This window comes from Ambystoma mexicanum, assembly GCF_040938575.1.
Source record: "Ambystoma mexicanum isolate Mex_15411 chromosome 12 unlocalized genomic scaffold, UKY_AmexF1_1 Mex_chr12_unloc.1, whole genome shotgun sequence".
Taxonomy (NCBI): Eukaryota; Metazoa; Chordata; class Amphibia; order Caudata; family Ambystomatidae; genus Ambystoma; species Ambystoma mexicanum.
Window position 1 is genome coordinate 4,462,120 of NW_027182322.1, and position 51,208 is coordinate 4,513,327.

The following is a 51,208-nucleotide window of genomic DNA, read 5'->3' on the forward strand; positions in this document are numbered from 1 at the left end:
ACCCCGGAGGGAGCCTCTGCACTTCTTATAGGGAGAAAACTCTGCAATGGAAGGGGACAGGGTCAATAACAGCTGTAAACTCTCACAAGACCATCACTGCTCTCACACTTTCCTGCTCTCAGGCTGGCGGGCCATTATCGGCCCTGGCTTTCGCACCATTGCCAGGTTTGTGTAACTATATTATTTGTAATTGGCTCCACTTTGATGACTTGCATTTGGATTCTGACTTGATTATTGAGATCTTAAATAAGTGACTGGGGATCAGGTGTCCACTTATTCTCATGGATAACATCACAACCAACCTTTAATTCAAACATGAGTCATGACATCACAGATGGAGTACAGCTTATGATAGAGGTGGAACGTCACATTGTAGCAGCCCAAGTAGCTCGCCGTGATCGTATAGTGGTTAGTACTCTGCGTTGTGGCCGCAGCAACCTCGGTTGGAATCCGAGTCACGGCATTGCGGTGAGGAAATGTCACGGCAGTTGGGCAGATATTTTAGAATTTCCATTAATACATTGGCAATCTCTGTGGAGGACTGAAACAATTCGATATGTCCTGTTACTGTTATGAACCTTTTGTTTCTTTAATGCTCTTTGCACACTTTTTCATCGGGTGACTGTAATGTATTTCAACCAAATCTAATTAAGAGCGCATTATGTGGTGACATTTGCAGTACATGAAACATTATAACACTGCCATTTACGTCAATAACCACTAGCTTGATTAAGACATATGTATTGCAGCGACAGTATTTCCCAGTTACAAATGGGAATAAAAACAACATCCACGAGGGATTGAACCAACGACATTTAACTGATGTTCCCAATGGAGCGCGTTACAGAGAGCGCGAGGTCCCGCCTTTACAGTCACACGCTGATGATAATACAGATGTTTAAATAAACAGGCATATCTGTGGACTTGTGGTCTTTCTACATTGGGACTCATAGTCTAGTCCTAGGCTAGTGTAGGCACTGGCGTATCTTTTAGTGGAATGAGAGGCATTCTGTAGTCGCGTGAAAGGACCTTTCAAGTCAATCTGATCTGTATTGTCCTATGAAAAAAAGCGTTCTTAGACACAGTGAGGAGTTTTTGGGGATAATGGGAAAATCATTTCCAACTAAATGACAGGAATTTCTTAGTCCAATCATGAGGTGTGCTAAGCTTTTTTATACTGTGGCGGAAAGAGAGAGAGTATAACAGTCATTATAAATAAAGGGCCAAGGAAGTGACAGTTTATGGAAGGAACAATTTGCACATAGTTTTAGAATGTGGTCAGGAGGAGGACAATGTGCTTACACATATGAAACATTAGAAGGTAGACATTATGGAAGCACATATATTTCTTTATTTTTATTGTATTTGGGGAGAGGGGGTTAATATAGCACGTCCAATGTGGAAAAGTGCTTTCCATAGCACCTTGCAGGTGGGCGACATCTAGAGCTGTGCAGTAGCCACCCATGCCCCAGACGTCAAAGAGAACAAGAAGTTACACATGTTGGAAGTGAGGGTGAGACATTGAGGAGATATGATCCCCGTATGAAGCCGAGAGAAGGAGGAGGCGTGAACGTGCATCCATGTATGCAGGCGAGAAGGGAAGGAGCATTGGTCATGCATCCCTGCATGAGGGTGAGACAGGGAGGAGATATGATCCCCGTATGAAGCCGAGAGAAGGAGGAGGCGTGAACGTGCATCCATGTATGCGGGCGAGACAGGAAGGAGCGTTGGTCATGCATCCCTGCATGAGGGTGAGACAGGGAGGAGATATGATCCCCTTTTGAAGCCGAGAGAAGGAGGAGGCGTGAACGTGCATCCATGTATGCAGGCGAGAAGGGAAGGAACATTGGTCATGCATCCCTGCATGAGGGTGAGACAGGGAGGAGATATGATCCCCGTATGAAGCCGAGAGAAGGAGGAGGCGTGAACGTGCATCCATGTATGCGGGCGAGACAGGAAGGAGCATTGGTCATGCATCCCTGCATGAGGGTGAGACAGAGAGGAGATATGATCCCCGTATGAAGCCGAGAGAAGGAGGAGGCGTGAACGTGCATCCATGTATGCGGGCGAGACGGGAAGGAGCATTGGTCATGCATCCCTTCCTGAGGGTGAGACAGGGAGGAGATAAAATCCCCGTATGAAGCAGAGAGAACGAGGAGACATGAAAGTGCATCCATGTATGCGGGCGGGAAGGGAAGGAGCATTGGTCATGCATCCCTGCATGAGGGTGAGACAGGGAGGAGATAAAATCCCTGTATGAAGCCAAGAGAACGAGGCGGCATGAACATGCATCCTTGTATGCAGGTGTGACATGGAGTCATCATGAACATGCATCCCTTTATAAGGACATAACATGGAGGACGCATGAACATGAATGCCTGAATTTTATGGTGGTGGCCTTCGGGTGATTTGGCACGTGCAATTGGTGAAGAGCACTTCTCCTGCGCAAAAAAATAAATTTACTATTAGCACCCCGGAGGGAGCCTCTGCACTTCTTATAGGGAGAAAACTCTGCAATGGAAGGGGACAGGGTCAATAACAGCTGTAAACTCTCACAAGACCATCACTGCTCTCACACTTTCCTGCTCTCAGGCTGGCGGGCCATTATCGGCCCTGGCTGCCGCACCATTGCCAGGTTTGTGTAACTATATTATTTCTAATTGGCTCCACTTTGATGACTTGCATTTGGATTCTGACTTGATTATTGAGATCTTAAATAAGTGACTGGGGATCAGGTGTCCACTTATTCTCATGGATAACATCACAACCAACCTTTAATTCAAACATGAGTCATGACATCACAGATGGAGTACAGCTTATGATAGAGGTGGAACGTCACATTGTAGCAGCCCAAGTAGCTCGCCGTGATTGTATAGTGGTTAGTACTCTGCGTTGTGGCCGCAGCAACCTCGGTTGGAATCCGAGTCACGGCATTGCGGTGAGGAAATGTCATGGCAGTTGGGCAGATATTTTAGAATTTCCATTAATACATTGGCAATCTCTGTGGAGGACTGAAACAATTCGATATGTCCTGTTACTGTTATGAACCTTTTGTTTCTTTAATGCTCTTTGCACACTTTTTCATCGGGTGACTGTAATGTATTTCAACCAAATCTAATTAAGAGCGCATTATGTGGTGACATTTGCAGTACATGAAACATTATAACACTGCCATTTACGTCAATAACCACTAGCTTGATTAAGACATATGTATTGCAGCGACAGTATTTCCCAGTTACAAATGGGAATAAAAACAACATCCACGAGGGATTGAACCAACGACATTTAACTGATGTTGCCAATGGAGCGCGTTACAGAGAGCGCGAGGTCCCGCCTTTACAGTCACACGCTGATGATAATACAGATGTTTAAATAAACAGGCATATCTGTGGACTTGTGGTCTTTCTACATTGGGACTCATAGTCTAGTCCTAGGCTATTGTAGGCACTGGCGTATCTTTTAGTGGAATGAGAGGCATTCTGTAGTCGCGTGAAAGGACCTTTCAAGTCAATCTGATCTGTATTGTCCTGTGAAAAAAAGCGTTCTTAGACACAGTGAGGAGTTTTTGGGGATAATGGGAAAATCATTTCCAACTAAATGACAGGAATTTCTTAGTCCAATCATGAGGTGTGCTAAGCTTTTTTATACTGTGGCGGAAAGAGAGAGAGTATAACAGTCATTATAAATAAAGGGCCAAGGAAGTGACAGTTTATGGAAGGAACAATTTGCACATAGTTTTAGAATGTGGTCAGGAGGAGGACAATGTGCTTACACATATGAAACATTAGAAGGTAGACATTATGGAAGCACATATATTTCTTTATTTTTATTGTATTTGGGGAGAGGGGGTTAATATAGCACGTCCAATGTGGAAAAGTGCTTTCCATAGCACCTTGCAGGTGGGCGACATCTAGAGCTGTGCAGTAGCCACCCATGCCCCAGACGTCAAAGAGAACAAGAAGTTACACATGTTGGAAGTGAGGGTGAGACATTGAGGAGATATGATCCCCGTATGAAGCCGAGAGAAGGAGGAGGCGTGAACGTGCATCCATGTATGCAGGCGAGAAGGGAAGGAGCATTGGTCATGCATCCCTGCATGAGGGTGAGACAGGGAGGAGATATGATCCCCGTATGAAGCCGAGAGAAGGAGGAGGCGTGAACGTGCATCCATGTATGCGGGCGAGACAGGAAGGAGCATTGGTCATGCATCCCTGCATGAGGGTGAGACAGGGAGGAGATATGATCCCCGTATGAAGCCGAGAGAAGGAGGAGGCGTGAACGTGCATCCATGTATGCAGGCGAGAAGGGAAGGAGCATTGGTCATGCATCCCTGCATGAGGGTGAGACAGGGAGGAGATATGATCCCTGTATGAAGCCGAGAGAAGGAGGAGGCGTGAACGTGCATCCATGTATGCGGGCGAGACAGGAAGGAGCATTGGTCATGCATCCCTGCATGAGGGTGAGACAGGGAGGAGATATGATCCCCGTATGAAGCCGAGAGAAGGAGGAGGCGTGAACGTGCATCCATGTATGCAGGCGAGACGGGAAGGAGCATTGGTCATGCATCCCTTCCTGAGGGTGAGACAGGGAGGAGATAAAATCCCCGTATGAAGCCGAGAGAACGAGGAGACATGAACGTGCATCCATGTATGCGGGCGAGAAGGGAAGGAGCATTGGTCATGCATCCCTGCATGAGGGTGAGACAGGGAGGAGATAAAATCCCTGTATGAAGCCAAGAGAACGAGGCGGCATGAACATGCATCCTTGTATGCAGGTGTGACATGGAGTCATCATGAACATGCATCCCTTTATAAGGACATAACATGGAGGACGCATGAACATGAATGCCTGAATTTTATGGTGGTGGCCTTCGGGTGATTTGGCACGTGCAATTGGTGAAGAGCACTTCTCCTGCGCAAAAAAATAAATGTACTATTAGCACCCCGGAGGGAGCCTCTGCACTTCTTATAGGGAGAAAACTCTGCAATGGAAGGGGACAGGGTCAATAACAGCTGTAAACTCTCACAAGACCATCACTGCTCTCACACTTTCCTGCTCTCAGGCTGGCGGGCCATTATCGGCCCTGGCTGCCGCACCATTGCCAGGTTTGTGTAACTGTATTATTTCTAATTGGCTCCACTTTGATGACTTTCATTTGGATTCTGACTTGATTATTGAGATCTTAAATAAGTGACTGGGGATCAGGTGTCCACTTATTCTCATGGATAACATCACAACCAACCTTTAATTCAAACATGTCATGACATCACAGATGGAGTACAGCTTATGATAGAGGTGGAACGTCACATTGTAGCAGCCCAAGTAGCTCGCCGTGATCGTATAGTGGTTAGTACTCTGCATTGTGGCCGCAGCAACCTCGGTTCGAATCCGAGTCACAGCATTGCGGTGAGGCAATGTCACGGCAGTTGGGCAGATATTTTAGAATTTCCATTAATACATTGGCAATCTCTGTGGAGGACTGAAACAATTCGATATGTCCTGTTACTGTTATGAACCTTTTGTTTCTTTAATGCTCTTTGCACACTTTTTCATCGGGTGACTGTAATGTATTTCAACCAAATCTAATTAAGAGCGCATTATGTGGTGACATTTGCAGTACATGAAACATTATAACACTGCCATTTACGTCAATAACCACTAGCTTGATTAAGACATATGTACTGCAGCGACAGTATTTCCCAGTTACAAATGGGAATAAAAACAACATCCGCGAGGGATTGAACCAACGACATTTAACTGATGTTGCCAATTGAGCGCGTTACAGAGAGCGCGAGGTCCCGCCTTTACAGTCACACGCTGATGATAATACAGATGTTTAAATAAACAGGCATATCTGTGGACTTGTGGTCTTTCTACATTGGGACTCATAGTCTAGTCCTAGGCTATTGTAGGCACTGGCGTATCTTTTAGTGGAATGAGAGGCATTCTGTAGTCGCGTGAAAGGACCTTTCAAGTCAATCTGATCTGTATTGTCCTGTGAAAAAAAGCGTTCTTAGACACAGTGAGGAGTTTTTGGGGATAATGGGAAAATCATTTCCAACTAAATGACAGGAATTTCTTAGTCCAATCATGAGGTGTGCTAGGCTTTTTTATACTGTGGCGGAAAGAGAGAGAGTATAACAGTCATTATAAATAAAGGGCCAAGGAAGTGACAGTTTATGGAAGGAACAATTTGCACATAGTTTTAGAATGTGGTCAGGAGGAGGACAATTGCTTACACATATGAAACATTAGAAGGTAGACATTATGGAAGCACATATATTTCTTTATTTTTATTGTATTTGGGGAGAGGGGGTTAATATAGCACGTCCAATGTGGAAAAGTGCTTTCCATAGCACCTTGCAGGTGGGCGACATCTAGAGCTGTGCAGTAGCCACCCATGCCCCAGACGTCAAAGAGAACAAGAAGTTACACATGTTGGAAGTGAGGGTGAGACATTGAAGAGATATGATCCCCGTATGAAGCCGAGAGAAGGAGGAGGCGTGAACGTGCATCCATGTATGCAGGCGAGAAGGGAAGGAGCATTGGTCATGCATCCCTGCATGAGGGTGAGACAGGGAGGAGATATGATCCCCGTATGAAGCCGAGAGAAGGAGGAGGCGTGAACGTGCATCCATGTATGCGGGCGAGACAGGAAGGAGCGTTGGTCATGCATCCCTGCATGAGGGTGAGACAGGGAGGAGATATGATCCCCTTTTGAAGCCGAGAGAAGGAGGAGGCGTGAACGTGCATCCATGTATGCAGGCGAGAAGGGAAGGAGCATTGGTCATGCATCCCTGCATGAGGGTGAGACAGGGAGGAGATATGATCCCCGTATGAAGCTGAGAGAAGGAGGAGGCGTGAACGTGCATCCATGTATGCGGGCGAGACAGGAAGGAGCATTGGTCATGCATCCCTGCATGAGGGTGAGACAGGGAGGAGATATGATCCCCGTATGAAGCCGAGAGAAGGAGGAGGCGTGAACGTGCATCCATGTATGCGGGCGAGACGGGAAGGAGCATTGGTCATGCATCCCTTCCTGAGGGTGAGACAGGGAGGAGATAAAATCCCCGTATGAAGCAGAGAGAACGAGGAGACATGAACGTGCATCCATGTATGCGGGCGAGAAGGGAAGGAGCATTGGTCATGCATCCCTGCATGAGGGTGAGACAGGGAGGAGATAAAATCCCTGTATGAATCCAAGAGAACGAGGCGGCATGAACATGCATCCTTGTATGCAGGTGTGACATGGAGTCATCATGAACATGCATCCCTTTATAAGGACATAACATGGAGGACGCATGAACATGAATGCCTGAATTTTATGGTGGTGGCCTTCGGGTGATTTGGCACGTGCAATTGGTGAAGAGCACTTCTCCTGCGCAAAAAAATAAATTTACTATTAGCACCCCGGAGGGAGCCTCTGCACTTCTTATAGGGAGAAAACTCTGCAATGGAAGGGGACAGGGTCAATAACAGCTGTAAACTCTCACAAGACCATCACTGCTCTCACGCTTTCCTGCTCTCAGGCTGGCGGGCCATTATCGGCCCTGGCTGCCGCACCATTGCCAGGTTTGTGTAACTATATTATTTCTAATTGGCTCCACTTTGATGACTTTCATTTGGATTCTGACTTGATTATTGAGATCTTTAATAAGTGACTGGGGATCAGGTGTCCACTTATTCTCATGGATAACATCACAACCAACCTTTAATTCAAACATGAGTCATGACATCACAGATGGAGTACAGCTTATGATAGAGGTGGAACGTCACATTGTAGCAGCCCAAGTAGCTCGCCGTGATCGTATAGTGGTTAGTACTCTGCGTTGTGGCCGCAGCAACCTCGGTTCGAATCCGAGTCACGGCATTGCGGTGAGGCAATGTCACGGCAGTTGGGCAGATATTTTAGAATTTCCATTAATACATTGGCAATCTCTGTGGAGGACTGAAACAATTCGATATGTCCTGTTACTGTTATGAACCTTTTGTTTCTTTAATGCTCTCTGCACACTTTTTCATCGGGTGACTGTAATGTATTTCAACCAAATCTAATTAAGAGCGCATTATGTGGTGACATTTGCAGTACATGAAACATTATAACACTGCCATTTACGTCAATAACCACTAGCTTGATTAAGACATATGTATTGCAGCGACAGTATTTCCCAGTTACAAATGGGAATAAAAACAACATCCGCGAGGGATTGAACCAACGACATTTAACTGATGTTGCCAATGGAGCGCGTTACAGAGAGCGCAAGGTCCCGCCTTTACAGTCACACGCTGATGATAATACAGATGTTTAAATAAACAGGCATATCTGTGGACTTGTGGTCTTTCTACATTGGGACTCATAGTCTAGTCCTAGGCTATTGTAGGCACTGGCGTATCTTTTAGTGGAATGAGAGGCATTCTGTAGTCGCGTGAAAGGACCTTTCAAGTCAATCTGATCTGTATTGTCCTGTGAAAAAAAGCGTTCTTAGACACAGTGAGGAGTTTTTGGGGATAATGGGAAAATCATTTCCAACTAAATGACAGGAATTTCTTAGTCCAATCATGAGGTGTGCTAGGCTTTTTTATACTGTGGCGGAAAGAGAGAGAGTATAACAGTCATTATAAATAAAGGGCCAAGGAAGTGACAGTTTATGGAAGGAACAATTTGCACATAGTTTTAGAATGTGGTCAGGAGGAGGACAATGTGCTTACACATATGAAACATTAGAAGGTAGACATTATGGAAGCACATATATTTCTTTATTTTTATTGTATTTGGGGAGAGGGGGTTAATATAGCACGTCCAATGTGGAAAAGTGCTTTCCATAGCACCTTGCAGGTGGGCGACATCTAGAGCTGTGCAGTAGCCACCCATGCCCCAGACGTCAAAGAGAACAAGAAGTTACACATGTTGGAAGTGAGGGTGAGACATTGAGGAGATATGATCCACGTATGAAGCCGAGAGAAGGAGGAGGCGTGAACGTGCATCCATGTATGCAGGCGAGAAGGGAAGGAGCATTGGTCATGCATCCCTGCATGAGGGTGAGACAGGGAGGAGATATGATCCCCGTATGAAGCCGAGAGAAGGAGGAGGCGTGAACGTGCATCCATGTATGCGGGCGAGACAGGAAGGAGCGTTGGTCATGCATCCCTGCATGAGGGTGAGACAGGGAGGAGATATGATCCCCGTATGAAGCCGAGAGTAGGAGGAGGCGTGAACGTGCATCCATGTATGCAGGCGAGAAGGGAAGGAGCATTGGTCATGCATCCCTGCATGAGGGTGAGACAGGGAGGAGATATGATCCCCGTATGAAGCCGAGAGAAGGAGGAGGCGTGAACGTGCATCCATGTATGCGGGCGAGACAGGAAGGACCATTGGTCATGCATCCCTGCATGAGGGTGAGACAGGGAGGAGATATGATCCCCGTATGAAGCCGAGAGAAGGAGGAGGCGTGAACGTGCATCCATGTATGCGGGCGAGACGTGAAGGAGCATTGGGCATGCATCCCTTCCTGAGGGTGAGACAGGGAGGAGATAAAATCCCCGTATGAAGCCGAGAGAACGAGAAGACATGAACGTGCATCCATGTATGCGGGCGAGAAGGGAAGGAGCATTGGTCATGCATCCCTGCATGAGGGTGAGACAGGGAGGAGATAAAATCCCTGTATGAAGCCAAGAGAACGAGGCGGCATGAACATGCATCCTTGTATGCAGGTGTGACATGGAGTCATCATGAACATGCATCCCTTTATAAGGACATAACATGGAGGACGCATGAACATGAATGCCTGAATTTTATGGTGGTGGCCTTCAGGTGATTTGGCACGTGCAATTGGTGAAGAGCACTTCTCCTGCGCAAAAAATAAATGTACTATTAGCACCCCGGAGGGAGCCTCTGCACTTCTTATAGGGAGAAAACTCTGCAATCAAAGGGGACAGGGTCAATAACAGCTGTAAACTCTCACAAGACCATCACTGCTCTCACACTTTCCTGCTCTCAGGCTGGCCGGCCATTATCGGCCCTGGCTGCCGCACCATTGCCAGGTTTGTGTAACTATATTATTTCTAATTGGCTCCACTTTGATGACTTTCATTTGGATTCTGACTTGATTATTGAGATCTTAAATAAGTGACTGGGGATCAGGTGTCCACTTATTCTCATGGATAACATCACAACCAACCTTTAATTCAAACATGAGTCATGACATCACAGATGGAGTACAGCTTATGATAGAGGTGGAACGTCACATTGTAGCAGCCCAAGTAGCTCACCGTGATCGTATAGTGGTTAGTACTCTGCGTTGTGGCCGCAGCAACCTCGGTTCGAATCCGAGTCACGGCATTGCGGTGAGGCAATGTCACGGCAGTTGGGCAGATATTTTAGAATTTCCATTAATACATTGGCAATCTCTGTGGAGGACTGAAACAATTCGATATGTCCTGTTACTGTTATGAACCTTTTGTTTCTTTAATGCTCTTTGCACACTTTTTCATCGGGTGACTGTAATGTATTTCAACCAAATCTAATTAAGAGCGCATTATTTGGTGACATTTGCAGTACATGAAACATTATAACACTGCCATTTACGTCAATAACCACTAGCTTGATTAAGACATATGTATTGCAGCGGCAGTATTTCCCAGTTACAAATGGGAATAAAAACAACATCCGAGAGGGATTGAACCAACGACATTTAACTGATGTTGCCAATGGAGCGCGTTACAGAGAGCGCGAGGTCCCGCCTTTACAGTCACACGCTGATGATAATACAGATGTTTAAATAAACAGGCATATCTGTGGACTTGTGGTCTTTCTACATTGGGACTCATAGTCTAGTCCTAGGCTATTGTAGGCACTGGCGTATCTTTTAGTGGAATGAGAGGCATTCTGTAGTCGCGTGAAAGGACCTTTCAAGTCAATCTGATCTGTATTGTCCTGTGAAAAAAAGCGTTCTTAGACACAGTGAGGAGTTTTTGGGGATAATGGGAAAATCATTTCCAACTAAATGACAGGAATTTCTTAGTCCAATCATGAGGTGTGCTAGGCTTTTTTATACTGTGGCGGAAAGAGAGAGAGTATAACAGTCATTATAAATAAAGGGCCAAGGAAGTGACAGTTTATGGAAGGAGCAATTTGCACATAGTTTTAGAATGTGGTCAGGAGGAGGACAATGTGCTTACACATATGAAACATTAGAAGGTAGACATTATGGAAGCACATATATTTCTTTATTTTTATTGTATTTGGGGAGAGGGGGTTAATATAGCACGTCCAATGTGGAAAAGTGCTTTCCATAGGACCTTGCAGGTGGGCGACATCTAGAGCTGTGCAGTAGCCACCCATGCCCCAGACGTCAAAGAGAACAAGAAGTTACACATGTTGGAAGTGAGGGTGAGACATTGAGGAGATATGATCCCCGTATGAAGCCGAGAGAAGGAGGAGGCGTGAACGTGCATCCATATATGCAGGCGAGAAGGGAAGGAGCATTGGTCATGCATCCCTGCATGAGGGTGAGACAGGGAGGAGATATGATCCCCGTATGAAGCCGAGAGAAGGAGGAGGCGTGAACATGCATCCATGTATGCGGGCGAGACAGGAAGGAGCATTGGTCATGCATCCCTGCATGAGGGTGAGACAAGGAGGAGATATGATCCCCGTATGAAGCCGAGAGAAGGAGGAGGCGTGAACGTGCATCCATGTATGCAGGCGAGAAGGGAAGGAGCATTGGTCATGCATCCCTGCATGAGGGTGAGACAGGGAGGAGATATGATCCCCGTATGAAGCCGAGAGAAGGAGGAGGCGTGAACGTGCATCCATGTATGCGGGCGAGACAGGAAGGAGCATTGGTCATGCATCCCTGCATGAGGGTGAGACAGGGAGGAGATATGATCCCCCTATGAAGCCGAGAGAAGGAGGAGGCGTGAACGTGCATCCATGTATGCGGGCGAGACGGGAAGGAGCATTGGTCATGCATCCCTTCCTGAGGGTGAGACAGGGAGGAGATAAAATCCCCGAATGAAGCCGAGAGAACGAGGAGACATGAACGTGCATCCATGTATGCGGGCGAGAAGGGAAGGAGCATTGATCATGCATCCCTGCATGAGGGTGAGACAGGGAGGAGATAAAATCCCTGTATGAAGCAAAGAGAACGAGGCGGCATGAACATGCATCCTTGTATGCAGGTGTGACATGGAGTCATCATGAACATGCATCCCTTTATAAGGACATAACATGGAGGACGCATGAACATGAATGCCTGAATTTTATGGTGGTGGCCTTCGGGTGATTTGGCACATGCAATTGGTGAAGAGCACTTCTCCTGCGCAAAAAAATAAATGTACTATTAGCACCCCGGAGGGAGCCTCTGCACTTCTTATAGGGAGAAAACTCTGCAATGGAAGGGGACAGGGTCAATAACAGCTGTAAACTCTCACAAGACCATCACTGCTCTCACACTTTCCTGCTCTCAGGCTGGCGGGCCATTATCGGCCCTGGCTGCCGCACCATTGCCAGGTTTGTGTAACTGTATTATTTCTAATTGGCTCCACTTTGATGACTTTCATTTGGATTCTGACTTGATTATTGAGATCTTAAATAAGTGACTGGGGATCAGGTGTCCACTTATTCTCATGGATAACATCACAACCAACCTTTAATTCAAACATGTCATGACATCACAGATGGAGTACAGCTTATGATAGAGGTGGAACGTCACATTGTAGCAGCCCAAGTAGCTCGCTGTGATCGTATAGTGGTTAGTACTCTGCGTTGTGGCCGCAGCAACTTCGGTTCGAATCCGAGTCACGGCATTGCGGTGAGGCAATGTCACGGCAGTTGGGCAGATATTTTAGAATTTCCATTTATACATTGGCAATCTCTGTGGAGGACTGAAACAATTCGATATGTCCTGTTACTGTTATGAACCTTTTGTTTCTTTAATGCTCTTTGCACACTTTTTCATCGGGTGACTGTAATGTATTTCAACCAAATCTAATTAAGAGCGCATTATGTGGTGACATTTGCAGTACATGAAACATTATAACACTGCCATTTACGTCAATAACCACTAGCTTGATTAAGACATATGTATTGCAGCGACAGTATTTCCCAGTTACAAATGGGAATAAAAACAACATCCGCGAGGGATTGAACCAACAACATTTAACTGATGTTGCCAATGGAGCGCGTTACAGAGAGCGCGATGTCCCGCCTTTACAGTCACACGCTGATGATAATACAGATGTTTAAATAAACAGGCATATCTGTGGACTTGTGGTCTTTCTACATTGGGACTCATAGTCTAGTCCTAGGCTAGTGTAGGCACTGGCGTATCTTTTAGTGGAATGAGAGGCATTCTGTAGTCGCGTGAAAGGACCTTTCAAGTCAATCTGATCTGTATTGTCCTGTGAAAAAAAGCGTTCTTAGACACAGTGAGGAGTTTTTGGGGATAATGGGAAAATCATTTCCAACTAAATGACAGGAATTTCTTAGTCCAATCATGAGGTGTGCTAGGCTTTTTTATACTGTGGCGGAAAGAGAGAGAGTATAACAGTCATTATAAATAAAGGGCCAAGGAAGTGACAGTTTATGGAAGGAACAATTTGCACATAGTTTTAGAATGTGGTCAGGAGGAGTACAATTGCTTACACATATGAAACATTAGAAGGTAGACATTATGGAAGCACATATATTTCTTTATTTTTATTGTATTTGGGGAGAGGGGGTTAATATAGCACGTCCAATGTGGAAAAGTGCTTTCCATAGCACCTTGCAGGTGGGCGACATCTAGAGCTGTGCAGTAGCCACCCATGCCCCAGACGTCAAAGAGAACAAGAAGTTACACATGTTGGAAGTGAGGGTGAGACATTGAGGAGATATGATCCCCGTATGAAGCAGAGAGAAGGAGGAGGCGTGAACGTGCATCCATGTATGCAGGCGAGAAGGGAAGGAGCATTGATCATGCATCCCTGCATGAGGGTGAGACAGGGAGGAGATATGATCCCCGTATGAAGCCGAGAGAAGGAGGAGGCGTGAACGTGCATCCATGTATGCGGGCGAGACAGGAAGGAGCGTTGGTCATGCATCCCTGCATGAGGGTGAGACAGGGAGGAGATATGATCCCCGTATGAAGCCGAGAGAAGGAGGAGGCGTGAACGTGCATCCATGTATGCAGGCGAGAAGGGAAGGAGCATTGGTCATGCATCCCTGCATGAGGGTGAGACAGGGAGGAGATATGATCCCCGTATGAAGCCGAGAGAAGGAGGAGGCGTGAACGTGCATCCATGTATGCGGGCGAGACAGGAAGGAGCATTGGTCATGCATCCCTGCATGAGGTTGAGACAGGGAGGAGATATGATCCCTGTATGAAGCCGAGAGAAGGAGGAGGCGTGAACGTACATCCATGTATGCGGGCGAGACGGGAAGGAGCATTGGTCATGCATCCCTTCCTGAGGGTGAGACAGGGAGGAGATAAAATCCCCGTATGAAGCAGAGAGAACGAGGAGACATGAACGTGCATCCATGTATGCGGGCGAGAAGGGAAGGAGCATTGGTCATGCATCCCTGCATGAGGGTGAGACAGGGAGGAGATAAAATCCCTGTATGAAGCCAAGAGAACGAGGCGGCATGAACATGCATCCTTGTATGCAGGTGTGACATGGAGTCATCATGAACATGCATCCCTTTATAAGGACATAACATGGAGGACGCATGAACATGAATGCCTGAATTTTATGGTGGTGGCCTTCGGGTGATTTGGCACGTGCAATTGGTGAAGAGCACTTCTCCTGCGCAAAAAAATAAATGTACTATTAGCACCCCGGAGGGAGCCTCTGCACTTCTTATAGGGAGAAAACTCTGCAATGGAAGGGGACAGGGTCAATAACAGCTGTAAACTCTCACAAGACCATCACTGCTCTCACACTTTCCTGCTCTCAGGCTGGCGGGCCATTATCGGCCCTGGCTGCCGCACCATTGCCAGGTTTGTGTAACTATATTATTTCTAATTGGCTCCACTTTGATGACTTTCATTTGGATTCTGACTTGATTATTGAGATCTTAAATAAGTGACTGGGGATCAGGTGTCCACTTATTCTCATGGATAACATCACAACCAACCTTTAATTCAAACATGAGTCATGACATCACAGATGGAGTACAGCTTATGATAGAGGTGGAACGTCACATGGTAGCAGCCCAAGTAGCTCGCTGTGATCGTATAGTGGTTAGTACTCTGTGTTGTGGCCGCAGCAACCTCGGTTCGAATCCGAGTCACGGCATTGCGGTGAGGCAATGTCACGGCAGTTGGGCAGATATTTTAGAATTTCCATTAATACATTGGCAATCTCTGTGGAGGACTGAAACAATTCGATATGTCCTGTTACTGTTATGAACCTTTTGTTTCTTTAATGCTCTCTGCACACTTTTTCATCAGGTGACTGTAATGTATTTCAACCAAATCTAATTAAGAGCGCATTATGTGGTGACATTTGCAGTACATGAAACATTATAACACTGCCATTTACGTCAATAACCACTAGCTTGATTAAGACATATGTATTGCAGCAACAGTATTTCCCAGTTACAAATGGGAATAAAAACAACATCCGCGAGGGATTGAACCAACGACATTTAACTGATGTTGCCAATGGAGCGCGTTACAGAGAGCGCGAGGTCCCGCCTTTACAGTCACACGCTGATGATAATACAGATGTTTAAATAAACAGGCATATCTGTGGACTTGTGGTCTTTCTACATTGGGACTCATAGTCTAGTCCTAGGCTATTGTAGGCACTGGCGTATCTTTTAGTGGAATGAGAGGCATTCTGTAGTCGCGTGAAAGGACCTTTCAAGTCAATCTGATCGGTATTGTCCTGTGAAAAAAAGCGTTCTTAGACACAGTGAGGAGTTTTTGGGGATAATGGGAAAATCATTTCCAACTAAATGACAGGAATTTCTTAGTCCAATCATGAGGTGTGCTAGGCTTTTTTATACTGTGGCGGAAAGAGAGAGAGTATAACAGTCATTATAAATAAAGGGCCAAGGAAGTGACAGTTTATGGAAGGAACAATTTGCACATAGTTTTAGAATGTGGTCAGGAGGAGGACAATGTGCTTACACATATGAAACATTAGAAGGTAGACATTATGGAAGCACATATATTTCTTTATTTTTATTGTATTTGGGGAGAGGGGGTTAATATAGCACGTCCAATGTGGAAAAGTGCTTTCCATAGCACCTTGCAGGTGGGCGACATCTAGAGCTGTGCAGTAGCCAACCATGCCCCAGACGTCAAAGAGAACAAGAAGTTACACATGTTGGAAGTGAGGGTGAGACATTGAGGAGATATGATCCCCGTATGAAGCCGAGAGAAGGAGGAGGCGTGAACATGCATCCATGTATGCAGGCGAGAAGGGAAGGAGCATTGGTCATGCATCCCTGCATGAGGGTGAGACAGGGAGGAGATATGATCCCCGTATGAAGCCGAGAGAAGGAGGAGGCGTGAACGTGCATCCATGTATGCGGGCGAGACAGGAAGGAGCGTTGGTCATGCATCCCTGCATGAGGGTGAGACAGGGAGGAGATATGATCCCCGTATGAAGCCGAGAGTAGGAGGAGGCGTGAACGTGCATCCATGTATGCAGGCGAGAAGGGAAGGAGCATTGGTCATGCATCCCTGCATGAGGGTGAGACAGGGAGGAGATATGATCCCCGTATGAAGCCGAGAGAAGGAGGAGGCGTGAACGTGCATCCATGTATGCGGGCGAGACAGGAAGGACCATTGGTCATGCATCCCTGCATGAGGGTGAGACAGGGAGGAGATATGATCCCCGTATGAAGCCGAGAGAAGGAGGAGGCGTGAACGTGCATCCATGTATGCGGGCGAGACAGGAAGGAGCATTGGTCATGCATCCCTGCATGAGGGTGAGACAGGGAGGAGATATGATCCCCGTATGAAGCCGAGAGAAGGAGGAGGCGTGAACGTGCATCCATGTATGCGGGCGAGACAGGAAGGAGCGTTGGTCATGCATCCCTGCATGAGGGTGAGACAGGGAGGAGATATGATCCCCGTATGAAGCCGAGAGTAGGAGGAGGCGTGAACGTGCATCCATGTATGCAGGCGAGAAGGGAAGGAGCATTGGTCATGCATCCCTGCATGAGGGTGAGACAGGGAGGAGATATGATCCCCGTATGAAGCCGAGAGAAGGAGGAGGCGTGAACGTGCATCCATGTATGCGGGCGAGACAGGAAGGACCATTGGTCATGCATCCCTGCATGAGGGTGAGACAGGGAGGAGATATGATCCCCGTATGAAGCCGAGAGAAGGAGGAGGCGTGAACGTGCATCCATGTATGCGGGCGAGACGTGAAGGAGCATTGGGCATGCATCCCTTCCTGAGGGTGAGACAGGGAGGAGATAAAATCCCCGTATGAAGCCGAGAGAACGAGAAGACATGAACGTGCATCCATGTATGCGGGCGAGAAGGGAAGGAGCATTGGTCATGCATCCCTGCATGAGGGTGAGACAGGGAGGAGATAAAATCCCTGTATGAAGCCAAGAGAACGAGGCGGCATGAACATGCATCCTTGTATGCAGGTGTGACATGGAGTCATCATGAACATGCATCCCTTTATAAGGACATAACATGGAGGACGCATGAACATGAATGCCTGAATTTTATGGTGGTGGCCTTCAGGTGATTTGGCACGTGCAATTGGTGAAGAGCACTTCTCCTGCGCAAAAAATAAATGTACTATTAGCACCCCGGAGGGAGCCTCTGCACTTCTTATAGGGAGAAAACTCTGCAATCAAAGGGGACAGGGTCAATAACAGCTGTAAACTCTCACAAGACCATCACTGCTCTCACACTTTCCTGCTCTCAGGCTGGCGGGCCATTATCGGCCCTGGCTGCCGCACCATTGCCAGGTTTGTGTAACTATATTATTTCTAATTGGCTCCACTTTGATGACTTTCATTTGGATTCTTACTTGATTATTGAGATCTTAAATAAGTGACTGGGGATCAGGTGTCCACTTATTCTCCTGGATAACATCACAACCAACCTTTAATTCAAACATGAGTCATGACATCACAGATGGAGTACAGCTTATGATAGAGGTGGAACGTCACATTGTAGCAGCCCAAGTAGCTCGCCTTGATCGTATAGTGGTTAGTACTCTGCGTTGTGGCCACAGCAACCTCGGTTCGAATCCGAATCACAGCATTGCGGTGAGGCAATGTCACGGCAGTTGGGCAGATATTTTAGAATTTCCATTAATACATTGGCAATCTCTGTGGAGGACTGAAACAATTCGATATGTCCTGTTACTGTTATGAACCTTTTGTTTCTTTAATGCTCTTTGCACACTTTTTCATCGGGTGACTGTAATGTATTTCAACCAAATCTAATTAAGAGCGCATTATGTGGTGACATTTGCAGTACATGAAACATTATAACACTGCCATTTACGTCAATAACCACTAGCTTGATTAAGACATATGTATTGCAGCGGCAGTATTTCCCAGTTACAAATGGGAATAAAAACAACATCCGCGAGGGATTGAACCAACGACATTTAACTGATGTTGCCAATGGAGCGCGTTACAGAGAGCGCGAGGTCCCGCCTTTACAGTCACACGCTGATGATAATACAGATGTTTAAATAAACAGGCATATCTGTGGACTTGTGGTCTTTCTACATTGGGACTCATAGTCTAGTCCTAGGCTATTGTAGGCACTGGCGTATCTTTTAGTGGAATGAGAGGCATTCTGTAGTCGTGTGAAAGGACCTTTCAAGTCAATCTGATCTTTATTGTCCTGTGAAAAAAAGCGTTCTTACACACAGTGAGGAGTTTTTGGGGATAATGGGAAAATCATTTCCAACTAAATGACAGGAATTTCTTAGTCCAATCATGAGGTGTGCTAGGCTTTTTTATACTGTGGCGGAAAGAGAGAGAGTATAACAGTCATTATAAATAAAGGGCCAAGGAAGTGACAGTTTATGGAAGGAGCAATTTGCACATAGTTTTAGAATGTGGTCAGGAGGAGGACAATGTGCTTACACATATGAAACATTAGAAGGTAGACATTATGGAAGCACATATATTTCTTTATTTTTATTGTATTTGGGGAGAGGGGGTTAATATAGCACGTCCAATGTGGAAAAGTGCTTTCCATAGCACCTTGCAGGTGGGCGACATCTAGAGCTGTGCAGTAGCCACCCATGCCCCAGACGTCAAAGAGAACAAGAAGTTACACATGTTGGAAGTGAGGGTGAGACATTGAGGAGATATGATCCCCGTATGAAGCCGAGAGAAGGAGGAGGCGTGAACGTGCATCCATATATGCAGGCGAGAAGGGAAGGAGCATTGGTCATGCATCCCTGCATGAGGGTGAGACAGGGAGGAGATATGATCCCCGTATGAAGCCGAGAGAAGGAGGAGGCGTGAACATGCATCCATGTATGCGGGCGAGACAGGAAGGAGCATTGGTCATGCATCCCTGCATGAGGGTGAGACAAGGAGGAGATATGATCCCCGTATGAAGCCGAGAGAAGGAGGAGGCGTGAACGTGCATCCATGTATGCAGGCGAGAAGGGAAGGAGCATTGGTCATGCATCCCTGCATGAGGGTGAGACAGGGAGGAGATATGATCCCCGTATGAAGCCGAGAGAAGGAGGAGGCGTGAACGTGCATCCATGTATGCGGGCGAGACAGGAAGGAGCATTGGTCATGCATCCCTGCATGAGGGTGAGACAGGGAGGAGATATGATCCCCCTATGAAGCCGAGAGAAGGAGGAGGCGTGAACGTGCATCCATGTATGCGGGCGAGATGGGAAGGAGCATTGGTCATGCATCCCTTCCTGAGGGTGAGACAGGGAGGAGATAAAATCCCCGAATGAAGCCGAGAGAACGAGGAGACATGAACGTGCATCCATGTATGCGGGCGAGAAGGGAAGGAGCATTGATCATGCATCCCTGCATGAGGGTGAGACAGGGAGGAGATAAAATGCCTGTATGAAGCCAAGAGAACGAGGCGGCATGAACATGCATCCTTGTATGCAGGTGTGACATGGAGTCATCATGAACATGCATCCCTTTATAAGGACATAACATGGAGGACGCATGAACATGAATGCCTGAATTTTATGGTGGTGGCCTTCGGGTGATTTGGCACATGCAATTGGTGAAGAGCACTTCTCCTGCGCAAAAAAATAAATGTACTATTAGCACCCCGGAGGGAGCCTCTGCACTTCTTATAGGGAGAAAACTCTGCAATGGAAGGGGACAGGGTCAATAACAGCTGTAAACTCTCACAAGACCATCACTGCTCTCACACTTTCCTGCTCTCAGGCTGGCGGGCCATTATCGGCCCTGGCTGCCGCACCATTGCCAGGTTTGTGTAACTGTATTATTTCTAATTGGCTCCACTTTGATGACTTTCATTTGGATTCTGACTTGATTATTGAGATCTTAAATAAGTGACTGGGGATCAGGTGTCCACTTATTCTCATGGATAACATCACAACCAACCTTTAATTCAAACATGTCATGACATCACAGATGGAGTACAGCTTATGATAGAGGTGGAACGTCACATTGTAGCAGCCCAAGTAGCTCGCTGTGATCGTATAGTGGTTAGTACTCTGCGTTGTGGCCGCAGCAACCTCGGTTCGAATCCGAGTCACGGCATTGCGGTGAGGCAATGTTACGGCAGTTGGGCAGATATTTGAGAATTTCCATTAATACATTGGCAATCTCTGTGGAGGACTGAAACAATTCGATATGTCCTGTTACTGTTATGAACCTTTTGTTTCTTTAATGCTCTTTGCACACTTTTTCATCGGGTGACTGTAATGTATTTCAACCAAATCTAATTAAGAGCGCATTATGTGGTGACATTTGCAGTACATGAAACATTATAACACTGCCATTTACGTCAATAACCACTAGCTTGATTAAGACATATGTATTGCAGCGACAGTATTTCCCAGTTACAAATGGGAATAAAAACAACATCCGCGAGGGATTGAACCAACAACATTTAACTGATGTTGCCAATGGAGCGCGTTACAGAGAGCGCGATGTCCCGCCTTTACAGTCACACGCTGATGATAATACAGATGTTTAAATAAACAGGCATATCTGTGGACTTGTGGTCTTTCTACATTGGGACTCATAGTCTAGTCCTAGGCTAGTGTAGGCACTGGCGTATCTTTTAGTGGAATGAGAGGCATTCTGTAGTCGCGTGAAAGGACCTTTCAAGTCAATCTGATCTGTATTGTCCTGTGAAAAAAAGCGTTCTTAGACACAGTGAGGAGTTTTTGGGGATAATGGGAAAATCATTTCCAACTAAATGACAGGAATTTCTTAGTCCAATCATGAAGTGTGCTAGGCTTTTTTATACTGTGGCGGAAAGAGAGAGAGTATAACAGTCATTATAAATAAAGGGCCAAGGAAGTGACAGTTTATGGAAGGAACAATTTGCACATAGTTTTAGAATGTGGTCAGGAGGAGTACAATTGCTTACACATATGAAACATTAGAAGGTAGACATTATGGAAGCACATATATTTCTTTATTTTTATTGTATTTGGGGAGAGGGGGTTAATATAGCACGTCCAATGTGGAAAAGTGCTTTCCATAGCACCTTGCAGGTGGGCGACATCTAGAGCTGTGCAGTAGCCACCCATGCCCCAGACGTCAAAGAGAACAAGAAGTTACACATGTTGGAAGTGAGGGTGAGACATTGAGGAGATATGTTCCCCGTATGAAGCAGAGAGAAGGAGGAGGCGTGAACGTGCATCCATGTATGCAGGCGAGAAGGGAAGGAGCATTGGTCATGCATCCCTGCATGAGGGTGAGACAGGGAGGAGATATGATCCCCGTATGAAGCCGAGAGAAGGAGGAGGCGTGAACGTGCATCCATGTATGCGGGCGAGACAGGAAGGAGCGTTGGTCATGCATCCCTGCATGAGGGTGAGACAGGGAGGAGATATGATCCCCGTATGAAGCCGAGAGAAGGAGGAGGCGTGAACGTGCATCCATGTATGCAGGCGAGAAGGGAAGGAGCATTGGTCATGCATCCCTGCATGAGGGTGAGACAGGGAGGAGATATGATCCCTGTATGAAGCCGAGAGAAGGAGGAGGCGTGAACGTGCATCCATGTATGCGGGCGAGACAGGAAGGACCATTGGTCATGCATCCCTGCATGAGGGTGAGACAGGGAGGAGATATGATCCCCGTATGAAGCCGAGAGAAGGAGGAGGCGTGAACGTGCATCCATGTATGCGGGCGAGACGTGAAGGAGCATTGGGCATGCATCCCTTCCTGAGGGTGAGACAGGGAGGAGATAAAATCCCCGTATGAAGCCGAGAGAACGAGAAGACATGAACGTGCATCCATGTATGCGGGCGAGAAGGGAAGGAGCATTGGTCATGCATCCCTGCATGAGGGTGAGACAGGGAGGAGATAAAATCCCTGTATGAAGCCAAGAGAACGAGGCGGCATGAACATGCATCCTTGTATGCAGGTGTGACATGGAGTCATCATGAACATGCATCCCTTTATAAGGACATAACATGGAGGATGCATGAACATGAATGCCTGAATTTTATGGTGGTGGCCTTCGGGTGATTTGGCACGTGCAATTGGCGAAGAGCACTTCTCCTGTGCAAAAAAATAAATGTACTATTAGCGCCCCGGAGGGAGCCTCTGCACTTCTTATAGGGAGAAAACTCTGCAATGGAAGGGGACAGGGTCAATAACAGCTGTAAACTCTCACAAGACCATCACTGCTCTCACACTTTCCTGCTCTCAGGCTGGCGGGCCATTATCGGCCCTGGCTGCCGCACCATTGCCAGATTTGTGTAACTATATTATTTGTAATTGGCTCCACTTTGATGACTTGCATTTGGATTCTGACTTGATTATTGAGATCTTAAATAAGTGACTGGGGATCAGGTGTCCACTTATTCTCATGGATAACATCACAACCAACCTTTAATTCAAACATGAGTCATGACATCACAGATGGAGTACAGTTTATGATAGAGGTGGAACGTCACATTGTAGCAGCCCAAATATCTCGCCGTGATCGTATAGTGGTTAGTACTCTGCGTTGTGGCCTCAGCAACCTCGGTTCGAATCCGAGACACGGCATTGCGGTGAGGCAATGTCACGGCAGTTGGGCAGATATTTTAGAATTTCCATTAATACATTGGCAATCTCTGTGGAGGACTGAAACAATTCGATATGTCCTGTTACTGTTATGAACCTTTTGTTTCTTTAATGCTCTCTGCACACTTTTTCATCAGGTGACTGTAATGTATTTCAACCAAATCTAATTAAGAGCGCATTATGTGGTGACATTTGCAGTACATGAAACATTATAACACTGCCATTTACGTCAATAACCACTAGCTTGATTAAGACATATGTATTGCAGCGACAGTATTTCCCAGTTACAAATGGGAATAAAAACAACATCCGCGAGGGATTGAACCAACGACATTTAACTGATGTTGCCAATGGAGCGCGTTACAGAGAGCGCGAGGTCCCGCCTTTACAGTCACACGCTGATGATAATACAGATGTTTAAATAAACAGGCATATCTGTGGACTTGTGGTCTTTCTACATTGGGACTCATAGTCTAGTCCTAGGCTATTGTAGGCACTGGCGTATCTTTTAGTGGAATGAGAGGCATTCTGTAGTCGCGTGAAAGGACCTTTCAAGTCAATCTGATCTGTATTGTCCTGTGAAAAAAAGCGTTCTTAGACACAGTGAGGAGTTTTTGGGGATAATGGGAAAATAATTTCCAACTAAATGACAGGAATTTCTTAGTCCAATCATGAGGTGTGCTAGGCTTTTTTATACTGTGGCGGAAAGAGAGAGAGTATAACAGTCATTATAAATAAAGGGCCAAGGAAGTGACAGTTTATGGAAGGAACAATTTGCACATAGTTTTAGAATGTGGTCAGGAGGAGGGCAATGTGCTTACACATATGAAACATTAGAAGGTAGACATTATGGAAGCACATATATTTCTTTATTTTTATTGTATTTGGGGAGAGGGGGTTAATATAGCACGTCCAATGTGGAAAAGTGCTTTCCATAACACCTTGCACGTGGGCGACATCTAGAGCTGTGCAGTAGCCACCCATGCCCCAGACGTCAAAGAGAACAAGAAGTTACACATGTTGGAAGTGAGGGTGAGACATTGAGGAGATATGATCCCCGTATGAAGCCGAGAGAAGGAGGAGGCGTGAACGTGCATCCATGTATGCGGGCAAGACAGGAAGGAGCATTGGTCATGCATCCCTGCATGAGGGTGAGACAGGGAGGAGATATGATCCCTGTATGAAGCCGAGAGAAGGAGGAGGCATGAACGTGCATCCATGTATGCGGGCGAGACGGGAAGGAGCATTGGTCATGCATCCCTTCCTGAGGGTGAGACAAGGAGGAGATAAAATCCCCATATGAAGCAGAGAGAACGAGGAGACATGAACGTGCATCCATGTATGCGGGCGAGAAGGTAAGGAGCATTGGTCATGCATCCCTGCATGAGGGTGAGACAGGGAGGAGATAAAATCCCTGTATGAAGCCAAGAGAATGAGGCGGCATGAACATGCATCCTTGTATGCAGGTGTGACATGGAGTCATCATGAACATGCATCCCTTTATAAGGACATAACATGGAGGACGCATGAACATGAATGCCTGAATTTTATGGTGGTGGCCTTCGGGTGATTTGGCACGTGCAATTGGTGAAGAGCACTTCTCCTGCGCAAAAAAATAAATTTACTATTAGCACCCCGGAGGGAGCCTCTGCACTTCTTATAGGGAGAAAACTCTGCAATGGAAGGGGACAGGGTCAATAACAGCTGTAAACTCTCATAAGACCATCACTGCTCTCACACTTTCCTGCTCTCAGGCTGGCGGGCCATTATCGGCCCTGGCTGCCGCACCATTGTCAGGTTTGTGTAACTATATTATTTCTAATTGGCTCCACTTTGATGACTTTCATTTGGATTCTAACATGATTATTGAGATCTTAAATAAGTGACTGGGGATCAGGTGTCCACTTATTCTCATGGATAACATCACAACCAACCTTTAATTCAAACATGAGTCATGACATCACAGATGGAGTACAGCTTATGATAGAGGTGGAACGTCACATTGTAGCAGCCCAAGTAGCTTGCCGTGATCGTATAGTGGTTAGTACTCTGCGTTGTGGCCGCAGCAACCTCGGTTCGAATCCGAGTCACGGCATTGTGGTGAGGCAATGTCACGGCAGTTGGGCAGATATTTTAGAATTTCCATTAATACATTGGCAATCTCTGTGGAGGACTGAAACAATTGGATATGTCCTGTTACTGTTATGAACCTTTTGTTTCTTTAATGCTCTTTGCACACTTTTTCATCGGGTGACTGTAATGTATTTCAACCAAATCTAATTAAGAGCGCATTATGTGGTGACATTTGCAGTACATGAAACATTATAACACTGCCATTTACGTCAATAACCACTAGCTTGATTAAGACATATGTATTGCAGCGACAGTATTTCCCAGTTACAAATGGGAATAAAAACAACATCCGCGAGGGATTGAACCAACGACATTTAACTGATGTTGCCAATGGAGCGCGTTACAGAGAGCGCGAGGTCCCGCCTTTACAGTCACACGCTGATGATAATACAGATGTTTAAATAAACAGGCATATCTGTGGACTTGTGGTCTTTCTACATTGGGACTCATAGTCTAGTCCTAGGCTATTGTAGGCACTGGCGTATCTTTTAGTGGAATGAGAGGCATTCTGTAGTCGCGTGAAAGGACCTTTCAAGTCAATCTGATCTGTATTGTCCTGTGAAAAAAAGCGTTCTTAGACACAGTGAGGAGTTTTTGGGGATAATGGGAAAATCATTTCCAACTAAATGACAGGAATTTCTTAGTCCAATCATGAGGTGTGCTAGGCTTTTTTATACTGTGGCGGAAAGAGAGAGAGTATAACAGTCATTATAAATAAAGGGCCAAGGAAGTGACAGTTTATGGAAGGAGCAATTTGCACATAGTTTTAGAATGTGGTCAGGAGGAGGACAATGTGCTTACACATATGAAACATTAGAAGGTAGACATTATGGAAGCACATATATTTCTTTATTTTTATTGTATTTGGGGAGAGGGGGTTAATATAGCACGTCCAATGTGGAAAAGTGCTTTCCATAGCACCTTGCAGGTGGGCGACATCTAGAGCTGTGCAGTAGCCACCCATACCCCAGACGTGAAAGAGAACAAGAAGTTACACATGTTGGAAGTGAGGGTGAGACATTGAGGAGATATGATCCCCGTATGAAGCCGAGAGAAGGAGGAGGCGTGAACGTGCATCCATGTATGCAGGCGAGAAGGGAAGGAGCATTGGTCATGCATCCCTGCATGAGGGTGAGACAGGGAGGAGATATGATCCCCGTATGAAGCCGAGAGAAGGAGGAGGCGTGAACGTGCATCCATGTATGCGGGCGAGACAGGAAGGAGCATTGGTCATGCATCCCTGCATGAGGGTGAGACAGGGAGGAGATATGATCCCCGTATGAAGCCGAGAGAAGGAGGAGGCGTGAACGTGCATCCATGTATGCAGGCGAGAAGGGAAGGAGCATTGGTCATGCATCCCTGCATGAGGGTGAGACAGGGAGGAGATATGATCCCTGTATGAAGCCGAGAGAAGGAGGAGGCATGAACATGCATCCATGTATGCGGGCGAGACAGGAAGGAGCATTGGTCATGCATCCCTGCATGAGGGTGAGACAGGGAGGAGATATGATCCCCGTATGAAGCCGAGAGAAGGAGGAGGCGTGAACGTGCATCCATGTATGCAGGCGAGACGGGAAGGAGCATTGGTCATGCATCCCTTCCTGAGGGTGAGACAGGGAGGAGATAAAATCCCCGTATGAAGCCGAGAGAACGAGGAGACATGAACGTGCATCCATGTATGCGGGCGAGAAGGGAAGGAGCATTGGTCATGCATCCCTGCATGAGGGTGAGACAGGGAGGAGATAAAATCCCTGTATGAAGCCAATAGAACGAGGCGGCATGAACATGCATCCATGTATGCAGGTGTGACATGGAGTCATCATGAACATGCATCCCTTTATAAGGACATAACATGGAGGACGCATGAACATGAATGCCTGAATTTTATGGTGGTGGCCTTCGGGTGATTTGGCACGTGCAATTGGTGAAGAGCACTTCTCCTGCACAAAAAAATAAATGTACTATTAGCACCCCGGAGGGAGCCTCTGCACTTCTTATAGGGAGAAAACTCTGCAATGGAAGGGGACAGGGTCAATAACAGCTGTAAACTCTCACAAGACCATCACTGCTCTCACACTTTCCTGCTCTCAGGCTGGCGGGCCATTATCGGCCCTGGCTGCCGCACCATTGCCAGGTTTGTGTAACTATATTATTTCTAATTGGCTCCACTTTGATGACTTTCATTTGGATTCTGACTTGATTATTGAGATCTTAAATAAGTGACTGGGGATCAGGTGTCCACTTATTCTCATGGATAACATCACAACCAACCTTTAATTCAAACATGAGTCATGACATCACAGATGGAGTACAGCTTATGATAGAGGTGGAACGTCACATTGTAGCAGCCCAAGTAGCTCGACGTGATAGTATAGTGGTTAGTACTCTGCGTTGTGGCCGCAGCAACCTCGGTTCGAATCCGAGTCACGGCATTGCAGTGAGGCAATGTCACGGCAGTTGGGCAGATATTTTAGAATTTCCATTAATACATTGGCAATCTCTGTGGAGGACTGAAACAATTCGATATGTCCTGTTACTGTTATGAACCTTTTGTTTCTTTAATGCTCTTTGCACACTTTTTCATCGGGTGACTGTAATGTATTTCAACCAAATCTAATTAAGAGCGCATTATGTGGTGACATTTGCAGTACATGAAACATTATAACACTGCCATTTACGTCAATAACCACTAGCTTGATTAAGACATATGTATTGCAGCGACAGTATTTCCCAGTTACAAATGGGAATAAAAACAACATCCGCGAGGGATTGAACCAACGACATTTAACTGATGTTGCCAATGGAGCGCGTTACAGAGAGCGCGAGGTCCCGCCTTTACAGTCACACGCTGATGATAATACAGATGTTTAAATAAACAGGCATATCTGTGGACTTGTGGTCTTTCTACATTGGGACTCATAGTCTAGTCCTAGGCTATTGTAGGCACTGGCGTATCTTTTAGTGGAATGAGAGGCATTCTGTAGTCGCGTGAAAGGACCTTTCAAGTCAATCTGATCTGTATTGTCCTGTGAAAAAAAGCGTTCTTAGACACAGTGAGGAGTTTTTGGGGATAATGGGAAAATCATTTCCAACTAAATGACAGGAATTTCTTAGTCCAATCATGAGGTGTGCTAAGCTTTTTTATACTGTGGCGGAAAGAGAGAGAGTATAACAGTCATTATAAATAAAGGGCCAAGGAAGTGACTGTTTATGGAAGGAACAATTTGCACATAGTTTTAGAATGTGGTCAGGAGGAGGACAATGTGCTTACACATATGAAACATTAGAAGGTAGACATTATGGAAGCACATATATTTCTTTATTTTTATTGTATTTGGGGAGAGGGGGTTAATATAGCACGTCCAATGTGGAAAAGTGCTTTCCATAGCACCTTGCAGGTGGGCGACATCTAGAGCTGTGCAGTAGCCACCCATGCCCCAGACGTCAAAGAGAACAAGAAGTTACACATGTTGGAAGTGAGGGTGAGACATTGAGGAGATATGATCCCCGTATGAAGCCGAGAGAAGGAGGAGGCGTGAACGTGCATCCATGTATGTAGGCGAGAAGGGAAGGAGCATTGGTCATGCATCCCTGCATGAGGGTGAGACAGGGAGGAGATATGATCCCCGTATGAAGCCGAGAGAAGGAGGAGGCGTGAACGTGCATCCATGTATGCAGGCGAGAAGGGAAGGAGCATTGGTCATGCATCCCTGCATGAGGGTGAGACAGGGAGGAGATATGATCCCTGTATGAAGCCGAGAGAAGGAGGAGGCGTGAACGTGCATCCATGTATCTGGGCGAGACAGGAAGGAGCATTGGTCATGCATCCCTGCATGAGGGTGAGACAGGGAGGAGATATGATCCCCGTATGAAGCCGAGAGAAGGAGGAGGCGTGAACGTGCATCCATGTATGCAGGCGAGACGGGAAGGAGCATTGGTCATGCATCCCTTCCTGAGGGTGAGACAGGGAGGAGATAAAATCCCCGTATGAAGCCGAGAGAACGAGGAGACATGAACGTGCATCCATGTATGCAGGCGAGAAGGGAAGGAGCATTGGTCATGCATCCCTGCATGAGGGTGAGACAGGGAGGAGATAAAATCCCTGTATGAAGCCAAGAGAACGAGGCGGCATGAACATGCATCCTTGTATGCAGGTGTGACATGGAGTCATCATGAACATGCATCCCTTTATAAGGACATAAGATGGAGGACGCATGAACATGAATGCCTGAATTTTATGGTGGTGGCCTTCGGGTGATTTGGCACGTGCAATTGGTGAAGAGCACTTCTCCTGCGCAAAAAAATAAATGTACTATTAGCACCCCGGAGGGAGCCTCTGCACTTCTTATAGGGAGAAAACTCTGCAATGGAAGGGGACAGGGTCAATAACAGCTGTAAACTCTCACAAGACCATCACTGCTCTCACACTTTCCTGCTCTCAGGCTGGCGGGCCATTATCGGCCCTGGCTGCCGCACCATTGCCAGGTTTGTGTAACTGTATTATTTCTAATTGGCTCCACTTTGATGACTTTCATTTGGATTCTGACTTGATTATTGAGATCTTAAATAAGTGACTGGGGATTAGGTGTCCACTTATTCTCATGGATAACATCACAACCAACCTTTAATTCAAACATGAGTCATGACATCACAGATGGAGTACAGCTTATGATAGAGGTGGAACGTCACATTGTAGCAGCCCAAGTAGCTCGCTGTGATCGTATAGTGGTTAGTACTCTTCGTTGTGGCCGCAGCAACCTCGGTTCGAATCCGAGTCACAGCATTGCGGTGAGGCAATGTCACGGCAGTTGGGCAGATATTTTAGAATTTCCATTAATACATTGGCAATCTCTGTGGAGGACTGAAACAATTCGATATGTCCTGTTACTGTTATGAACCTTTTGTTTCTTTAATGCTCTTTGCACACTTTTTCATCGGGTGACTGTAATGTATTTCAACCAAATCTAATTAAGAGCGCATTATGTGGTGACATTTGCAGTACATGAAACATTATAACACTGCCATTTACGTCAATAACCACTAGCTTGATTACGACATATGTATTGCAGCGACAGTATTTCCCAGTTACAAACGGGAATAAAAACAACATCCGCGAGGGATTGAACCAACAACATTTAACTGATGTTGCCAATGGAGCGCGTTACAGAGAGCGCGATGTCCCGCCTTTACAGTCACACGCTGATGATAATACAGATGTTTAAATAAACAGGCATATCTGTGGACTTGTGGTCTTTCTACATTGGGACTCATAGTCTAGTCCTAGGCTAGTGTAGGCACTGGCGTATCTTTTAGTGGAATGAGAGGCATTCTGTAGTCGCGTGAAAGGACCTTTCAAGTCAATCTGATCTGTATTGTCCTGTGAAAAAAAGCGTTCTTAGACACAGTGAGGAGTTTTTGGGGATAATGGGAAAATCATTTCCAACTAAATGACAGGAATTTCTTAGTCCAATCATGAGGTGTGCTAGGCTTTTTTATACTGTGGCGGAAAGAGAGACAGTATAACAGTCATTATAAATAAAGGGCCAAGGAAGTGACAGTTTATGGAAGGAACAATTTGCACATAGTTTTAGAATGTGGTCAGGAGGAGGACAATTGCTTACACATATGAAACATTAGAAGGTAGACATTATGGAAGCACATATATTTCTTTATTTTTATTGTATTTGGGGAGAGGGGGTTAATATAGCACGTCCAATGTGGAAAAGTGCTTTCCATAGCACCTTGCAGGTGGGCGACATCTAGAGCTGTGCAGTAGCCACCCATGCCCCAGACGTCAAAGAGAACAAGAAGTTACACATGTTGGAAGTGAGGGTGAGACATTGAGGAGATATGATCCCCGTATGAAGCCGAGAGAAGGAGGAGGCGTGAACGTGCATCCATGTATGCAGGCGAGAAGGGAAGGAGCATTGGTCATGCATCCCTGCATGAGGGTGAGACAGGGAGGAGATATGATCCCCGTATGAAGCCGAGAGAAGGAGGAGGCGTGAACGTGCATCCATGTATGCGGGCGAGACAGGAAGGAGCGTTGGTCATGCATCCCTGCATGAGGGTGAGACAGGGAGGAGATATGATCCCCTTTTGAAGCCGAGAGAAGGAGGAGGCGTGAACGTGCATCCATGTATGCAGGCGAGAAGGGAAGGAGCATTGGTCATGCATCCCTGCATGAGGGTGAGACAGGGAGGAGATATGATCCCCGTATGAAGCCGAGAGAAGGAGGAGGCGTGAACGTGCATCCATGTATGCGGGCGAGACAGGAAGGACCATTGGTCATGCATCCCTGCATGAGGGTGAGACAGGGAGGAGATATGATCCCCGTATGAAGCCGAGAGAAGGAGGAGGCGTGAACGTGCATCCATGTATGCGGGCGAGACGGGAAGGAGCATTGGGCATGCATCCCTTCCTGAGGGTGAGACAGGGAGGAGATAAAATCCCCGTATGAAGCCGAGAGAACGAGAAGACATGAACGTGCATCCATGTATGCGGACGAGAAGGGAAGGAGCATTGGTCATGCATCCCTGCATGAGGGTGAGACAGGGAGGAGATAAAATCCCTGTATGAAGCCAAGAGAACGAGGCGGCATGAACATGCATCCTTGTATGCAGGTGTGACATGGAGTCATCATGAACATGCATCCCTTTATAAGGACATAACATGGAGGACGCATGAACATGAATGCCTGAATTTTATGGTGGTGGCCTTCAGGTGATTTGGCACGTGCAATTGGTGAAGAGCACTTCTCCTGCGCAAAAAATAAATGTACTATTAGCACCCTGGAGGGAGCCTCTGCACTTCTTATAGGGAGAAAACTCTGCAATCAAAGGGGACAGGGTCAATAACAGCTGTAAACTCTCACAAGACCATCACTGCTCTCACACTTTCCTGCTCTCAGGCTGGCGGGCCATTATCGGCCCTGGCTGCCGCACCATTGCCAGGTTTGTGTAACTATATTATTTCTAATTGGCTCCACTTTGATGACTTTCATTTGGATTCTGACTTGATTATTGAGATCTTAAATAAGTGACTGGGGATCAGGTGTCCACTTATTCTCATGGATAACATCACAACCAACCTTTAATTCAAAAAGAGTCATGACATCACAGATGGAGTACAGCTTATGATAGAGGTGGAAAGTCACATTGTAGCAGCCCAAGTAGCTCGCCGTGATTAGTACTCTGCGTTGTGGCCGCAGCAACCTCGGTTCGAATCCGAGTCACGGCATTGCGGTGAGGCAATGTCACAGCAGTTGGGCAGATATTTTAGAATTTCCATTAATACATTGGCAATCTCTGTGGAGGACTGAAACAATTCGATATGTCCTGTTACTGTTATGAACCTTTTGTTTCTTTAATGCTCTTTGCACACTTTTTCATCGGGTGACTGTAATGTATTTCAACCAAATCTAATTAAGAGCGCATTATGTGGTGACATTTGCAGTACATGAAACATTATAACACTGCCATTTACGTCAATAACCACTAGCTTGATTAAGACATATGTATTGCAGCGGCAGTATTTCCCAGTTACAAATGGGAATAAAAACAACATCCGCGAGGGATTGAACCAACGACATTTAACTGATGTTGCCAATGGAGCGCGTTACAGAGAGCGCGAGGTCCCGCCTTTACAGTCACACGCTGATGATAATACAGATGTTTAAATAAACAGGCATATCTGTGGACTTGTGGTCTTTCTACATTGGGACTCATAGTCTAGTCCTAGGCTATTGTAGGCACTGGCGTATCTTTTAGTGGAATGAGAGGCATTCTGTAGTCGCGTGAAAGGACCTTTCAAGTCAATCTGATCTGTATTGTCCTGTGAAAAAAAGCATTCTTAGACACAGTGAGGAGTTTTTGGGGATAATGGGAAAATCATTTCCAACTAAATGACAGGAATTTCTTAGTCCAATCATGAGGTGTGCTAGGCTTTTTTATACTGTGGCGGAAAGAGAGAGAGTATAACAGTCATTATAAATAAAGGGCCAAGGAAGTGACAGTTTATGGAAGGAGCAATTTGCACATAGTTTTAGAATGTGGTCAGGAGGAGGACAATGTGCTTACACATATGAAACATTAGAAGGTAGACATTATGGAAGCACATATATTTCTTTATTTTTATTGTATTTGGGGAGAGGGGGTTAATATAGCACGTCCAATGTGGAAAAGTGCTTTCCATAGCACCTTGCAGGTGGGCGACATCTAGAGCTGTGCAGTAGCCACCCATGCCCCAGACGTCAAAGAGAACAAGAAGTTACACATGTTGGAAGTGAGGGTGAGACATTGAGGAGATATGATCCCCGTATGAAGCCGAGAGAAGGAGGAGGCGTGAACGTGCATCCATATATGCAGGCGAGAAGGGAAAGAGCATTGGTCATGCATCCCTGCATGAGGGTGAGACAGGGAGGAGATATGATCCCCGTATGAAGCCGAGAGAAGGAGGAGGCATGAACATGCATCCATGTATGCGGGTGAGACAGGAAGGAGCATTGGTCATGCATCCCTGCATGAGGGTGAGACAAGGAGGAGATATGATCCCCGTATGAAGCCGAGAGAAGGAGGAGGCGTGAACGTGCATCCATGTATGCAGGCGAGAAGGGAAGGAGCATTGGTCATGCATCCCTGCATGAGGGTGAGACAGGGAGGAGATATGATCCCCGTATGAAGCCGAGAGAAGGAGGAGGCGTGAACGTGCATCCATGTATGCGGGCGAGACAGGAAGGAGCATTGGTCATGCATCCCTGCATGAGGGTGAGACAGGGAGGAGATATGATCCCCCTATGAAGCCGAGAGAAGGAGGAGGCGTGAACGTGCATCCATGTATGCGGGCGAGACGGGAAGGAGCATTGGTCATGCATCCCTTCCTGAGGGTGAGACAGGGAGGAGATAAAATCCCCGTATGAAGCCGAGAGAACGAGGAGACATGAACGTGCATCCATGTATGCGGGCGAGAAGGGAAGGAGCATTGGTCATGCATCCCTGCATGAGGGTGAGACAGGGAGGAGATAAAATCCCTGTATGAAGCCAAGAGAACGAGGCGGCATGAACATGCATCCTTGTATGCAGGTGTGACATGGAGTCATCATGAACATGCATCCCTTTATAAGGACATAACATGGAGGACGCATGAACATGAATGCCTGAATTTTATGGTGGTGGCCTTCGGGTGATTTGGCACGTGCAATTGGTGAAGAGCACTTCTCCTGCGCAAAAAAATAAATGTACTATTAGCACCCCGGAGGGAGCCTCTGCACTTCTTATAGGGAGAAAACTCTGCAATGGAAGGGGACAGGGTCAATAACAGCTGTAAACTCTCACAAGACCATCACTGCTCTCACACTTTCCTGCTCTCAGGCTGGCGGGCCATTATCGGCCCTGGCTGCCGCACCATTGCCAGGTTTGTGTAACTGTATTATTTCTAATTGGCTCCACTTTGATAACTTTCATTTGGATTCTGACTTGATTATTGAGATCTTAAATAAGTGACTGGGGATCAGGTGTCCACTTATTCTCATGGATAACATCACAACCAACCTTTAATTCAAACATGAGTCATGACATCACAGATGGAGTACAGCTTATGATAGAGGTGGAACGTCACATTGTAGCAGCCCAAGTGTCACATTGTAGCAGCCCAAATATCTCGCCGTGATCGTATAGTGGTTAGTACTCTGCGTTGTGGCCTCAGCAACCTGGGTTCGAATCCGAGACACGGCATTGCGGTGAGGCAATGTCACGGCAGTTGGGCAGATATTTTAGAATTTCCATTAATACATTGGCAATCTCTGTGGAGGACTGAAACAATTCGATATGTCCTGTTACTGTTATGAACCTTTTGTTTCTTTAATGCTCTTTGCACACTTTTTCATCGGGTGACTGTAATGTATTTCAACCAAATCTAATTAAGAGCGCATTATGTGGTGACATTTGCAGTACATGAAACATTATAACACTGCCATTTACGTCAATAACCACTAGCTTGATTAAGACATATGTATTGCAGCGACAGTATTTCCCAGTTACAAATGGGAATAAAAACAACATCCGCAAGGGATTGAACCAACGACATTTAACTGATGTTGCCAATGGAGCGCGTTACAGAGAGCGCGAGGTCCCGCCTTTACAGTCACACGCTGATGATAATACAGATGTTTAAATAAACAGGCATATCTGTGGACTTGTGGTCTTTCTACATTGGGACTCATAGTCTAGTCCTAGGCTATTGTAGGCACTGGCGTATCTTTTAGTGGAATGAGAGGCATTCTGTAGTCGCGTGAAAGGACCTTTCAAGTCAATCTGATCTGTATTGTCCTGTGAAAAAAAGCGTTCTTAGACACAGTGAGGAGTTTTTAGGGATAATGGGAAAATAATTTCCAACTAAATGACAGGAATTTCTTAGTCCAATCATGAGGTGTGCTAGGCTTTTTTATACTGTGGCGGAAAGAGAGAGAGTATAACAGTCATTATAAATAAAGGGCCAAGGAAGTGACAGTTTATGGAAGGAACAATTTGCACATAGTTTTAGAATGTGGTCAGGAGGAGGGCAATGTGCTTACACATATGAAACATTAGAAGGTAGACATTATGGAAGCACATATATTTCTTTATTTTTATTGTATTTGGGGAGAGGGGGTTAATATAGCACGTCCAATGTGGAAAAGTGCTTTCCATAACACCTTGCAGGTGGGCGACACCTAGAGCTGTGCAGTAGCCACCCATGCCCCAGACGTCAAAGAGAACAAGAAGTTACACATGTTGGAAGTGAGGGTGAGACATTGAGGAGATATGATCCCCGTATGAAGCCGAGAGAAGGAGGAGGCGTGAACGTGCATCCATGTATGCAGGCGAGAAGGGAAGGAGCATTGGTCATGCATCCCTGCATGAGGGTGAGACAGGGAGGAGATATGATCCCCGTATGAAGCCGAGAGAAGGAGGAGGCGTGAACGTGCATCCATGTATGCGGGCGAGACAGGAAGGAGCGTTGGTCATGCATCCCTGCATGAGGGTGAGAAAGGGAGGAGATATGATCCCCGTATGAAGCCGAGAGAAGGAGGAGGCGTGAACGTGCATCCATGTATGCAGGCGAGAAGGGAAGGAGCATTGGTCATGCATCCCTGCATGAGGGTGAGACAGGGAGGAGATATGATCCCCGTATGAAGCCGAGAGAAGGAGGAGGCGTGAACGTGCATCCATGTATGCGGGCGAGACAGGAAGGAGCATTGGTCATGCATCCCTGCATGAGGGTGAGACAGGGAGGAGATATGATCCCTGTATGAAGCCGAGAGAAGGAGGAGGCATGAACGTGCATCCATGTATGCGGGCGAGACGGGAAGGAGCATTGGTCATGCATCCCTTCCTGAGGGTGAGACAAGGAGGAGATAAAATCCCCATATGAAGCAGAGAGAACGAGGAGACATGAACGTGCATCCATGTATGCGGGCGAGAAGGTAAGGAGCATTGGTCATGCATCCCTGCATGAGGGTGAGACAGGGAGGAGATAAAATCCCTGTATGAAGCCAAGAGAATGAGGCGGCATGAACATGCATCCTTGTATGCAGGTGTGACATGGAGTCATCATGAACATGCATCCCTTTATAAGGACATAACATGGAGGACGCATGAACATGAATGCCTGAATTTTATGGTGGTGGCCTTCGGGTGATTTGGCACGTGCAATTGGTGAAGAGCACTTCTCCTGCGCAAAAAAATAAATTTACTATTAGCACCCCGGAGGGAGCCTCTGCACTTCTTACAGGGAGAAAACTCTGCAATGGAAGGGGACAGGGTCAATAACAGCTGTAAACTCTCATAAGACCATCACTGCTCTCACACTTTCCTGCTCTCAGGCTGGCGGGCCATTATCGGCCCTGGCTGCCGCACCATTGTCAGGTTTGTGTAACTATATTATTTCTAATTGGCTCCACTTTGATGACTTTCATTTGGATTCTGACATGATTATTGAGATCTTAAATAAGTGACTGGGGATCAGGTGTCCACTTATTCTCATGGATAACATCACAACCAACCTTTAATTCAAACATGAGTCATGACATCACAGATGGAGTACAGCTTATGATAGAGGTGGAACGTCACATTGTAGCAGCCCAAGTAGCTCGCCGTGATCGTATAGTGGTTAGTACTCTGCGTTGTGGCCGCAGCAACCTCGGTTTGAATCCGAGTCACGGCATTGCGGTGAGGCAATGTCACGGCAGTTGGGCAGATATTTTAGAATTTCCATTAATACATTGGCAATCTCTGTGGAGGACTGAAACAATTCGATATGTCCTGTTACTGTTATGAACCTTTTGTTTCTTTAATGCTCTTTGCACACTTTTTCATCGGGTGACTGTAATGTATTTCAACCAAATCTAATTAAGAGCGCATTATGTGGTGACATTTGCAGTACATGAAACATTATAACACTGCCATTTACGTCAATAACCACTAGCTTGATTAAGACATATGTATTGCAGCGACAGTATTTCCCAGTTACAAATGGGAATAAAAACAACATCCGCGAGGGATTGAACCAACGACATTTAACTGATGTTGCCAATGGAGCGCGTTACAGAGAGCGCGAGGTCCCGCCTTTACAGTCACACGCTGATGATAATACAGATGTTTAAATAAACAGGCATATCTGTGGACTTGTGGTCTTTCTACATTGGGACTCATAGTCTAGTCCTAGGCTATTAGTAGGCACTGGCGTATCTTTTAGTGGAATGAGAGGCATTCTGTAGTCGCGTGAAAGGACCTTTCAAGTCAATCTGATCTGTATTGTCCTGTGAAAAAAGCGTTCTTAGACACAGTGAGGAGTTTTTGGGGATAATGGGAAAATCATTTCCAACTAAATGACTGGAATTTCTTAGTCCAATCATGAGGTGTGCTAGGCTTTTTTATACTGTGGCGGAAAGAGAGACAGTATAACAGTCATTATAAATAAAGGGCCAAGGAAGTGACAGTTTATGGAAGGAACAATTTGCACATAGTTTTAGAATGTGGTCAGGAGGAGGACAATGTGCTTACACATATGAAACATTAGAAGGTAGACATTATGGAAGCACATATATTTCTTTATTTTTATTGTATTTGGGGAGAGGGGGTTAATATAGCACGTCCAATGTGGAAAAGTGCTTTCCATAGCACCTTGCAGGTGGGCGACATCTAGAGCTGTGCAGTAGCCACCCATGCCCCAGACGTGAAAGAGAACAAGAAGTTACACATGTTGGAAGTGAGGGTGAGACATTGAGGAGATATGATCCCCGTATGAAGCCGAGAGAAGGAGGAGGCGTGAACGTGCATCCATGTATGCAGGCGAGACAGGAAGGAGCATTGGTCATGCATCCCTGCATGAGGGTGAGACAGGAAGGAGATATGATCCCCGTATGAAGCCGAGAGAAGGAGGAGGCGTGAACGTGCATCCATGTATGCAGGCGAGAAGGGAAGGAGCATTGGTCATGCATCCCTGCATGAGGGTGAGACAGGGAGGAGATATGATCCCTGTATGAAGCCGAGAGAAGGAGGAGGCGTGAACATGCATCCATGTATGCGGGCGAGACAGGAAGGAGCATTGGTCATGCATCCCTGCATGAGGGTGAGACAGGGAGGAGATATGATCCCCGTATGAAGCCGAGAGAAGGAGGAGGCGTGAACGTGCATCCATGTATGCAGGCGAGACGGGAAGGAGCATTGGTCATGCATCCCTTCCTGAGGGTGAGACAGGGAGGAGATAAAATCCCCGTATGAAGCCGAGAGAACGAGGAGACATGAACGTGCATCCATGTATGCGGGCGAGAAGGGAAGGAGCATTGGTCATGCATCCCTGCATGAGGGTGAGACAGGGAGGAGATAAAATCCCTGTATGAAGCCAATAGAACGAGGCGGCATGAACATGCATCCATGTATGCAGGTGTGACATGGAGTCATCATGAACATGCATCCCTTAATAAGGACATAACATGCGGGCGAGAAGGGAAGGAGCATTGGTCATGCATCCCTGCATGAGGGTGAGACAGGGAGGAGATAAAATCCCTGTATGAAGCCAATAGAACGAGGCGGCATGAACATGCATCCATGTATGCAGGTGTGACATGGAGTCATCATGAACATGCATCCCTTAATAAGGACATAACATGAAGGACGCATGAACATGAATGCCTGAATTTTATGGTGGTGGCCTTCGGGTGATTTGGCACGTGCAATTGGTGAAGAGCACTTCTCCTGCACAAAAAAATAAATGTACTATTAGCACCCCGGAGGGAGCCTCTGCACTTCTTATAGGGAGAAATCTCTGCAATGGAAGGGGACAGGGTCAATAACAGCTGTAAACTCTCACAAGACCATCACTGCTCTCACACTTTCCTGCTCTCAGGCTGGCGGGCCATTATCGGCCCTGGCTGCCGCACCATTGCCAGGTTTGTGTAACTATATTATTTCTAATTGGCTCCACTTTGATGACTTTCATTTGGATTCTGACTTGATTATTGAGATCTTAAATAAGTGACTGGGGATCAGGTGTCCACTTATTCTCATGGATAACATCACAACCAACCTTTAATTCAAACATGAGTCATGACATCACAGATGGAGTACAGCTTATGATAGAGGTGGAACGTCACATTGTAGCAGCCCAAGTAGCTCGCCGTGATCATATAGTGGTTAGTACTCTGCGTTGTGGCCGCAGCAACCTCGGTTCGAATCCGAGTCACGGCATTGCAGTGAGGCAATGTCACGGCAGTTGGGCAGATATTTTAGAATTTCCATTAATACATTGGCAATCTCTGTGGAGGACTGAAACAATTCGATATGTCCTGTTACTGTTATGGACCTTTTGTTTCTTTAATGCTCTTTGCACACTTTTTCATCGGGTGACTGTAATGTATTTCAACCAAATCTAATTAAGAGCGCATTATGTGGTGACATTTGCAGTACATGAAACATTATAACACTGCCATTTACGTCAATAACCACTAGCTTGATTAAGACATATGTATTGCAGCGACAGTATTTCCCAGTTACAAATGGGAATAAAAACAACATCCGCGAGGGATTGAACCAACGACATTTAACTGATGTTGCCAATGGAGCGCGTTACAGAGAGCGCGAGGTCCCGCCTTTACAGTCACACGCTGATGATAATACAGATGTTTAAATAAACAGGCATATCTGTGGACTTGTGGTCTTTCTACATTGGGACTCATAGTCTAGTCCTAGGCTATTGTAGGCACTGGCGTATCTTTTAGTGGAATGAGAGGCATTCTGTAGTCGCGTGAAAGGACCTTTCAAGTCAATCTGATCTGTATTGTCCTGTGAAAAAAAGCGTTCTTAGACACAGTGAGGAGTTTTTGGGGATAATGGGAAAATCATTTCCAACTAAATGACAGGAATTTCTTAGTCCAATCATGAGGTGTGCTAGGCTTTTTTATACTGTGGCGGAAAGAGAGACAGTATAACAGTCATTATAAATAAAGGGCCAAGGAAGTGACAGTTTATGGAAGGAACAATTTGCACATAGTTTTAGAATGTGGTCAGGAGGAGGACAATGTGCTTACACATATGAAACATTAGAAGGTAGACATTATGGAAGCACATATATTTCTTTATTTTTATTGTATTTGGGGAGAGGGGGTTAATATAGCACGTCCAATGTGAAAAAGTGCTTTCCATAGCACCTTGCAGGTGGGCGACATCTAGAGCTGTGCAGTAGCCACCTATGCCCCAGACGTGAAAGAGAACAAGAAGTTACACATGTTGGAAGTGAGGGTGAGACATTGAGGAGATATGATCCCCGTATGAAGCCGAGAGAAGGAGGAGGCGTGAACGTGCATCCATGTATGCAGGCGAGAAGGGAAGGAGCATTGGTCATGCATCCCTGCATGAGGGTGAGACAGGGAGGAGATATCATCCCCGTATGAAGCCGAGAGAAGGAGGAGGCGTGAACGTGCATCCATGTATGCGGGCGAGACAGGAAGGAGCATTGGTCATGCCTCCCTGCATGAGGGTGAGACAGGGAGGAGATATGATCCCCGTATGAAGCCGTGAGAAGGAGGAGGCGTGAACGTGCATCCATGTATGCAGGCGAGAAGGGAAGGAGCATTGGTCATGCATCCCTGCATGAGGGTGAGACAGGGAGGAGATATGATCCCCGTATGAAGCCGAGAGAAGGAGGAGGCGTGAACGTGCATCCATGTATGCGGGCGAGACAGGAAGGAGCATTGGTCATGCATCCCTGCATGAGGGTGAGACAGGGAGGAGATATGATCCCCGTATGAAGCCGAGAGAAGGAGGAGGCGTGAACGTGCATCCATGTATGTGGGCGAGACGGGAAGGAGCATTGGTCATGCATCCCTTCCTGAGGGTGAGACAGGGAGGAGATAAAATCCCTGTATGAAGCCGAGAGAACGAGGAGACATGAACGTGCATCCATGTATGCGGGCGAGAAGGGAAGGAGCATTGGTCATGCATCCCTGCATGAGGGTGAGACAGGGAGGAGATAAAATCCCTGTATGAAGCCAAGAGAACGAGGCGGCATGAACATGCATCCTTGTATGCAGGTGTGACATGGAGTCATCATGAACATGCATCCCTTTATAAGGACATAACATGGAGGACGCATGAACATGAATGCCTGAATTTTTTGGTGGTGGCCTTTGGGTGATTTGGCACGTGCAATTGGTGAAGAGCACTTCTCCTGCGCAAAAAAATAAATGTACTATTAGCACCCCGGAGGGAGCCTCTGCACTTCTTATAGGGAGAAAACTCTGCAATGGAAGGGGACAGGGTCAATAACAGCTGTAAACTCTCACAAGACCATCACTGCTCTCACACTTTCCTGCTCTCAGGCTGGCGGGCCATTATCGGCCCTGGCTGCCGCACCATTGCCAGGTTTGTGTAACTATATTATTTCTAATTGGCTCCACTTTGATGACTTTCATTTGGATTCTGACTTGATTATTGAGATCTTAAATAAGTGACTGGGGATCAGGTGTCCACCTATTCTCATGGATAACATCACAACCAACCTTTAATTCAAACATGAGTCATGACATCACAGATGGAGTACAGCTTATGATAGAGGTGGAACGTCACATTGTAGCAGCCCAAGTAGCTCGCCGTGATCGTATAGTGGTTAGTACTCTGCGTTGTGGCCGCAGCAACCTCGGTTCGAATCCGAGTCACGGCATTGCGGTGAGGCAATGTCACGGCAGTTGGGCAGATATTTTAGAATTTCCATTAATACATTGGCAATCTCTGTGGAGGACTGAAACAATTCGATATGTCCTGTTACTGTTATGAACCTTTTGTTTCTTTAATGCTCTTTGCACACTTTTTCATCGGGTGACTGTAATGTATTTCAACCAAATCTAATTAAGAGCGCATTATGTGGTGACATTTGCAGTACATGAAACATTATAACACTGCCATTTACGTCAATAACCACTAGCTTGATTAAGACATATGTATTGCAGCGACAGTATTTCCCAGTTACAAATGGGAATAAAAACAACATCCGCGAGGGATTGAACCAACGACATTTAACTGATGTTGCCAATGGAGCGTGTTACAGAGAGCGCGAGGTCCCGCCTTTACAGTCACACGCTGATGATAATACAGATGTTTAAATAAACAGGCATATCTGTGGACTTGTGGTCTTTCTACATTGGGACTCATAGTCTAGTCCTAGGCTATTGTAGGCACTGGCGTATCTTTTAGTGGAATGAGAGGCATTCTGTAGTCGCGTGAAAGGACCTTTCAAGTCAATCTGATCTGTATTGTCCTGTGAAAAAAAGCGTTCTTAGACACAGTGAGGAGTTTTTGGGGATAATGGGAAAATCATTTCCAACTAAATGACAGGAATTTCTTAGTCCAATCATGAGGTGTGCTAGGCTTTTTTATACTGTGGCGGAAAGAGAGACAGTATAACAGCCATTATAAATAAAGGGCCAAGGAAGTGACAGTTTATGGAAGGAACAATTTGCACATAGTTTTAGAATGTGGTCAGGAGGAGGACAATGTGCTTACACATATGAAACATTAGAAGGTAGACATTATGGAAGCACATATATTTCTTTATTTTTATTGTATTTGGGGAGAGGGGGTTAATATAGCACGTCCAATGTGGAAAAGTGCTTTCCATAGCACCTTGCAGGTGGGCGACATCTAGAGCTGTGCAGTAGCCACCCATGCCCCAGACGTCAAAGAGAACAAGAAGTTACACATGTTGGAAGTGAGGGTGAGACATTGAGGAGATATGATCCCCGTATGAAGCCGAGAGAAGGAGGAGGCGTGAACGTGCATCCATGTATGCAGGCGAGAAGGGAAGGAGCATTGGTCATGCATCCCTGCATGAGGGTGAGACAGGGAGGAGATATGATCCCCGTATGAAGCCGAGAGAAGGAGGAGGCGTGAACGTGCATCCATGTATGCGGGCGAGACAGGAAGGAGCATTGGTCATGCATCCCTGCATGAGGGTGAGACAGGGAGGAGATATGATCCCCGTATGAAGCCGAGAGAAGGAGGAGGCGTGAACGTGCATCCATGTATGCAGGCGAGAAGGGAAGGAGCATTGGTCATGCATCCCTGCATAAGGGTGAGACAGGGAGGAGATATGATCCCCGTATGAAGCCGAGAGAAGGAGGAGGCGTGAACGTGCATCCATGTATGCGGGCGAGACAGGAAGGAGCATTGGTCATGCATCCCTGCATGAGGGTGGGACAGGGAGGAGATATGATCCCCGTATGAAGCCGAGAGAAGGAGGAGGCATGAACGTGCATCCATGTATGCGGGCGAGAAGGGAAGGAGCATTGGTCATGCATCCCTGCATGAGGGTGAGACAGGGAGGAGATATGATCCCTGTATGAAGCCGAGAGAAGGAGGAGGCGTGAACGTGCATCCATGTATGCGGGCGAGACAGGAAGCAGCATTGGTCATGCATCCCTGCATGAGGGTGAGACAGGGAGGAGATATGATCCCCGTATGAAGCCGAGAGAAGGAGGAGGCGTGAACGTGCATCCATGTATGCAGGCGAGACGGGAAGGAGCATTGGTCATGCATCCCTTCCTGAGGGTGAGACAGGGAGGAGATATAATCCCCGTATGAAGCCGAGAGAACGAGGAGACATGAACGTGCATCCATGTATGCGGGCGAGAAGGGAAGGAGCATTGGCCATGCATCCCTGCATGAGGGTGAGACAGGGAGGAGATATGATCCCTGTATGAAGCTGAGAGAAGGAGGAGGCGTGAACGTGCATCCATGTATGCGGGCGAGACGGAAAGGAGCATTGGTCATGCATCCCTTCCTGAGGGTGAGACAGGGAGGAGATAAAATCCCCGTATGAAGCCGAGAGAACGAGGAGACATGAACGTGCATCCATGTATGCGGGCGAGAAGGGAAGGAGCATTGGTCATGCATCCCTGCATGAGGGTGAGACAGGGAGGAGATAAAATCCCTGTATGAAGCCAAGAGAACGAGGCGGCATGAACATGCATCCTTGTATGCATGTGTGACATGGAGTCATCATGAACATGCATCCCTTTATAAGGACATAACATGGAGGACGCATGAACATGAATGCCTGAATTTTATGGTGGTGGCCTTCGGGTGATTTGGCATGTGCAATTGGTGAAGAGCACTTCTCCTGCGCAAAAAAATAAATGTACTATTAGCACCCCGGAGGGAGCCTCTGCACTTCTTATAGGGAGAAAACTCTGCAATGGAAGGGGACAGGGTCAATAACAGCTGTAAACTCTCACAAGACCATCACTGCTCTCACACTTTCCTGCTCTCAGGCTGGCGGGCCATTATCGGCCCTGGCTGCCGCACCATTGCCAGGTTTGTGTAACTATATTATTTCTAATTTGCTCCACTTTGATGACTTTCATTTGGATTCTGACTTGATTATTGAGATCTTAAATAAGTGACTGGGGATCAGGTGTCCACTTATTCTCATGGATAACATCACAACCAACCTTTAATTCAAACATGAGTCATGACATCACAGATGGAGTACAGCTTATGATAGTGGTGGAACGTCACATTGTAGAAGCCCAAGTAGCTCGCAGTGATCTTATAGTGGTTAGTACTCTGCGTTGTGGCCGCAGCAACCTCGGTTCGAATCCGAGTCACGGCAATGTCACGGCAGTTGGGCAGATATTTTAGAATTTCCATTAATACATTGGCAATCTCTGTGGAGGACTGAAACAATTCGATATGTCCTGTTACTGTTATGAACCTTTTGTTTCTTTAATGCTCCTTGCACACTTTTTCATCGGGTGACTGTAATGTATTTCAACCAAATCTAATTAAGAGCGCATTATGTGGTGACATTTGCAGTACATGAAACATTATAACACTGCCATTTACGTCAATAACCACTAGCTTGATTAAGACATATGTATTGCAGCGACAGTATTTCCCAGTTACAAATGGGAATAAAAACAACATCCGCGAGGGATTGAACCAACGACATTTAACTGATGTTGCCAATGGAGCGCGTTACAGAGAGCGCGAGGTCCCGCCTTTACAGTCACACGCTGATGATAATACAGATGTTTAAATAAACAGGCATATCTGTGGACTTGTGGTCTTTCTACAATGGGACTCATAGTCTAGTCCTAGGCTATTGTAGGCACTGGCGTATCTTTTAGTGGAATGAGAGGCATTCTGTAGTCGCGTGAAAGGACCTTTCAAGTCAATCTGATCTGTATTGTCCTGTGAAAAAAAGCGTTCTTAGACACAGTGAGGAGTTTTTGGGGATAATGGGAAAATCATTTCCAACTAAATGACAGGAATTTCTTAGTCCAATCATGAGGTGTGCTAGGCTTTTTTATACTGTGGCGGAAAGAGAGACAGTATAACAGTCATTATAAATAAAGGGCCAAGGAAGTGACAGTTTATGGAAGGAACAATTTGCACATAGTTTTAGAATGTGGTCAGGAGGAGGACAATGTGCTTACACATATGAAACATTAGAAGGTAGACATTATGGAAGCACGTATATTTCTTTATTTTTATTGTATTTGGGGAGAGGGGGTTAAGATAGCACGTCCAATGTGGAAAAGTGCTTTCCATAGCACCTTGCAGGTGGGCGACATCTAGAGCTGTGCAGTAGCCACCCATGCCCCAGACGTGAAAGAGAACAAGAAGTTACACATGTTGGAAGTGAGGGTGAGACATTGAGGAGATATGATCCCCGTATGAAGCCGAGAGAAGGAGGAGGCGTGAACGTGCATCCATGTATGCAGGCGAGAAGGGAAGGAGCATTGGTCATGCATCCCTGCATGAGGGTGAGACAGGGAGGAGATATGATCCCCGTATGAAGCCGAGAGAAGGAGGAGGCGTGAACGTGCATCCATGTATGCGGGCGAGACAGGAAGGAGCATTGGTCATGCATCCCTGCATGAGGGTGAGACAGGGAGGAGATATGATCCCCGTATGAAGCCGAGAGAAGGAGGAGGCGTGAACGTGCATCCATGTATGCAGGCAAGAAGGGAAGGAGCATTGGTCATGCATCCCTGCATGAGGGTGAGACAGGGAGGAGATATGATCCCCGTATGAAGCCGAGAGAAGGAGGAGGCGTGAACGTGCATCCATGTATGCGGGCGAGACAGGAAGGAGCATTGGTCATGCATCCCTGCATGAGGGTGAGACAGGGAGGAGATATGATCCCCGTATGAAGCCGAGAGAAGGAGAAGGCGTGACCGTGCATCCATGTATGCGGGCGAGACGGAAAGGAGCATTGGTCATGCATCCCTTCCTGAGGGTGAGACAGGGAGGAGATAAAATCCCCGTATGAAGCCGAGAGAACGAGGAGACATGAACGTGCATCCATGTATGCGGGCGAGAAGGGAAGGAGCATTGGTCATGCATCCCTGCATGAGGGTGAGACAGGGAGGAGATAAAATCCCTGTATGAAGCCAAGAGAACGAGGCGGCATGAACATGCATCCTTGTATGCAGGTGTGACATGGAGTCATCATGAACATGCATCCCTTTATAAGGACATAACATGGAGGACGCATGAACATGAATGCCTGAATTTTTTGGTGGTGGCCTTCGGGTGATTTGGCACGTGCAATTGGTGAAGAGCACTTCTCCTGCGCAAAAAAATAAATGTACTATTAGCACCCCGGAGGGAGCCTCTGTACTTCTTATAGGGAGAAAACTCTGCAATGGAAGGGGACAGGGTCAATAACAGCTGTAAACTCTCACAAGACCATCACTGCTCTCACACTTTCCTGCTCTCAGGCTGGCGGGCCATTATCGGCCCTGGCTGCCGCACCATTGCCAGGTTTGTGTAACTATATTATTTCTAATTGGCTCCACTTTGATGACTTTCATTTGGATTCTGACTTGATTATTGAGATCTTAAATAAGTGACTGGGGATCAGGTGTCCACTTATTCTCATGGATAACATCACAACCAACCTTTAATTCAAACATGAGTCATGACATCACAGATGGAGTACAGCTTATGATAGAGGTGGAACGTCACATTGTAGCAGCCCAAGTAGCTTGATGTGATCGTATAGTGGTTAGTACTCTGCGTTGTGGCCGCAGCAACCTCGGTTCGATTCCGAGTCACGGCATTGCGGTGAGGCAATGTCACGGCAGTTGGGCAGATATTTTAGAATTTCCATGAATACATTGGCAATCTCTGTGGAGGACTGAAACAATTCGATATGTCCTGTTACTGTTATGAACCTTTCGTTTCTTTAATGCTCTTTGCACACTTTTTCATCGGGTGACTGTAATGTATTTCAACCAAATCTAATTAAGAGCGCATTATGTGGTGACATTTGCAGTACATGAAACATTATAACACTGCCATTTACGTCAATAACCACTAGCTTGATTAAGACATATGTATTGCAGCAACAGTATTTCCCAGTTACAAATGGGAATAAAAACAACATCCGAGAGGGATTGAACCAACGACATTTAACTGATGTTGCCAATGGAGCGCGTTACAGAGAGCGCGAGGTCCCGCCTTTACAGTCACACGCTGATGATAATACAGATGTTTAAATAAACAGGCATATCTGTGGACTTGTGGTCTTTCTACATAGGGACTCATAGTCTAGTCCTAGGCTATTGTAGGCACTGGCGTATCTTTTAGTGGAATGAGAGGCATTCTGTAGTCGCGTGAAAGGCCCTTTCAAGTCAATCTGATCTGTATTGTCCTGTGAAAAAAAGCGTTCTTAGACACAGTGAGGAGTTTTTGGGCATAATGGGAAAATCATTTCCAACTAAATGACAGGAATTTCTTAGTCCAATCATGAGGTGTGCTAGGCTTTTTTATACTGTGGCGGAAAGAGAGAGAGTATAACAGTCATTATAAATAAAGGGCCAAGGAAGTGACAGTTTATGGAAGGAACAATTTGCACATAGTTTTAGAATGTGGTCAGGAGGAGGACAATGTGCTTACACATATGAAACATTAGAAGGTACACATTATGGAAGCACATATATTTCTTTATTTTTATTGTATTTGGGGAGAGGGGGTTAATATAGCACGTCCAATGTGGAAAAGTGCTTTCCATAGCACCTTGCAGGTGGGCGACATCTAGAGCTGTGCAGTAGCCACCCATGCCCCAGACGTCAAAGAGAACAAGAAGTTACACATGTTGGAAGTGAGGGTGAGACATTGAGGAGATATGATCCCCGTATGAAGCCGAGAGAAGGAGGAGGCGTGAACGTGCATCCATATATGCAGGCGAGAAGGGAAGGAGCATTGGTCATGCATCCCTGCATGAGGGTGAGACAGGGAGGAGATATGATCCCCGTATGAAGCCGAGAGAAGGAGGAGGCGTGAACATGCATCCATGTATGCGGGCGAGACAGGAAGGAGCATTGGTCATGCATCCCTGCATGAGGGTGAGACAGGGAGGAGATATGATCCCCCTATGAAACCGAGAGAAGGAGGAGGCGTGAACGTGCATCCATGTATGCAGGCGAGAAGGGAAGGAGCATTGGTCATGCCTCCCTGCATGAGGGTGAGACAGGGAGGAGATATGATCCCCGTATGAAGCCGAGAGAAGGAGGAGGCGTGAACGTGCATCCATGTATGCGGGCGAGACAGGAAGGAGCATTGGTCATGCATCCCTGCATGAGGGTGAGACAGGGAGGAGATATGATCCCCCTATGAAGCCGAGAGAAGGAGGAGGCGTGAACGTGCATCCATGTATGCGGGCGAGACGGGAAGGAGCATTGGTCATGCATCCCTTCCTGAGGGTGAGACAGGGAGGAGATAAAATCCCCGAATGAAGCCGAGAGAACGAGGAGACATGAACGTGCATCCATGTATGCGGGCGAGAAGGGAAGGAGCATTGGTCATGCATCCCTGCATGAGGGTGAGACAGGGAGGAGATATGATCCCCCTATGAAGCCGAGAGAAGGAGGAGGCGTGAACATGCATCCATGTATGCAGGCGAGAAGGGAAGGAGCATTGGTCATGCATCCCTGCATGAGGGTGAGACAGGGAGGAGATATGATCCCCCTATGAAGCCGAGAGAAGGAGGAGGCGTGAACGTGCATCCATGTATGCAGGCGAGAAGGGAAGGAGCATTGGTCATGCCTCCCTGCATGAGGGTGAGACAGGGAGGAGATATGATCCCCGTATGAAGCCGAGAGAAGGAGGAGGCGTGAACGTGCATCCATGTATGCGGGCGAGACAGGAAGGAGCATTGGTCATGCATCCCTGCATGAGGGTGAGACAGGGAGGAGATATGATCCCCCTATGAAGCCGAGAGAAGGAGGAGGCGTGAACGTGCATCCATGTATGCGGGCGAGACGGGAAGGAGCATTGGTCATGCATCCCTTCCTGAGGGTGAGACAGGGAGGAGATAAAATCCCCGAATGAAGCCGAGAGAACGAGGAGACATGAACGTGCATCCATGTATGCGGGCGAGAAGGGAAGGAGCATTGGTCATGCATCCCTGCATGAGGGTGAGACAGGGAGGAGATAAAATCCCTGTATGAAGCCAAGAGAACGAGGCGGCATGAACATGCATCCTTGTATGCAGGTGTGACATGGAGTCATCATGAACATGCATCCCTTTATAAGGACATAACATGGAGGACGCATGAACATGAATGCCTGAATTTTATGTTGGTGGCCTTCGGGTGATTTGGAACGTGCAATTGGTGAAGAGCACTTCTCCTGCGCAAAAAAATAAATGTACTATTAGCACCCCGGAGGGAGCCTCTGCACTTCTTATAGGGAGAAAACTCTGCAATGGAAGGGGACAGGGTCAATAACAGCTGTAAACTCTCACAAGACCATCACTGCTCTCACACTTTCCTGCTCTCAGGCTGGCGGGCCATTATCGGCCCTGGCTGCCGCACCATTGCCAGGTTTGTGTAACTGTATTATTTCTAATTGGCTCCACTTTGATGACTTTCATTTGGATTCTGACTTGATTATTGAGATCTTAAATAAGTGACTGGGGATCAGGTGTCCACTTATTCTCATGGATAACATCACAACCAACCTTTAATTCAAACATGAGTCATGACATCACAGATGGAGTACAGCTTATGATAGAGGTGGAACGTCACATTGTAGCAGCCCAAGTAGCTCGCTGTGATCGTATAGTGGTTAGTACTCTGCGTTGTGGCCGCAGCAACCTCGGTTCGAATCCGAGTCACGGCATTGCGGTGAGGCAATGTCACGGCAGTTGGGCAGATATTTTAGAATTTCCATTAATACATTGGCAATCTCTGTGGAGGACTGAAACAATTCGATATGTCCTGTTACTGTTATGAACCTTTTGTTTCTTTAATGCTCTTTGCACACTTTTTCATCGGGTGACTGTAATGTATTTCAACCAAATCTAATTAAGAGCGCATTATGTGGTGACATTTGCAGTACATGAAACATTATAACA

At 46.5% G+C, this 51,208-nt stretch overlaps 6 non-coding genes across 6 annotated transcripts; all 6 read left to right on the forward strand.

Moving 5' to 3' along the window:
* The first annotated feature begins 7,798 nt into the window (after positions 1-7,798).
* Positions 7,799-7,870, forward strand: TRNAH-GUG (transfer RNA histidin (anticodon GUG)). Its single transcript has one exon. It is a non-coding gene; the product is annotated as a tRNA-His (tRNA).
* Positions 7,871-20,617: 12,747 nt separating this feature from the next.
* TRNAH-GUG (transfer RNA histidin (anticodon GUG)) lies at positions 20,618-20,689 on the forward strand. The gene has a single exon. It is a non-coding gene; the product is annotated as a tRNA-His (tRNA).
* Positions 20,690-25,199: 4,510 nt separating this feature from the next.
* TRNAH-GUG (transfer RNA histidin (anticodon GUG)) lies at positions 25,200-25,271 on the forward strand. Its single transcript has one exon. It is a non-coding gene; the product is annotated as a tRNA-His (tRNA).
* Positions 25,272-27,669: 2,398 nt separating this feature from the next.
* TRNAH-GUG (transfer RNA histidin (anticodon GUG)) lies at positions 27,670-27,741 on the forward strand. The gene has a single exon. It is a non-coding gene; the product is annotated as a tRNA-His (tRNA).
* Positions 27,742-42,433: 14,692 nt separating this feature from the next.
* On the forward strand, positions 42,434-42,505 carry TRNAH-GUG (transfer RNA histidin (anticodon GUG)). The gene has a single exon. It is a non-coding gene; the product is annotated as a tRNA-His (tRNA).
* Positions 42,506-50,901: 8,396 nt separating this feature from the next.
* TRNAH-GUG (transfer RNA histidin (anticodon GUG)) lies at positions 50,902-50,973 on the forward strand. Its single transcript has one exon. It is a non-coding gene; the product is annotated as a tRNA-His (tRNA).
* Positions 50,974-51,208: the final 235 nt, after the last annotated feature.